Source organism: Mytilus californianus, unplaced genomic scaffold (assembly GCF_021869535.1).
Source record: "Mytilus californianus isolate M0D057914Y unplaced genomic scaffold, xbMytCali1.0.p SCAF_36, whole genome shotgun sequence".
Lineage (NCBI taxonomy): Eukaryota > Metazoa > Mollusca > Bivalvia > Mytilida > Mytilidae > Mytilus > Mytilus californianus.
Window position 1 is genome coordinate 431,305 of NW_026262686.1, and position 72,089 is coordinate 503,393.

The 72,089-nt window shown below is 31.9% G+C and overlaps 1 protein-coding gene across 2 annotated transcripts; it reads right to left on the reverse strand.

Annotated features, from left to right (window-relative positions):
* Positions 1 to 9,014: 9,014 nt before the first annotated feature.
* LOC127736745 (squamous cell carcinoma antigen recognized by T-cells 3-like) lies at positions 9,015 to 53,081 on the reverse strand. Of its 2 annotated transcripts, none has more exons than XM_052247324.1 (23): positions 52,902 to 53,081; positions 45,182 to 45,308; positions 43,788 to 43,895; positions 37,927 to 38,111; positions 37,446 to 37,551; positions 36,627 to 36,751; positions 34,990 to 35,142; positions 29,005 to 29,143; positions 28,499 to 28,606; positions 27,806 to 27,865; positions 26,534 to 26,592; positions 25,532 to 25,641; positions 23,871 to 23,983; positions 23,151 to 23,227; positions 22,361 to 22,633; positions 21,607 to 21,823; positions 20,721 to 20,845; positions 19,757 to 19,840; positions 19,397 to 19,501; positions 18,685 to 18,774; positions 17,194 to 17,277; positions 14,334 to 14,482; positions 9,015 to 11,921 (listed from the first exon to the last, which is right to left on the reverse strand). In XM_052247324.1, exons 1-23 carry the CDS (start codon positions 53,061 to 53,063, stop codon positions 11,735 to 11,737), a joined length of 2,946 nt encoding a protein of 981 aa, XP_052103284.1. In that variant the 5' UTR covers positions 53,064 to 53,081; the 3' UTR covers positions 9,015 to 11,734. The 2 variants fall into 2 exon arrangements, with proteins under 2 accessions (XP_052103284.1, XP_052103283.1); XM_052247323.1 differs by having other exon boundaries at positions 22,337 to 22,633.
* Positions 53,082 to 72,089: the final 19,008 nt, after the last annotated feature.

The window sequence follows — 72,089 nt, forward strand, 5'->3', positions numbered from 1 at the left end:
ACGGTCTTATCTATATAAAAACGAGAAACGAGAAACGCGTATGAACTACATAAACAGACGACAACTACTGTACATCAGATTCCTGACTTAGGACAAGTGCAAACATTAGCAGCGGGATTAAACGTTTTAATGGTACCAAACATTCTCCCTTTTCTGAAACAATAGTATAACATCACAACATAGATAGACATACTATAAAATATCAATTGGAAGGCTTAACTCAATAAAAAAACGCAAATTAACACACAATGAACGAATAAATTTGATCTGTGATACCTGAATGCAAATACATAGTTGATAAAAATTATAATATTGCATGATATGGTTTCGTATGGACTTGATATAGTTTTGTCATTACTTAATATGGTTTGGCATTACTCGATGTAGTTTCATCTTTATTTGTGTTATTAGGCAATGTGGTTTTAACATTACTTGTTGTGGATGTGGCTTAACGTTATGTTGTTGTTTCATTTCCTGATGTGGTTTTGTTATTTATTTCGATAATTCCTTATATGGCTTTAAAATAACATAATGATGTTTCAAAATTTGACGATTTTACTGTTTGCTCAGTATTCGATGTGGTCTACTCATTCTTTGATGTGGTTATCACATTACTTGATGAGGTAAAACTACGTGACTATTTGGGAATAACTAGTTCTATTTTTAAAACCGATTTCCATGTTTTATTTGCCCCGGATGAGTGTGGCAATCCATCGAGTTAGAGTTAAAATTATTAAAGTTCGGGTTACTGTTTGAATTAAACTTCTAGTTATTCTTCGAATAAAATTTCGAGTAATTTTCGATTTCGAGTTAGAATTCAGGTCATCAGTAGAATTAAAGTTCAAGTGAGCATTGAGTTTTGCGTTGAACTTCGAGTTTGAGTTACCTTTTGAGGTAGTGTTCGGGTAAGACTTGAGTCTCATTCATATTAAGATTTCGAGTTAAAATAGGAGTTATCTAACAAAAGTTCGTATTACTTTCTATCGCGTATCAAGGGCTTTTGCTCGGGCTTCAGAAAAAAGAGTTATGGGGTATGCGTACAAAAGATAAACAATGTTACAGTATACAAAATACCACATAGAAATCGAAATAAAGTTAGATGTGGTGTGATTGCCAATAAGACAACTATATGTATCCACCAGAGTTTAAATGCAGTGGATATAAGCAATTATAGGCACCCGAAACTAATATCTAAACAACTTACGAAAAATAAATATGACACACTAGAAACAACGGCAACCATTGAATTACGGGCTCCTGACTTGGGACAGGCACATAAGGAATGTGACGTGAGCGCTAAACCCTAACCCTAAATTTTTAATTTAGTGCTAAGTATAACATAGAATGGAATTTATTAAAATATATATTAAAAGATTAAAATCGTATATGTTCAAATGATAATACAAGCAAAAAAAAATATTTTAAATTGATGCTTTGTCGCTTAGTCTAATCCCCCCATTTCCCAGTAACTTTAGTGTGAGTTGATTCAAAGTCTCTCATTTGTTGACAATAAAGTACAAGGCATTTGATGAATGTCCAGCCTGTGATGTGAACGTCGCGGAAGTGAAACAAACAAACCTATATTCCGACGTCGGCGTGTAAATCATTTAGATTGTTAGGTTTCTCGTTTGAATTGTTTTTACGTTTGTCATTTCTGGAACTGTTATAGCATACTATACGGTATGGGTTTTGCTTATTGTTGAAGACCATGACATATCGTTGTTAGCTGCTACGTCATTTGGTATGTGGTAGAGAGTTGTCTTATTGACAGTCATACCATATCTTTTCTTTTTTTATGTAAGTTTTATTTGCATTTAATATTACCAAATTGAACTATTTTGTCATGGTACATTTGTAAACCTCCATGAAATGTTATATAAATTGTATATGAGTTAATCGTCTTTATCGAGATAAAGCATGTACAGAAAAACGTTTCTTTTAAATTTGTTTTTTTACTGATAAATGAACGTTTTACAGTCAACATTACACTCTTATTATGTCAAATAACTCTAAACAACAACTCGAACTTTAATTTGATTTTTAACTCAATGGATAGCGACACTCATCCGAAGCAAATTAACAAACATCATACGAAAATCGGTCTAACAATAAAACTATGTTTTTTTCAAAATGGTCACGTGACTTTACCTCATCAAGTAATGTGATAACCACTTCAAAGAATGACAGGAACACATCAGGAAACACATCATGTTGTGTAAAATCGTCAAATTTATAACCACAATTATGTAATGTTAAAGCTATAATTGAATTGCTAAGTTGTCATTACGAAAAATGACAAAACCATATCATATAATGAAACAAATACATAAAGTTAAGCTGCATACACAACAAGTAATGTTAAAATCACATTGGATAACACAATGTTATATGTTCTGCCAGTGTATGCTATCTATATCATTATATTGAGTGTTAAATTATGTGTGTGCTTATTTACAATACTTACCAAAATAGAATATGAACCGAGACTGAATTTCGTGGTATCCTCCCAAATTATATGTGTTATAACTTTTGGGTACAAGTACATATATATATATATATATATATATGTTGTTTGTGCTGTATTTAGACCCCTCTAACAAGAAATTTGTTTTGCATGCACACGTATAAAAATTGCGGTTTTTATCCAACGCAATCATAGGTTTGAACGTTGTTTTCAATTTTGACTTGTTTATTTTTTCGTTTGGGCTTGTATTATATTTGCCTTCGGGTTTATATGATCCGTTCATCCTATTTTGACTCCTCAAAATTCAAGAGTCTATCCTAAATTGAGGTAAATTATGTGGCCTTCCAATAACCGTTTCGATTCCTAACATCACTGAAGAGACATTAATTGTCGAAATCCGGATATGGTGTACAAAAAATCTTTGCACCTTTGTTTGCGGTATACCATCTTCGCCGCAAGTTTATTGTTTTCTTTTTGGTATTAAATTTATAGTTAAGATCCATTTATTACACCTTGTGATCCGTTTATTTGGCAATCGCCAATGGCAGTCAGCAGGATTTAAGAACATTTGTTGTTCGACCTGTTAGTCAAATGCGTTTTGTTAAAATATACTTTTTCACTTTTTTGGTCTTTTGGAAAATGTTGTTTGTGCTGTATTTAGACCCCTCTAACAAGAAATTTGTTTTGCATGCACACGTATAAAAATTGCGGTTTTTATCCAACGCAATCATAGGTTTGAACGTTCTTTTCAATTTTGACTTGTATATATATATATATATATATATATACAAGCTAGTCTTATTTGAAAACAACGTTCAAACCTATGATTGCGTTGGATAAAAACCGCAATTTTTATAGGTGTGCATGTAAAACAAATTTCGTTGTAAAGGGATCTAAATACAGAACAAACAACATTTTCCAAAAGACCAAAAAATGTGCAAAGCATATTTTAACAAAACGCATTTGACTAACAGGTCGAACAACTGATGTTCTTAAACCCTGCTGACTGCCATTATCGAGTGTCAAATAAATTAATCACAAGATGTAACAAAATGGATCCTTATATATATATATATATATATATATATATATAACAGAAACATTAAAAATAAATCCATGAATGTTGGATGTACAAAACACAGAGCCACGCCGCACAGCAATGCAAATTCACATTGAGTATAACAGTCATATTCGGGAAAATGACAATGATGGTATTGAAATGCAATTTTATAATTATTTGGACAACAAACGATTAGACATGACACATTATTCAACAGAAACCATAACACAAACATCAGAAATAAATACATGAATGTTGGATGTACAAAATACCGAGACACATCGTACAGCAATATAAATTAACTCTCGGTATAACAGTCATATTCGGGAATAGGACACGTTCGGTACTTAGCAAACAGACGACATAGATGTTAAACCACAATCTAAGACGTTGTAAAAATGTCATTAGTTAGTTTAGACAGAGTCACATCATATAGATTAACCAATTCGTGATGGTGTCCTTAAAATTTACGGAATGTCATTTTTAATCTTTCCTCCTCATAACTTTGTTGGAGCAGTTTCGGTGTACACTCCTATATATGAAGTTAGTATAGCTCGAACATGCACGAGGATAACGTATCAATTGAGATATATACACACCATATAAAAAAGTCAACAAAGAAACACCAAAAAGGCATACAGACACAGCACAACAGCAAAAACGAAAGATAAGAGTACAAAAAATCACCGTAGAACAACAACACAATGACGGGATAAATGGGATAAATCTGTACTGAGCCACGACAAATGGACATTACCAAAAATTGACTAAACAGTAAAATTGATATTCACAAAGAAAAATAGAAAACACAAAAAACTACCTTGGGTTGAGAGGACCTGTTGAAGGTACGTACATTCAGAAAAACGCTTCAAACGCATATCATTAAAAAAGTGTTCTATTTGTTTGAAAGTAGACAATCGCTATTAAGACTTCCAAAAATATCTAATGTAACTGCAGACAGCAATATATTTTTTTGTTGAATTGTAGGCGAAAAAGGTTTACAAATGTCCAATCTCATAAATCGATTAAGAGAAATTCATACAAAACCTGAGGAAATCGCATTAACTCCAGAGCCAGACCGAGTGTATGGACAGGGTTAGAATATTTTGCTATGCATGTATGACCAGCTATGCGAATTCACAATCAGTCAATATGTCACAATTGTAAAATTACAGATCATGCGACTATAAAAAAAAGTGCATGCTTCTATTCCAATTTATATAATATAATAAATTGCAGCAATGATAAAGGTTTTCTTAATAATGAGTCAGGTGTGTTGATAGGATAGTTAATAACCATAGTAAATTTAAATAAATGGGGAATGTGTCCATAGGGACACAGATGATGCCCCCGCTAGCATATAACATTATAAAGGGGCATACCTTAAGAATTGTAAAAGTGAAGCTGCCATAATTTGAACTTAAACTGAGTTTAGTGGTAATAAGCATTATATATACATTTCATAAAATTTACTTGAGACAAACTTAAGTTAAGAGAACAGAAACGATTAGATTCAGCAATTTTCCCATTTGAAAAGGGGCATAACCCTAGAATGGTAATCAAAGTGCTTGAAAGAACTAAATGGTAAAGATTTGCTTTAATTTATCAATTGGTAGTAAAATTGAATATTGCATTTTATGAAGCATTGGTTTTAGTTGATTCAACTACTATTCTGGACAAAGAAAGATAACTCAAATTTTCAAAGAAGATTTTAAAAAGCATTGATTCAACTACAATTAAGGACAAAGGAAGATAACTCCAATTAAAAAAAAAATAATTGATTGATATTTTTGAAACTTTTCAGCAATTTTTCAATTTGTAGCATAACTCTAGAACGGTAAAAGTGACGGCACCAAAATTCAAACTTGATCTGTATTTAGTGGTAATAAGCATTGTGTACAAGTGTCATAATATTTGGTTGAGGCAAACTAAAGTTAGAGAACGGAAACCAACTTTGGGACGTTCGTACGTACGTACGTACAGACGGACAAGGGTAAAACTTAATGCCCCCTCCGCTACGGCGGGGGCATAAAAAAACAATAACCAAACAGTTTCTCTTTAAACGTGTTGTTTGATAAGTATAAAAGTAAAATGTTACCTCTTTTTTTTTTAAATTAAAAAAAAAGAATGGAAATGTGCCATCATAATACAAAGATATTTTACGGGCATAATTTAGATGCATTTACTACTAACGTTTTTAAATTTATTGGACTTTCCGTTTGGAATTTTCCTCGGAGTACAGTTTTTTTGTGATTTTACTTTTTTTTAATACCATATATATCAGCAAATATCATTTGGAAATCACGATCACCTTGGAATTTCCATTTGTAATTATTGATAAAAAAAAAGAGATGGATCAAAAAGAATTTGTGATGACTTTAGAAAATTGAACCAAATAACTAAGAATGTAAAGCATATACCATATGGTTAAAAGGAAGTAAATAAAGATGACTGGCGCCACCTAGATTTTACATCCAAGATAATAGGTAGAAGTAAATTTATTTTCTGCTGCCTTGGTAATTAGAAATCAAAATTGAAATAGTGAGAAATGGGTGTTGGCCATTGGTGTAGAAATAGCGAGAAATTTAGAGAAAATTCTCTGTGACAAGCAACATTCTCTGTGCCAAATTTGGCAAGGGGTTTTCTTCATTCATACTATTTCGAAAATTTCGGAACCGTTGAGTACCCTTAAAAATGCCATTTTTCTATAAAAAAAAAGCTGCGGCACCATATGTGTTTTACCATTTCAAATACACCCAAAGGTGTTGATAATTCAGATTTCGAAAAAAATTTCAATTTATCTTTAATAGTGAAAACGCAGGACCAAAAAAGGCTACCATTGTCGCCTATGTAACCATATACCGATGATGTATTTACCTATTTAGGGAAAGCTTGTTATTCAAGTCCCTTGGAAAAGAAAAGTGGCTACTGGCAAATATCTATGCATGGAATAAACCATGATAATTTGTTTGTTAAAAATGTTATGAATTTAGATAAATCATTGTAAACTTCGAACCTTTGATAAACAAAGGGGCGAAAGATGCCAGTGGGACAGTCAAACTCATAGATCGAAAATAAACTGACAATGCCATGACTAAAAAAGAAAAAGACAGACAGACAAATAATAGTATTCAAGACACAACATAGAAAACTAAAGACTTGTCAACACGAATCCCCACCAAAAACTGGGGGTGATCTCAGGTGCTCCAGAAGGGAAAGCAGATTCTGCTCCACATTTGGCACCCGTCGTGTAGCTCATGTTATTACAAACCCGGTAAATAGTCTTATTCGGTAGGTCACATACGTGAAAAAGGAACGGGATTTTAGTTAAGACATAAGGAACATAACTCATACCACATCTTCCTTTATCTATATCCGATATCATCTGTGAAAGGGATATTCCATAACGGTCAACCAACTTGTGATGGCGTCCGTAAAATTTACGAAGAGGTGATTTCAACTTCACCATTTGGAACTCTTGGTTTAATAGCTTCATTGTGAGCAGCAACTCTCCATCAAGGAAATCATGATAGGAAATACAGGCCCGGGAATATCGTAATAATTGGGAGATTTATACTCCATATGCAGGAGCTGCTGATATGTTGCTACATAGAAATGGAAAGTTTACAATTGGGATCCGAAATCATCTCTTTTGTCGTAAAGTTTTGTTATCAACCGACCATCATTGTCAATTTTAGATGTAAGTCAAGATATGAGGCAGACTTATCTGTATCTGTTGATTCCTTTATCTCTAGATCGACAAGTTAGATGCGTTCAACATAGTCAACAAATTTTGAACTATTTAGTGTGAGAACATCATCTATATAGAGGAAAGTAAATTAAAGGATATTGCTTACTTCCTATCTTTCTTCCTCAGAAGTTCCGGTATGAAGTCAGCCTTATAATAATAAAGGAAAAAGTCGACAAGAAGCGGGGCACAATTGCTTTCCATGGGAATGCCGATAGTTTGTTGAAAAACACGTCCTCCAAACGTCTTGATGTCAGATTCAAAGAATTTTTTGTTTGAATCAGAGTGATTCTTTACAAAGAAAGATTTATCCCTCCCTAAGACAAGATACTTGTATCTACGTTGGCCATTATTTTTTATGAAACGAACCAATACCAACTCTTTCAATTTGTCTTTTAGTTTGGAATGGGGAATACTTGTGCAAAGTGTAGAAAAGTCAAATGTTTTAATACTATTGCAAGATGAAAAATCTTAGATTTTATGTACTCTAAAAGATCTTTGGATTTTTTTTAGTATCCACATCTGATTCTTCTAAAAGGTTTAACACTGGCAATATCTTTGAACATAGATTTAACTATACTAACATGTTTTAGTTATTTATTATATTAAAATATATATCAATATGTATTCCTATACAATTAGGAACACTTACAGTCCTATGTCCTTTGCAAAAAGTTTTTTTTTTATTAAGTCTTTTCACTGTATCCAATAAAGTCTGGAGCTTATTCAGTAATTTTCGTTTTTTACTGTTTATCATATTTGGTATTTATTTGTTGTTTATTAGGTCTTTCCACTATTCTGTGGTAAGACCTATAGTATTTGTTCGGATTTTTTTTTCTTCTTCTGCCAAAGTTGTTAAGTGGCCTGTTTTGTGGTTTCACAAGATTTCGATTCGATTATTTGCATATGTTATCGAATAGTTATTGCGCTTTTGAGACTGACCCTGTTTAGTCGAAGACTTTTTAATGGAAGAGTTTTCTCACCCAAATACCGTTTTCTTTGTGGTGAGATCTCCTCCGTAACCGTAAAAGAAAGCAACAAATTTAATTAACCAAACTGCTCCCTATATCCTCAGGATTTTTTGTCCATTTTTGATGGAAGCGGTACGAAGACTCCATATGAGAGCTATTTCCCCTAATGCATTTGAAATAAGTTATATGCATTTGTAAATGGTAAATCATAAGTGATAGAGACCTAGGGTCTCTTGCTTTGAGGTCTTTGGTCCAAAAAAAGAAGAAAACTAGGTCAAGGTCAAATTCTAAAGTTTTACTTTTCCTTGTTCCTAGATCTCCTGTGTCACTTTTAAAGACATAAATAAAAGAACTAGTGCAAAATGTTTGCCTAATTGTGATTAAGAATGATAAATTTGGTCTGAAACAATCCAATGACATCTTATAAAGAGTTATTCGACCTGAAATAATTCAATTTAAGGTTAATTGATTATTACTCCAACTTGGTACATGAATAAGCAATAGTTTTTTTTGCAAACTGTTGGTTGACATGTGACCTTCAAAAATATCAACCAGAAGTGACCTTGAGTAAAACGGAAGTAGGTATTTTTGCACTTATTTCATTGAAAAGTACCTAGAAACTAAACATTTTATTTTAGATATGTACACATAAACCTTTCATTTGTGACAGGAGGTGAATTTCACTTAACCATAAGTACCGAATATCTCCCATTTTACAGGCAAAAGTATATATAAACCATATATTTTTGGATTTAGTGAAAAAAGGAGCTATCATGTGAGACATTTATTTATTAAATCAGTATGAAGAAACCTATGCTTGAACGCCAAATGTAACTTTGAGTAAATCGAAAGTAGCTTCTCATCAATATCTTATAAAATTGATGTGGAAACACCTTCAATTGAACATTTTTTGTTCAATATTTTGTATAATCAGTAATAAAAGAGAAATGGTGAAATAATAATTCACTTTTAGCTACCAGTTTGTTTCAGTTTGTCAAAATGAGATAAAAACATAGCTGATGAATTATTCACTTGCAAGTGAATAATTCGACCTAATTGAATCTGTATTCATGTGAACTTAAATTTAACCCTTTAGCAACAGATGGGTTATATGGATAAACTGTGCATGTTCAGCTATTAAAAGGTAAAGAATTTCAATATTGAAAGTGAAACGAGGGTAAATCATTCTTACACAGATAAAAATTACTTACATACACAATTCACATACTTGATAAACCTTTCATTTTCAGGAAGTAAGCAACAATAAAATATAGAATTTGCACCATTACCAGAGCATACACACTGATTTACACTACAATGTTCAACAATGGATGACTCTTTGTAACTAAATACTACATGCATTACTATTGTGAATGCTTACTGTATAGACAATGTTAACTGAATACAAAATATAACTTGAATACTCCTTGCATGCATAATACATAATGAATATCACTCTGAATATCGTTGAACCAAACAAGACTTTCTAATGAAAAAATTTGTAAGGGTTACGCGGAACCCAATGTCTCGCCTACTTTTGCTGTTAATAGCAGGCTCAACAAAAACCTAGAAAAAAATTTGTAAAAATATTCCTCTTAATACTATCTTTTGATTGTAAGAAGCTTCTGTTCAAGTTTGGTAAAAATCCAGGATAGTTAATGAATCTAATAAATGTTTTAAAAACTTTAACTGCAGACTGCATGTAATGTGAACTGGAAGAAAAACTAAGTCTATTTATAAGTAAAATACGAAAAAATAAGTACAAAATTTTAACAAAATTTCCTTCTATACACTAGCTTTTGATCATAAACAAGCTTTGGTTCAAGTTTGGTACAAATCCAGGATAGTTTAGGAAAGTTATTAAAAATTTTAAAAACTTTAACCACAGAGTGAATATTTGTGGACACTGCCGCCGCCGCCGACCGAATGTAGGATCACTATGTCTCGCTTTTTTCGACAAGAGTCGAAGGCTCCACAAAAAATGAAGATATTTTCTCTGTATTAGACATACAGGTTGGCCTTCAAATAAATCTATATAGAACGTTGGTTTTCACGTTTGAATAGTCATTTTTAGGGCCCTTTATACCTTGCTGTTGGGAATGAACCAAGGCTCTGTTTTGAGACCGTACTTTGCTCTATAATGGTTTTTCTTTTACAAATTGTGACTTGGATGGAGAGTTGTCTCATTAGCACTCATACCACATCTTCTTATATCTATGTATTACTTGTAAAACATATCTAATAACATCAAAGTACTGTAAAATAAAATGCATCATTGAGCGCAGTCTGATACGACCGCAGAGGTCGAACCCTGAACAGTTGGAGCAAATTTGGACACAATATTCAAGCTTTATACTGTCTGAATTTGGATTGTGATCAAATTTTTTACATAATAAAGGTTTCTGACACAAAATAAATGTGGTCAAAGATCTTACAAATTTATTGTGCAATACTGTGCAATTGAAGATTTCTTCTTGAAACTTAAAAAATTCGTAATTTGAAAATTAAAAAAAAAAAAATTAATCCCTTAAAAATTGTAAACAAAAAATCCCCCCCCCCCTCCTTGGAGCAATAACCCCAAAACTTAATCCCAGCCTTTCCTTTGTAGTATGGAACCTTGTAGTACAATTTCAGAGAGATCCATACACTTAAACACAAGTTATTGTCTGGAAACTAGAAAAATGCTTCTTTTTGGCCTTTTTTTAGCCCCTAATTCCTACATGTTTGGGGCAATTAACACCAAACTCAATCCAAGCCTTCCCTTTGTTATATGGAACACTGTGGTATAATTTCAGAGAGATCCATACACTTACACACAAGTTATTGTCTGGAAACTAGAAAAATGCTTGTTTTTGGCCCTTAATTCCTAAACTGTTGGCCCCATAACCCCTACAATGAATCCCAACCTTCTACTTGTGGTATAAAACATTGTGGTACAATTTCAGAGCAATCGAAATACTTATACACAAGTTATTATCCTGAAACTAGAAAAATGCTTGTTTTGGGACCCTTTTGGGCCACTAATTCCTAAACAGTTGGGACCATCATCCCAAAAATCAATCCCAATCTTCCTTTTTGTGGTATTGAACCTTCTGAAAAAATTTCATATAGATCTATTTACTAAAACTTAAGTAATTGTCCAGAAACCAATGTGTCTTCAGACGACAACGACGACACAGACGTCGACAACATCATACCATTATACGATTCCAAAAAAATTTTTTGCAGTCGTATAAAAACTGACATCCAGTCAACCATAAAATATAAGTATTGTAGGTCTGAATGAATACTTGAGACAAAAAAGAATGAACAAGTAAATAAAAGAAAAACTTGATTGAAATAAGTAAATCAACGAGATAGTAACCCAACAACAAAAAAGCCAAAAGATTTCAACACAACAACACTGTCATCAACAACTATTGCTTTTTACATTTCACTCTGTAATAATCAAAGCACGCCTACAATTTAATATTTATTTTTTTTACTAAAATTTATTTAATCCCCAATAACATTTTTCTAAAGTCATCATTTGATTTGCCAGATTGTTCTTTAGATCCTGGCTTTTCATTGGTTGCTGCTGATGATGATTTGGATGAAGATTTTTCATTGGATGAAGCTGCACCTCCTGTCTTTAGTGCCCTTGGTAACAATGACACCTGTGTTCTAGCTTTTCCTCTTCTGAAAAATATATGAGAGAGAAATTATAATGGCTGCAACAAACAAAAAAAGATAGATGCTATACAAGAGTTGTAATGCCTTTCAAGCATAAAAGATCAATTAAGACCACACAATTTCAATGCTGGCAATTTTAGCTAGACAGATTAATGTCAGGTATAGATTGATTGGTATTGATTAACACCACTTTCAGTACTCTTTGCTAATGTAGATTCATTATTATTCCTAGGATACCCATTTTCATAGATTTCTTGGGTATAGGTTAATAACAAATTCAAATGTTCAACAAAGTACAATTTTTGTATAGGGCTTAAATGTAGACTTTTGTAAAACCACAAATAAAATGTACACAAAAATACATATTTTTCCTAATCATTAGAAATCAAATGAAACCAGAGTATATCATGGCAACAAGTTGTTTAAGCCAAGTTCCTGGAGACAACCACTGATCTCAGCAGGAATACTGGCAATTCTAGTCAATAAAGAACAAGAATGTGTCCATAGTACACTGATGCCCCATTCAACTATCATTTTCTATATTCAATGGACTTGAAATTGGGGTAAAACCTCTAATTCGTCATAAAATTAGAAAGATCATATCATATGGAACATGTGTACTAAGTTTCAAGTTGATTGGGCTTAAATTACATCAAAAACTACCTTGACCTTGACTTTAACCTGAAGCAGGAATCACAGACCAGAAAAACATAATGCCTCTCGACTATCGTAGGTGGGGCATAAAAATACAACCTGACAGGCTTTTGATCACTGTAGATGAAACTACATTTACTTAAAAGTATTAGGAACAGCAAAATGTATCAAGTTGGTACTTGTTTTTACATTTAGTATTTTCTTGTCACTTATATGACAGAAAAATGCATGTTATTGTCAGGGAATTTGTTCAGGAAATATTGTCCAGCTAAAATGATCAACAAAACTTTAAATTCATTTCTTAAATAGATGAAAAATAAGACCAATTCTTATTAAGCTGCTCAAAGGCTTATAACCTACAATAACTTGCAAAATTTGGCCGATTTCACAATCAATATTAAAGCTTTAAAGTTTCAACTAATGGCATACCTGCCAACCCTACCGTTTTGAGCGGGAGACTCCCGCTCAAACAGTGAAATTCAGGAAATCTCCCGCTTGCCGGTATCCTCCCGCGCGGGAGTATAGAATCTCCCGCTTTGGGATATTTTAACCTTGAATGACAAGTCAACATTAATTACGTTTTTGTCTCACTGATGAGGGTTGTTTTTACCTGTAAATCACAGTCCATGTGAAATTAAATGGCTTCACTTCACAGCTTGGGTGTCAAACATAGTACTAATTAACGATCATTAACGACTTTTGCTTCAAGCAAAACACTTCAAAGAAATTTCGGGTTACTTCCCCTGTTTAATCCTGTTTTAAGTTACCCTTCTTAAAATAATGTGAATTGATAAAACAATATAAACTAAATACAAATTAAACAAAGAATCATAAAAGGATGGCAATTAAAAGATTTTGTATGCCTTAAGACAAAAAAAATAATTATATTTTAAAAATCACTTAAAAGACCTATACTTCTATTCAATGTTTATATTGAAATTTATAAGATATGTATTGAACCAAATTTAGTGAAATAAATATGTGCACACACAAAATGCACCTGTAACAACATGACTGCCCTCTTATAACAGAGTTATCTGGGGTGAAAATTGTCCGGAAGGGATTCAAATGTCAAAGTTGACGAAATAGAAAAGAAACAAACATCACACCATCTGTAGGATATAACCATATTTAAAGAAACAAAGTATATCTATTAACTCTTATATGTGTTTCGTAGATGAATAAATAAACACGTCATATATTTCACTTGAAAATGTCATTCGCGCAAAATCTCCCCCTCAGCTGTCATAGCTGAGAGGGAGATCTCCCTCTTTGAAGGTTTCAGAGGTTGGCAGGTATGGATTTAGGCCCTGAAATTGTGAAGTTTAAACTCAGCGGAAAATAAATATCTTTCCAGTTTTATATATTAATTTGTAGAAAGCCTTTAGTGTTGAGAATTGAAATGAGATATCTTTGCAAAACAAGCAATCATTCAAAAGCAACAATCTATAAATTACATGGTAGTCATCTGTTGCCCCTTAAACAAAACTGAATGCACACATTGACTTGACTTGAGTATCCCTACTCCTGATTAAAAATTGGACAAAGGTGTCTGACAAACTTGAAAAAACCCTGCAACTCATCACTATTGAGCTTTTGACCAAATTCTAAGTAAATTTTGCTCTTTAGTTTCTGGGAACATTTGTTACGAAAATATTTCCTGGATGGACAGACAGACAAATTATTGCAATGTATCCCAACTCTAAGAGTGCTAGTATAATTACAATATAGATATGATATAAAGGTAAAATATTGGTGACTTACATATCAGTTTCTTTTTTGCCACTGCCCAGACTTGGTATAAACTGATCCTTCTGTGGCCTCCTATCTGGTGGACAACTTATAGCCACAGATATTGTGTGTTCCCCGATTGCCAAGCCATCAGTTTTCATCACAGCTTGTGTGGCTTCATTCTGCACAAAGAAAGAAATTATTGTGTGCATTTATTGTTTAGATTTTTCAAGAATGGACAAAAATGTGAGTTTTATTATAATTGTGATTTTGAAAAAGAAAGTGCATACAGGTCTATAGTTCTGTTATCAGAATGCAAGTTCTTATTATTGTGATACTCAACAAGTCGCATTATCCTCATTTATAAAAGCCTAGCAATAACTTCTGAATTTAAAATAGTTATTTCATTTACCTAAACAATAATAAATTAACTCACATCTTGACAATCATAAGAAACCTTAAACCTTATTTTTATTGTTTGAATTGTACATGTTATTACATTTTGTTGTGTCTGGACCTTGTATAGCTTACTTTTAGGGTATGGGTTTCGCTTATTGTTGAAGGTCGTATGGTGACCTATAGTTGCTAGAAACTAATCCTGAAAAAATGCCATGAAAACTTCATACAATGCCATTAGACACGAAATTGATGAGGAAACCCATATAACAAGGTAAAGTATGCTCACAGTAAGCTTGCTACCAAATATCAGGTTTGTAGTTCCTAATATAGTTTTGATCAAACCTCATAGGACAGACAGACAGACCAGTATACAGTCGACTCCACTTAATTGCATACCACTTAACCCTTACCATGCGGTACCCATCATATGACAGGCGTACCCAGACCACCGTTATTTGGCTCCAATGGCATTCCATACTTTTAGAAGTCAGCTTTATGATACTTATTTCGAAAGTTATGCATGTTCTGTCAACCTGAGGCTATCTATAGTCATGTTTCTCCTGAATAAATTGCATTTTGAGCACAAATACGGACTTGGAAAATTGAAATCGGATGAAACTCGGTTTTCTGGAGGGGTGGGCTACCCTTCTGTGTCTTACACAGGAAGTTCAGAGGCCTAAAATTTGCAATAATAGTGCAAACCCGCAGGCATATAACTACTGATCGTAATTATTATCGAAATACGCATAGGAAACGACTACTTCCGGTTTTGGGTCCATTTGAAGTCAAAAATCGGAAAAAAATCGTGAAATTCCGTATTTTTGATCCAAATGACCTTCTGTAGACTGCTGAACCAAGATCAGATTCACTCCCACCTAACAACTGTTGGAGTCAATTTGTTCACTGGGGTCCACTCTACATGCAGGCTACAGCTAGATACCTTTACCAGCATCCCTGGGCCTTGGGGGTCAAGTCAAAGGACGAAAAATCGTCAAAATTGACGCTTTTTGCACCTGATGACCAACTTTGTTATTCAAATAAAGTTTTAAAACAGTTTCTTCCCTGTTTATATGATCGAATTTGATTTAAAAATTAACCTCAATATCTGCACAGGTAAAGTTTCCCATGTTCAATTTTAAGCCTCGAGGTCATAAAACTGTCAAACAGGTAATTGTTGTAAAAACAAAGACCATTCTATCTCAAAAGGTGTAAATAATTAATTTGATTTCAAACATTGTCCATAGATTACATTTGGGGTGAATTTCAAAAACAATAACGCCTGCTAATTATGGATCATTATCTGATGTGAACTCTCGTAATTGGGTTTGGGGTGATCTGCATTTATGTTAAATATGACAGGGTATTCATATATGGTTAAAGAATTTTATACATCAATCATTTAAAATTAATTTATTTTGAAAAGAGCATTTACTTCTAATTATTATATTTTGTCACTTTCAATACTCGTGTCCAGCAAATAACCCGTACAGGGCCCCGTTACTGCTTTGCATATACAAAACTAACGAAGTTAAATAGTTTAACTTCACTCTGAAAGCTGTAAATATTGTATATCAAAGGCAGTTTAGTACACATCTATTGTTAAAATATTATTAACTGTGTAGTATTGTAAAACAGTATTTTAATCAAAGTGTAACAATGTACATAATTTGTACATACGGGTCATAGAAACAAATCTATTTTTAGAAGGAAATTTTTTTCTTATCCCAGGTAAACTGGTAGGAAACGTAGTTACGCAAATAAACTAAAACAAAATGTGTTTATAATCTTTATTGAAATAATATAAAATAAAATAACATGTATGACACTAGACATATAACTTTTATTAGAATAAATCAACATTCAATATGTTGTAATTGGATCATAGACTTTCATCTTTCTTCAGGGATTTCCTTTACTGATCTGTTCTATCGATGTAATCTGACGCCGTAATTTGGCATTTAGGATATAAGCATACTCCGCTTTATTGCATAATTTTGTCTGACAAATAGGCTATGCAAATAACCGTAATGTACTGTACTAACTACGGGATATTCCACATTCCGGCATTGGAGTCTTTCCCATCATCGTAAGAAGAAGTGTATCATTAATGACAATGCTATTTTGAGTGAAATTATCACACAAAGTCAATCCAATAATGTCGAAAATAAATCTAGTGAGTTAATAAATGGCCTTCTTGGAAATTTTTGTAGCATGTATGCTTTCTTTACATTAAACCATAAATTTACCAAAATACAGTGGATTCATTAATATTCATTGGATACCAATTTTCGTGGATTTCGTGGGAACAGGGGAACCACGAATTTAAATGCTCAACGAATTACAAATTTTCTAAAAAGGAATGTATGCAGACTTTGCCAAAGCCACGAAATTTAATATCCATGAAAATGCAAGTTTTCCTCAATCCATGAAAATTGGTACCAACGAAAATAAATGAATCCACAGTAATAAGTTTTGATACACTCTATATACAAACCTCATTCTCATATTCTACATAAGCTAATCCTTTTGGAGCCCCACTTCTGTATGTTACTAATCTAACATCTTTTAACTTTCCATGCTGAAAGACAAAAAAATAAATACAATTAAAATATACAAACCACTATACCACAGAATATTAACTGTGGTTAACATATAAAATATAACAGAGAGTATGGAACAATGGTATAAAAGTGGATACATTCATAAAATTGAGAATGGAAATGGGAATGTGTCAAAAAGACAACAACCTGACCAAAGAGCTGAAAACAGCTTCAGGCCATCAATTGGTCTTCAATACAGCGAGAAAATCCTGCACCCAGAGGCGTACTTCAGCTGGCCCCTTAACAAAAATGTGTACTAGTTTAGTGATAATGGACATCAAACTAAACTCCAAAATATATAAATGAACTAAAATTAAACAAGAATGTGTCCCCAATACACGGATGCCCCATCCGTACTATCATTTTCTATGTTCAGTGGACCGTGAAAATGGGGTAAAATCTCTAATTTGGCATTAAAATTAGAAAGACTATATCATAAAGAACATGTGTACTAAGTTTCATGTTGATTGGACTTCAACTTCATCAAAAACTACCTCAACCAAAAACTTTAACCTGAAGGGGGACAGACAGACGAACGGACGAACAGACGGACGGACGAACGAACAGACGCACAGGCCAGAAAACATAATGCCCATAAATGGGGCATAAAAACATACAAGACTAACAAAAGCCAGAGGCTCCTTCCTGACTTGGGACAGGCACAAAAATGTGGTGGACTTAAATATGTTTTGTGAGATCTCAACCCCCCTATACCTCTAGCCAATGTATAAAAACAAACACACAGCAATATGCATACTAAAGTAAAATAGAGAAGGCATCCTATATGCAAGTAAATGGCTTCCTTTGTACAGATAAAAAAAAATACCTGTGAGAATATATAAAGAACACCTCCTTTGTACAGATAAAAATAAATTGCTTCGCTGAGCCAAGCTGGGTACGAACGCAAAGGTCCAACCCTGAACAGTTGGAGCAAAAATGGACACAATATTCGTGCTTGATACAGGTCTGAATTTGGATTGTAATTAAATATTTGACATATAATAGGTTTCTGACAGAGAATAACTGTAGTCAAAGAACTTAGAATTGGTTATATGATTTGAATTTTTATTCAATTTTTTGCTATTGTGCAATACACCATGCTGTTGCAAATTGATTTTTATTCACTTATACTAAAGTTATTGTTTGGAAACCAAATGTCTTTGGACAACGTTGTTGACGACAACAACATGATACCAATATACGACCGCAAAATTTTTTGCAGTCTTTAAAACTACCTGTGAGAATATATAAAGAACACCTCCTTTGTACAGATAAATAAAATTACCTGTGAGAATATATAAAGAACGCCTCCTTTGTATAGATAAAAAAAATTACCTCTAAGAATATATAAAACAACGCCTCCTTTGTACAGGTAAATAACTTACCTGTGAGAATATATTAGACAAGGCTTCCTTTGTGCAGGTAAATGGCAGGCCTTTTATAAATAATTTGTTCTTTTCTAAATCTGTAGCAAACTGTAAATAAAACAGAAACATGCATCCTTTATGTAAAATGACTTATCATTATCAGGCATTCACGAGTTGTTACTAATATTATTGTACTTTATGCAGACTTCTTATAGTATCCATTAATTCATTGGACACAGCATTTGTTAATTTTCACTAACCCTTCATAAGCCCCACCCACCCATAGCAACACGTGTCTGATAAAAGGGTCTTCAACAATCAGAAAAATCTACGATTTCTGTTCTCTTTATTTTACATCTTTGAACTTTTGATTAAAATGAATTTTGAAATATAGGTTGGTGAAGTTTATTTTTAGACATTTTATGATTATGTCCATTTGATGTATGCAATGTATGAGGGGCCTGATGGGGGGGGGGGGGGGGTCTCATCACGATTCACGAGTTGATTTTTTTGTCAATCACGATTCACAGAAAATAAATTTCCATGATCACGGATCACGAAAATATAAAAAAAAAATAAATCTGTAGAAAAACGGATCACGATAGCGAAAATGCGCCGATCACGAAGAACGAAAATAACCCATCAGGCCCCTCATGTATTCAATATGGTATTTCAGCTGTGAAAGATTTTCCCACAATCCACACAAATATTCTATTGGTAAATTTCTTACTTTAAACTGTGGTTTTCTGACTGATTTGTCTTCACATCTGGACACATATACTGGTCGTCCATCTAATGGAGTACGATCAAATTTCAATGCTTCTATTACACACAACTATAATAAATATAAAATTATTCAGTATTGACATAATTTTTAACAACAAAAATAGTAGAAAAATATTTTCAATTATTCGTCACACAAACCCACTTGAAACCTGGCAAAGGATCTGGCTTTTTAAATGTTTAATTTCTTTGTGCCATAGAATATCAACATGACTCAATTTGCCCATGAGCTTTAAGGAATTTTTCTTGACATTTAAATGATTTTTTGGAAGCACTGTTCTAAATAAGATTAAATAACTGTCCTTACCTCATCTGGAAATTCTATATATGCGTAGCCTTTGGATCTTCCTTTGAAATTCTTTATCAATCTGACATCCTTTATTTCTCCAAACTAAAAATATGAAAGTGTTAAAGTCACACATTAGTACATAAATTCATCTGTTTATTTCAGGCCTAAAGCTGATTTCAAACTTCAGATTTAAGATAGCAAGTATAATGCTGGCTGTTAAGTCCCATAAGTCCATTCCATTGGCATTATAACATCTTGGCCCTGATTGATTGATAGTCATTTTTTAATGTATGAACATTATCCAATATAATTTCTGAGGAGAAAAGCTAAATTTCTGATTTTGGTAAATTGGTTCTTGCTTATATAAAATCAATAAAAGAGCAGAGTTCCAATGTCCCCATCTTTGCACTTATCTAATATTTCTAAGAGGCATAACTCTTTCAAAAAAAAATGATGGTCCACCATCAGAAAACTTGTCCAAGATATTACTGATATTAACCTATAGTATAAGTTTCATAAAAATCTGGCAAGAATTGTACCAGTGAGAGCGCTAACAAGGCCATTTTCCATAAATTGAATATTTCCAAGGGGCATAACTATTTAAAAAAATAGTTTCAGCCACCATCTTAGAACTTGTCTGAGATATAGCTGATATTAACCTATAGTTTTAAGTTTAAAAAAATCTGGCAAGAATTGTACCTGTCAGAGCGCAAACAAGACTGGTAAGGACTGACGCCCGGTATTTCCATGTCCCCCGCAACACGTTAAACAGGGGACAAAAAAGGAGATGTTGTATGATTGCAGATGAGACAGTTGAAGATTGAATAATGTAGCTCTCAGTAAGCATCTATAGGCTTCTTAAGAAAACTTCATAGAACAGAAATATTGAATTTCATTGGCACAAAATTAAATTTTTTAATCATTATAATTTTTTATCGATTACATATTTATTTTGTCAGGTAAAAAATAAGATAAAAAATACCTGTGAAAACGTGTCTTTAATGTTATCCTCATCTACATCATAAGCCAGATTACTAACAAATGCTGTACATGAACTCTTGTCTGGTCCCACATCACCTTGACCTTCGTGTAATCTGTCATCTCCATCTGTAAATTATCACTTAACTTAGCACCAAATCTCAATACACCATTTTCATGTTACCAACTTTTGACGCCGGAATTATATTTATATTTTTTTTTGACAGGTTATCCTCTCTGTGGTTGGACATCCTGGTAGTCGGTCAGACAAGAGCAAAGTAAATAAGTAAATTCAAGATTTTAACAGGTACAATTTTGAGGGAAAGTTTACCGTTTAATGCTTTCTATACATGACTAAATCATCCGAAAGCAGTAAACTTTCCTCCCAAATTGCACCGTTTATATATTTGATTTTACTTCTTTTGGTTGCTCGTAATTGACTGAGTACCAGGATGTCTTACAACAGAGTAGGTAACCTGTCGAAAAAATAGAGAAACAAGTATCAAAAGTCAGTAATATGAAAATAGACTATTGCTTTTATATTTTTAGAACAACTCTGTTTATACTTTCTGATTGGTCCTTAACATAGCCAATGAATTCAAAAGCTAAATTTCTAGCTTGAGCATTCAAAGCAATGACCTATTGTTTGTAACTCTAATGGAAGAACTGTAAGGATTTTGTGTCATTTATTCATGTACATCATTTTTAACACAATAATTTGTATCTGTATAAATTAATAGGAACTAGTCAACAATGATTTCAAAGAATGAGAAATGAGTTGAAAATCTAAGAAAAACCTTTTATATAGATGGCAACATTATCAAATTGGTTAAAAATTAAACACTTTTCTACTGCTATCAAAAGTGGAACTTCTTTAAAATATTTAATACCAGTTTTTTGTACTTTAGCTGGTGGCTCTTCACCCTCAGAACTTTTTCCTTTAAATCCGGGAGGTGGTTCTGTAACCCCAGCCTTGTGACCTTTGAAACCTGGTGGCGGCTCTGACTTTTTTCCTTTATACCCTGGTGGTGGTCCTGACTTTTGACCTTTGAACCCAGGAGGAGGTGGTACTTTGAATACTGATTCTGAAGATTGATCGTTTTCTGCCTGTTAGAAATATTTAAATTTATATTGATTGATTGTTTGTTTAAAGTCACTTTCAGCACTGTTCCCAGAGAGAACCTTGACTCTCAAAAAAGAAAACTGACAATCCTAGTCAATTAAAATTGAAGCCAAACAAACTACCATGTGCAGGGTATCGAACTAGCAACCTCAGTGTACATACAGTACATTAAACACATGAACCACTTGGCCACCAAGGTCCTACATTATTGTTTGTTTATTCTCTTATATATAAAAAAAAAAATTTTCCATTGTGTATCGTTCAAAATGAAAGGGGTAACATTTAATTATTCTAATATGCCTTGCTCATAAAAAGTTTAAAATAAAACATTTCAAACATTATGGAAATGTTAAGCATGATTTAGGTCAATGGAATCACCAGTCCGCCTACAGTGAACATGATATTTTAGAGCTGATAATTCAAATATTTAATGGATTAAAAAAAATAAACATGAGAAATGATATTTTTACACATAGAATTTACGACGACTTTCTCACCTTCCTTTTCAACCCATTGCTTGCCTTTTGATCTTCATCCAATGAAATTCTTTCACTTGTATCGTCACTCTTTGTCTCTTTCTTCTGATAAGGTTTGACGAACACTTTTTCACCACTATCATAACTACAATTTTGTCTTTTATCAAATTTAGTTTTTTTGTCTTTTTTACTAAACTGTTGTTTCTTGTCAGTATGATGACCTTTGTCCGTATGATGACCTTTGTCAAATGTTTTCTGTTGTTTTTTCCCTCCTTTTTGTTGGAATTTGGATTTCTCTACTTCTTCTTTCTCTGCTGCCTAATCAATAAAAATAGGTCAAGGTCATAGTATTATTAGTTGGCTTTCGTCTGAAAGACATGTAAATATTAGGACGATTCTTTGACCAGATATAGATAAATTACTTCCTATTATAAAGGAGAATCTAGATTAAGCAGAAAAAAATTATTTCAATTTTGTCAGTATGTCCACACTTGTAGTATAATTGCTAAAAGCATATTTCTGGGAACTCATACGAAAGGTTAAGTGTCACTAGGATAACAATGACAAAATGTTCACAAGTTAATAATGTGGTTTATATGCCTAAACTGAGAAATTATATTTATAATTGGAAATGAAAAATTTAGATAAAAAAAAAGTTTCAAACCAGAACTAAGAGGAAAGTTAATCTGTAAGTCATCATTAATCACTAGTGTACCAAAAATCTGATAATTATCTGCAGAGTAGACCACCTATGCTATGAATGTGGAATAATAGCAAAAAGTGACAATAATGATCAGTTAAAGGTATTACCTGCTTTTAATTGAACAGCCCTTACCTGTTTTCTTCTCTCCTTGATTCTGTCCATCTGAGCATTACACTTAGCTAAAGCCGATTCATATTGCTCCAAATCACCTTCAATTCAAGAAATAAACTATTGACACAGAGATATGTCTCGCCTAGATGTTATTTTGATAGAAATATGCAAATGTTGAAATGAAAAATACAAATCTTATGATTAAAAAATGCAAAACTTTTAAAGTCAATTGACCATGTCTGAGGGGGCGGGGCCAAATAATCTCCATTAAATTAACTCATATAATTTCAGTCGGTTGATTTCATGAATTAGAATGAAATAATTTTCTTCTGAATTGTCTGCCCATAGATGGCGTTTTAGGTTACATGTTTTGTGTGATTTGGCTGTTAAATCATTCAGCACAACAGGGTCTACTCAATAGGTCACGTTTATTTTTATATCCATGCTATTTGATATTTTGTATCATGCATTTAGAGATTGATTGATTTACAAATGATTGTGTTTATTGAAATACATATATGATGACATTTCGAGCTGATTCATAATTTGTATATGATAAATATTATGAAATGGTTGTTATTAAAGCATGCAGCCCTCAGCACTGTCGTGTGGTATTGCACTTTACTGTTATTATCTGTGGTTGTGATATATGGTTGTTAACTGAGAATATATAAGGTATTGATGATTGGACAATTTTAACTGCTTTTATATATCTTTATCAAAAATATTTTCTGTTCATACCTTCCTCTCTTTCAAAATTAATAAATGCATCCACAATACTCTCAGGCCAATCTGATACAGAGTTAAGTGCCCTTTGTAACAATTTTCTGCAATGTTTATTATCACCATAGCACCTACAAAATAAATACAGAGTTAAGTGCCCTTTGTAACAATTTTATGTAATGTTTATTATCCCCATAACTTCTACAAAACACATATAGAGTTAGGTCCCTTTTTCGTGGGCATCAAGTTTTCGTAGATTGAGGAAAAATTACATGTTCGTGCACATTTGTTTTCATGGTTTTGCTGAAGTCTGCATACAACCCTATAGACAATTAGCATTTCATTTTAACATCTTAATTTGGTTTATCTCTGCCTATGAAATCCAAGCAAATTTGGTATCCCACATTAATGTATCACCAGTATATTTGCTATAGACAACACCTTTCCCACCTTTATAATGAAATCATCAATTCACATCTAACATCACTTTACTCTTCTAAAATAAAATAGAAAGCAATGACAATTGTGGATCTCTGGAGAACATTAGGGGTCATGATTTTAGCTTTTTGATAGACAATGATACATCTTTCTCTAATTTTTGTGTTTTTTTCACATTTCTCGAGCAGTGTGAGAAAAATATTTCTTATCACTAGTGAAATATCTGTTCTCAGCAAATGATTGTTCAAAATTTAAATATGACATTAAATTTTCCTATTGTGACGTACTGAAAATGGGCAACCATGTCTGATGACGTCGATGCATTACGTTTGCGCACATTGCCATTACATTTGCGCGCAAAAATCATTACGTTTGCACGCAGCTTTTGATTACAATTGCGCGCATTTATTTGACAGGTAAACTCAGGTAAGCTCAGGTAATAATACTTATTTATTCATAAATTTATTCAATTATTTTTAAGTAAAAGTACCCTTTCCGTTAGTCTAAGTCACCTTCTCACCCACATGGAGGTGGAAGTAGGATTCAAGCAGGATTAGTCGGTTGCATTATATTCTATCAATACGAATAGTTTTATATTCATCATATACTAATGATTTCCCTCCCCCCGATTTGCTATAAAAAAAAACCTTCAACTGTTCGTGCGTTGACAAAACTTTACAAACTAACTTAAATTATTTACGAATTTAAAAGAGATCACTATTCGGGGTACTTGTTTACCCTGACAAATTTGCAATGAAGTTACATGTATGCTCTAAGTTATAACGGAATTTATCATGAACACTTTATATTTTGTCTTAGAATTCAATATAAACAATATATAATTAAAATATATTTTCAAAGTTAATGATTTTTAGTCATATCTAATATGAAAATTATAGTCATTTATATTTTATTATATTCCCTTTTTTACCTGAGTTTACCTGTAAGATAAATGCGCGTAAATGTAATCAAAAGCTGCGCGCAAACGTAATGCGCCCGATGACATCACTTATAAAGAACACAACTTTCTGCAAATCTTTGAAAAGGAAGGATACAAATCATAAGAGAAAAAGATTCCACCACTTTAACTTGAGTATTGAGATATTTCCCCACTCTCAACAGTTAAATATAAGACTTGCTCTTTAAATATTAAATTTAACTGTCTCAAGTGGAGAAATATAGTAAGATACTTGTAGCAGTTGTGGAATCTATATTTCTATAATTTTACAACAATCACAAACCTCTCAAAATGATAAAAGTTGAGCCACATGGCGGCTTCATTTCCGTGGCCTTCTGTCATGATTTCATTCCATAATTCTCTACCTTTGGTCACATTTTTACAATATCTAGCCTACAAAAAATGAGACAATATCTAGTGAGTCAAGATAGCTTCAATTCGAGGACAAAAAATTCAAAGTTGACAAAAAGATTTTTTTTTTTAATAATTTCATATCACCTTATCAATATTTTAAAATCCACTTCTCAAGTGATACAAAACTACTCTAAAGATAATTTTGTCAAATATGGAAAAGAAGACTACTTTAGGCCCTACATGTTTTTCAAATTTACAATGCTAACAATCCCCTTTTCCCCCAATAACACTTTTTCTCTTATGAAAAGCATGGTGTTTGCCATTGTTAACCTTTATACTGTATAATGACATTAATAAATAACCTGACATTTATTTGTTGATTTACATACAATCTGTAGACATATTGAGAAGTCAACTTTTTTGAAATATTATATTAAATATTGCACCCAAAATGAATCTCAAATGAAATTTTCTGCTAATTTTTATAGATTGTCTTTGTGGAAATAAACAATGAAATCAAATATTCAAAGAAAACTATTTTTCAGATTGTTTGATAAACTAATATCATCTGGTGTCAAGAAAATTATAAAATTTAAAGAGTTACAGCTTTTCTATAAAAGCATGCGAAGCAAATCTTTGGTCAACTTGCTTGCTATGTTTGTTTGGATGTTTGTAAACAGCAGGTAAGTAGTCTGTTTCAGTCTGTTTACTATATACTGGAATTTTATGGACAATAAACATTAACTTCATTGCAAGGTTAAGTTCCACATCGTATGTCAATTTTTATTGTCCTATCAAATCCCAGTATATAGTAAACAGACTGAAACTCCGCCTACCTATTGTTTGCAAACAACCAGGCAAACATAGCAAGTTGGTCAAAGTTCTGTTTCGCATGCTTTTATAGAAAAGCTGTAATAGTGTATTTACTGACCTCAATGGTAGCCCAGAACTGCCTCAGACTTCCAGTGGGATCTCCGTCAGGTATGGTATCTGAAAACATACAAGTAGTCATGATAAATCAGATTATATTGTACCTGTCAGGTATAGTATCTTAATGGTCATGATAAATCAGCTTATATTGTACATAAATAGAGAATATCATATGGCTTTTTCAATATCACATCTGTATCAACCCGAGACAACAATATAATCCCAAGAGCTCTGCTCGAGGGATTATATTGGTTGAGGGTTGATACGGTATGTGATATTGAAAAAGCCATATCATATACACTTTATTATATACATGTACCTCACGTAGATGTTTTTATGTGACATGACGTCATACAGATAAGGGGATTTGAAATGACGTTATACAGTTTGACATGACGTCATACAGGTTAGGGGTTTGATAAAGCCTTTGCAACAGTGACTGCAATCGATGACGTAACGTCATACAGATTAAAGGTGTGATAAAGCCTTTGCAACCGTGCTGATGTCGATATCATCACGGGTGGCTGATACAGCACGCTTGCCAATGACTGTATTACACATACAATTCATCTGTATTTTCTATTAAGTATATAATAAAGCTTAATATTGCTTGTTTGCACATGGATAAAATGTTACAACAACCCAATTAATGAGTACTTGTTTTTTTCAATAGGTGTCTGTGCCTTTTATAATGTGTCTTGTTTTGACTGTCAGATTGATGTGTATGTCTTCTTTTGTTTTTCTTTTTTGGTTAAATATTTATCAATTACTTGAATTCATGGCAATTATAAGATGTCTGGTTTTAACCATTGGATGTTCATGTCTTTTGTAAATTGTTTGTTTTAATTGTTCACATATACTATCATGTCTTTTAGAAGTTATCTTGTATTAGTAAATGCTCCATGCTTTATAGTGGAAAAGCAGCAAATACCAAGAGATATAAGGTGAATTACTGTGGATTTTAATCTTTTTCATGGGTATAATGTTTTTTGTTGATTTAGGAGAAAATTTATATTTTCACGGAAAACCCTATAGGAAATTTGAACTTAATTCATCATTGAAATTTATGAATCACCTTTTCCTACGAAAAAAAAAAATCACAAAAATACTGAACCTTATCAAATGCAAAATCAAAAGTTCAAACACATCATTGTTTTAAATGAAATCCTTTTCCATTAATAATAATGAATCATCAGTAATCAATATATCTTTTTTCTTATATCACAGCAAACATTTGTGACCTTTACCTTTATCCAATCTGACCTTTACTTACATAAATGTTCTACTGCCTTTTCAATGTTTGCTCTAAATAAAGTTAGTTGTTCTTCATGATCTGTAATAAGGTAAACAGAAAATATCAGTTATATTTTTGTTGTTTTCGGAGAGCATTTCTGTATTTATCTTCATCTTAAGTCATTAGAATTAATTAATGTATTTTTAAATGTAGAGGTGTAACAATAAAGTTGAAATAATTTCAGTAAATATTGCGCTCCATTTCATGATAACTTCCATCCATACAATGATACATGCTATACACCATTTTTCATGTTTATATCATATTCGTAATTCAAATCACTGCTAAGAGCCAAACCATCACTTAAATGTTTGATTCAGCTTCCAAAATTTAATATGGATGTGGGTGGGTAGGAAAGCACTTCCCAAATTCCAATACAACAAACATACTTTGGTTTTTTTTCACACATCAAATAAACACAACAGTCATAAATGACCTATGGAGAATGACTAAAAAAAAACATCCCTTTTTCTCTCCCATATTTATTATTAGAATATAGCCTTTTATAGCTTGCTGTTCCATGTGAGCCAAGGCTCTGTTTTAAAGGCCATACCTTGACCTATAATGGTTTACTTTTATAAATTGTGACTTAAATGGCAAGTTGTCTCATTGGCACTCATACCACATCTTCTTATATCTACTAACATTTGATTGTAATCCTTTATTAATTACCTTCATCCCATAGTATCCATCTTCTCAAGTAATCACAGTAGGTTGTCCAGATTTGTAAATAACTTCCTCCTTCTGCAAAACCACAGGACAAAGCTCGGTCCACTGTACCTGAAAAAAACACACCATTATAAATTATTCCAGCACCCTTAAAGGTAATCATCTTACATAATATATGTTATTAGACAAAATACCTTTGGGGAGTTACATTCACATGGTGAATGACAGTCTTGATTTCCAGGGCCCTTCATACTTAGGGGAGATATATTCACATGGTGATGGCAGTCTTGATTAAGAGGGCCCTTTTAATGAAGAAACCAATTATAAATTGGAATTTTAATTTTGATTGCATTTTTTAATGCGGCATATCCTGAAATGAAAATAAATAATCTTACCTTTTTGGCAATTGTTCAAAATTGACAATAATAAATGCAGTTGTACTCAAACAGTAACTGGAAAGAAACATACCATTACTATGTGCCTCTGTGACAAAAAGGGGAGACAATTACCTTTTATTGTTTGATGAGATTTTTTGGCTCTTTCTAATGTTAACAAGTAGTCACTCCACAACTGGGAACACCATGGACAATTCCTCACTGATCGTTCAAATACAGGAATTGATAATGTTTCATCCCTCAACTTTGCATCCTTAAATTACAGAAAAGATTATTCAAAGACATGAATAGATGAGACATCAGAATATTCAATCTCATCAAAAGATGTGTCATCAGATTATTCATACACATGACAAGATATATAATCAGATTTTTCAAATACACAAATAGATGTGTCATTAGATTATTCAAATACACAAATAAATGATTCATCTGATTAACCAACTACAAAAATAAAGATTTAATCAGATCAAACAATTTTTTACATGATGGCAATTCAAACATAACAAGAGGCTGTCAGACAGCAAACCGGATTTTCCTGCAGAGGTCAGACCCTGAACAGTTGAGCAAGTATGGACACTACATTTAAACTTAAAACAGCTCTGAATTTGGATTGTGATTGAATATTTGACACATCATAGGTTTGTGACACAAAATGAATGTAGTCAAAGAACTGATATATTTGAAATTGGACATTTAATTACCTATTATGGTCCAATATCCAAAATCTAAGTACATATTAGAATCAGCATATCAAAGAACCCCAAGAATTCAATTTTTGATGAAAACAGACAAAAGTTTAATCTAGGACCCTTTGGACCTCAATGTGGACCAATTTGATAAAGGAGCCCACAATCCAAAATCTCTCAATACATGGTTAGATTCAGCATTTCAAAGAACCCCATAAATTCAATTTTTGTTTAATCAAACAAAGTTTAATTTTGGACCCTGATTTGGACCAACTTGAAAACTGGACCTAAAAATCTAATATTTAAATAGAGGTCCTAACTACACACTAATTTTGGCCAACCAAATTAGACTCAACTCAAATATGCATTTTGCCGTGCAGACAGACTGGAGCCAGCATTTAATCAAATTTTTAATCCAATACAACAATACAATAATCTCATATACATATGCAAACATCATATAACACAGTAATAGTATCTATACTAAGTAATTTACACGCAACTTGGTGAACAAAAAAATATACTTCCGGCAACAATAGTAATAAATATCTATTAACTTCCAAGAACATTCCAAATGTTAAATATCATATTATGAATACCCGTCATAAACGGACACTCGCCGCCCAGGAAAAACCAAATAGTTTGGAAACCTGCGTCACGGAGCAATGCAAGAACCGTTTCTGGATAATGATGCCGTACTTCATCATGATTATGATAATATAAAAAGACAAATTTTTATATAAAACAGGAAGTTTTGACTGTACGATGTCTACGGCAAGAATGACCACCTAAACAATTTTTTCATGAACCCGCGAAAAACAAATTAGCATAACAAAACGTTAGGTCACCTGACCTATCAAATCATACATCATTGACCCATACAAAATATGATAGAAACTTTAAGACAGTATTTTTCCGCTATACTGCGAAACGCTGAAAAATATATTTTAGATTCAGCATTTGAAAGAACCCTATATATATATTTAATTTATGTTGAAATGAAACACAGGTTAATTTTATCCATAATATTTTCTGTGCAAATGAAAATAACTCAAACTGGATAAATAGTTCTCTAAAATAAGATATGATGCAATTTTTCAAATTATAATCAATAATATAATAACAACAACCAGTGATGACCAAGTTCTCTAAAATTAGAACATTGTTAGAATCAGCATATCAAAGAACCAAAGAATTCAATGTTTGATGAAATTAAACAAAAGCTTAATTTAGGACCCTTTGGACCTCAATGTGGTATTACATGTATCTTATTAATAATGAAAAGCTTGACCGTTTACAAGTTCTTAAACAGGAGGGGGGTGGAGGTGACCCAAGGGGACTCGCCTTATATTTCATTTGATTTGTTTTATTGTCCCATACAAAAATATATATGGTTTTGGGGTGGGGATCTTGACCATTTACAAGTTTTCAAAAAAAAGGCGGGTGGGGGTTACCCCAGGGGACTTCCCCTCAATTTCAGTTGATTTGTTTTATTGTCCCATTCAAGAATATATATGGTTTAGGGGTGGGGATCTCGACCGTTTACAAGATAAAAGCACATTCTCAAATTGAAGGGGGGTGGGGGTAAGAATATATATGGTTTAGGGAGACTTAATTATCTACAAAATGTCTAATAATGAACAGTAAATTTCAAACTTCATTTATACAGTCCTACTAGTAAATTTCAAACTTTATATATACAGTCCTACAGATCTTATCAGGAAACAGAAACTTTTCAAATAAATCTGTCACTCCAATGATTATCATATGCTAAGATATAACCCAGATCTAATTAATAATTAATAATGTAATAATCTTCAAAATGTCTAATAATATAGCTTATAATCATAACCACTTAGTAAAAGTTTCAAACAATTTACCAATGATATTTTGCCAATAACTCAAATGTATTTCCATGAACCAGTAACAAAACACCAAAATAATTCTCTAAATTAGATATGACTTAACCACTCATAAATCTCTAAAATTAGATATGATTTTATATCTATCAATTAAACACATCACTTTTCGAAACAAATAACTCAAACTTATTTCCATAAACCAGTAAAAAACCAGCAAAATACTTCTCTAAAATCAGATATGATGTTATATCTATTTCCATATTATAATCAAATTTAATTAATAGTTGGTAATATTGTTTCTTTCATGTGTCAAAAAATAATACAGATCTGCAACTTATCTATCAATGTCAAAAACTTTATCTCATAATAAAAATAGATTATTATCTAATTAAAAACAAGTTCAGATTCAGCACTTGAAAGAACCCTATATATATTTAATTTATGTTCAAATATAACACACAAAAACTGATTAATTTTCCCAGGGACCTGCCCTTTATTTCATATGATTTGTTTTTTGTCCTATACAAGGATATATATGGTTTAGGGGCGGGGATCTCCACCATTTACAAGTTCTTAAACAGGAAGAAGGTGGGAATGACACCAAGGAACACACCTTTTATTTCATTTCATTTGTTCTATTGTAACATACAAGAATATATATGGTTTCGCGGTGGGGATCTTGACCGTTTACAAGTTTTCAAAAAAAAGGAGAGTAGGGGTTACCCCAGGGGACTTCCCCTAAATTTCACTTGATTTGATATATTGTCCCATACAAGAATATATATGATTTCTGGGTGGGAATCTTGACCGTTTACAAGTTATCAAAAAAAAAGCGGGGTAGTGGTTACCCCAATGGACTTCCCCTATACTTCATTTGATTAGTTTTATTGTCCCATACAAGAATATATATGGTTTAGGGGTGGAAATCTCAACCGTTTACAAGTTTTCAAAAAGAAGGGGGTGGGGTTTACCACCGTGGACTTCCGTTAAATTTCATTTGATTTGTTTTATTGTCCCATACGAGAATATATATGGTTTAGGGGTGGGGATCTCAACCGTTTACAAGTTTTCAAAAAGAAGGGGTTGGGATTTACCCCCGTGGACTTCATCTATATTTCCTTTGATTTGATATATTGTCCCATACAAGAATATATATGGTTTCTGGGTGGAAATCTTGACTGTTTACAAGCTATCAAAAAGAAGGGGGTGGGGGTTACCCCAATGGACTTCCTCTATATTATATTTGATTTGTTTTATTGTCCCATACAAGAATATATATGGTTTAGGGGTGAGGGATCTTTACCATTTACAAGTTCTTAAACAGGAAAAAGGTGGGGGTGACCCCAGGGGACTCGACTATTATTTCATTTGATTTGTTTTATTGTAATATACAAGAAGAAAATGGTTTCAGGGTGGGGATCTTGACTGTTTACAAATTTTCAAAAAAAAAGGGGTGGGGGGTTAACCCAGGGGACATCCCCTAAATTTCATTTTATTTGTTTTATTGTCCCAAAAAAGATTATATATGGTTAAGGGGTGGGGATCTCAACCGTTTACAAGTTTTCAAAAAGAAGGGGGTGGGGTTTACCCTCGTGGACTTCCCCTAAATTTTACTTGATTTGTTTTATTGTCAAACACAAGAATAAATATGGTTTAGGGGTGGGGATCTCAACCGTTTACAATTTCTCAAACAGAAGGGGGTGGGGGGTTACCACAATGGACTTCCCCTATATTTCATTTGATTTCTTTTATTGTCCCATACAAAAATATATATGGTTTAGGGATGGGGATCTCGCCCGTTTACAAGTTCTCAAACAGACACGCTGGGGTGACCCCAGGGGACTCACCTTTTATTTCATTTGATTTGTAATATACAAAATTAGTTTATACTAAATAACAAACAAACCTGCCAAAAAATTCTTTAAATAATTTTACAAAGAATGTCTTTTAAAAAATGAGTTATCTCCCTTTGTACAGAAATATGGTTTAACATAGTACTCTAACATTAGATATGGTCCAGAGTTATGGTCCATAACTCTGGCCAAAATCATCAGACCGGAACAAAATTCGAACTTGATCTATAACTCGTCATGATAAAACTATATACCAAATATCAAATCAATATCTTTAAGAACGAAGAAAAAAAGTGTGGAAAGCTGATTTGCCGGACTGACGGATGGACAGACGGACGGACAGACAGACGGACGGAGTGCAAACCTAAAGTCCCCTCCGACTTCGTCTGTAGGGGACTAAAAAGGAGGGTAGCTGTGAACCTGAGGACTATCCCAATATTTCATTTGATTTGTTTTATTGTCCCATACAAGAATATATATGGTTTAGGAGTAGGGATCTCGACCGTTTTCAAGATAAAAGCACATTATCAAATTGAAGGGGGATAGGGGTAAGAATATATATGATTAACGGACACTTAATTATCTACAAAATATCTAATAATGAACAGTAAATTCCAAACTTCATTTATACAGTAATACTAGTAAGTTTCAAACTTTATATATACAGTCCTACAGATCTTATCAGAAAACAGAAAATTTTCAAATAAATCTGTCACTCCAATGATTATCATATGCTAAAATATTTCCAAGATCTAATTAATAATGAAAATAAATCATTATCATATGCTAAAATATTTATAATATCTAATTGAACGGAACTATGGTTGTTTAACATAGTACTCTAACATAATTAATAATGTAATAATCTTCAAAATGTCTAATGATATAGCTTATAATCATTACCACTTAGGAAATAGATAATTTTCAAATAAATCTGTCACTCCAATTTTTATTCTGAGATAAGATTAATCATCACATGATAACAACAGTAAAATATTTAAAAATTCTACTTTTGGATATTGAAAATGGCGATAACTCACAAAGGAGATATACTAAAATCTTGAATATTAATAGAGGTCTTCATTAAGTCCCAGGAAACAACCTATTTAAATTTGAAAAAAATTTGTTAAACCGTTTTCATGTTATTGTGCTGACACTGTTTGGCAGCCGCCCGTAGAACCGCCCAGCCGCCATTTTAATAACCGATATTTCCTTCGAAAATCCGGTTAAAAACAGATAATAGGTCACTCTTAATTATGTGCAATTTTGGTAGGATTCTGTAGGTCATTTATTGTGATTTTACTTTATAAAGGAATAAACAAAGTGTGACACCTCCAACAACAAAGACAACAGAAAAGATCCCTATGTGTAGTAATAGGCAACATAAAACATGTATCCATAAGATTTGATTGATTTGATTTTTGGTGTTTTAACGCCACTTTTAAGCACCGCTTTTGGGCTATTTCGTGGTGGCCAGTTTTTTTTGGTGGAGGAAGCCAGAGTGCCCGGAGAAAACCACCGACCTTCGATAGGAAAACTGACAATCCTAGTCAATTAAGATTGGAGTCGAGTGCACCTGCACGCGCGGGGTTCGAACTCAAAATCTCAGTGTTGACTAGCTAGTGATTAAAGTAGTAACTACTTAGACCACTCGGCCACCGATGCCCCTGTATCCATAAGAAGTATTATACTCACCAAGTACTTAGTATAATTAATCCAGACCTCTGGTTCTAGACAGTTTTCTTGGACAGATCTTTCATACAGACATATAACTCTGGCTGCAGTTCCATGTGATATCTCATAATCTATATATGATGTGTACACCTCTTTCTTATCTTCTTTTGTTAACTAAAACACAAATGATGAATAAACTAGTTATAAGGACAAAACATATCCAATTTAGAATGATTCAAAATCAGTAAAAGTAATCATGAAATCATTAAAATATATTCAATGTTATTATGATAACTGTTAATTCTGATTCTAATATGACATGCTTCTTCCTTCTCTTTGTAGACAACACCATGATAAAATTCTCAATATATCTTTACTTGGCGCAGACTGAGAGATGTGCACATTGGTGGCTGTATTTACCTCCCATGTAAATCCACATGTTTCAAAACCTATATGCAAACACTATTTGATTTCATTGTGTCCAATTTGAAATTGAAAAAACAACAACAGAACCGTTGTTCCTATTCTAATGCATAACAAAAAGAATTATTGCGCAAGAGCATAAAAAACGTATAAAATCAAAATAAAAAAAAAATTCACAAATTTCATGAATGATCTCTGCACATTAAAGTAGTGTCATAAAATGACTTTATATGAATGAAACTCTCAAGCTGAAGGTTATCCATTACATATGCACTATAAATTCGGATAATATTACATTAAAATGGAGTTTAGAGGTAGGTGTTGTTTTATTTTCTGTTCTGATGCATTATCACACATTTGGGGATTTCAGCAGGTCAACATGCTAGCGCTTAGGATGAAATTCGAATATCATGGCTCGGGCAATGTGTAAATGTCCAACAAATCTATGGCTTCCATGAATAATTTCTTAAATGAACCAAAGGACAAGGAAGTTAACAATTCACCATTTCAGAATCTAATGCATTCTGGGTAGAGGTTTCAGATACATACATCAAAATATGATTGGATAAAAAACATCATAAACAATGCAATTCAACCAATAATGGCACTTTATGAAAAGTACTTTAGCTGTGTTTTCAATATTTTAACAAAATATGAGGTTAAATTTGCAGCATGCAGCAAAAATTAAGTAACCTTTTAAAAGTTAAAGCCCTGCCTATCTATTAACTGCAGATGTCAATCTTAATTACAGTGCTTGGGAAAACAGTTGTAGAAATTAAACAGCTGCGCCATGAGTGCATGATACGTCCGTCGCATTTTCAAAGAATTAAGTTCAATAACTTCTCAATCTCATATCAGAAACTTATGAAAATCAAAAGGGAGCTTAAATGAATAGATAAGTTTCATGAAAACTGCTGAAAGAATTTTTAAGTTATTGTCCGAAAACTGGAATATCCCCCCTTTTTTATGAATAAAACCCCATAACTAGGAAACGTAAAATCTAACATTTATAAAAATCAAAAGGGAGCTCACGTCAATAGATATAAACAATTCACCAAAATTTATGCAAAATTGGTTAAAGCAATTTTGAGTTAATATCCAACATGTTGACAACGGACGGACAGACGGACAGAGGAACAGACAGACAATGGTATACCATAATACGTCCCGTAAACGGGTGTATAAAGGATCTTTTTCAAATGGATCTATTTTCATAGTTTAACCAAGCCACCTACCAAATCTTTTTCATACGGTTGTATTTTCTTGTAGTATTCCAAAGCTTTATGGAACTGTTGTTTAATCTGACTATCTATTTCACCCTGCAACCATTCTTTATACTCTGTAAAACTCTCTTCCATGTCTAAAATTAACAGATACACCGTGGAGTCATTATTTGTCAAATACTCAAAATTTTTAGGTCAAGGTCAATCAACAAATTTTCAAAACCGATTCAAAACAAAGTGACAGAAAAACAGATAGAGATTTCAAATTAAAGAAAAATAACCCAGCTACATATTTATGTGTGTGACCGACTTTTGACTCCAGAATTGATATTTGTTCCACAGGTTACCTTCTTTGTGGAAGGACATTCTGGTACTCGGTCAAGCAAGAGCAACGTAAATAAGTAAATTCAAGATTTTAATCAGTACAATTTTGAGGGAAAGTTAACTGTTTAAATGCTTTCTTTACATGACCAAATCATCAGAAAATTGTAAATTTCCCCCCAAATTGCACCTATTATATATTTGATTTTACTTTTTTGGCTGCTCATAATTGACCTAGTACCAGAGTGTCCTACCACAGCGTAGGTAACCTGTCGATAATTGTAGAACCCGGTGTCAAAAGTCTGTAATATGAAAATGGTAAATTAAAATGTCTTTTGATTGTCATGTGTTGTCATTGAGGTGTTGTCTCGCTAATATTTACCTTACATCTCCTTTTATAATTAATACATCTTCATTATAAATTGATAAAGCTTGTGGTATACTTAATTGTTTGGCAGCTTTCTCACTAAAGTATTTATAATTATGTTGTACATCAACAGATAAACATACCATTTAATGGAACTGACAATTGTCTTTTAAACAAAGTCATTATTCTTTTATGTTGTACATCAAAATCATCTTCCTGCTGTTTAGTAGCTACTTGTCCTGGGGCAGGCTGAAAGTAAAAAATGTTATTCATTAAAATCGACTTCCTACTTTTCCCTTTATATGTAAATTTAAATTAAAATTGTATTCATATTAGATATCTTAACTGACTTTGTACTGTTTTTGTTCTAAGGCAGACTGAAAGTTGTATCTATGTTGAGTATAAAGACAAATTTTGTTGAAGTGCAGAGGCAGACAGCTATTTTTTTATTCATGTTGTTCCAAAAGAAAAAACTATGTGGCGTGTCACCAATTTGTTTTCTTAATACAATATGCTTCAGACAGATCAGTTTCACCTCTTATTACATATGCATTTACACTAGCAATAAAAAACTGAAATTGTTTTTGAGAAGAATGCTAATAAAAGGAAGATAACTTTAATTACCATAACGCCCATCAAGATGGCATTTTCAAACTCTCTGTAAGCCTCCCATAAACTGGATCCATGTGCAACATGTAAACCAGCAGAAGACAAAGCTTTTTCAAACACCTCCCTGATCTTGATCACACCATCCTGTGATGCCATTCCACCAATGGAGAACTGTACGTATTCCAGCCATATTTTAACAGCTGAGGAAAAAACATACATCAGCATTTATAGTTATTTTGGTCAATGATTTTTAGATCAGAGAATTATATTTTAATTGTGCCATAATACTGGAGGGTTTAATTGGTTTGGATGGGTATTTAACTGACATTAATTAGGCCGTTAGTTTTATAGTTTTGATTGTTTTACATTTGTCATTTTGGGGCCTTTTACAGCTAACTATGCGGTGTGGGCTTTGCTCATTGTTGAAAAACCGTATGGTGACCTATAGTTATTATATGTCTGTGTCATTTGGTTGTCTTTATGAATAGTTGTCTCATTGACAATCACACCACATCTTCTTTTTTATATATATACTTGCACTCATAATAATTTAGAGCAAGATTATCTTACTCAGACATCAATCAAAATAATGGATTTGATGTTTCAAACACAGAATTTATTGCTCTTGAATATTGAGTAAAGTTCTTTGACCTAAGGTCCAAAAATTTGTTCAATCTTTTCCCAGTAATGAGGAGCTTTATTTTCAACTTCACACATCTTGTCACTTTCAATGAAAATATCACTTTATTAATTTCAAGCCTTCAAAGCAATTTCTGTATTTAACAGGGATGTATAAATATTTTTTTAAATGATAAAAAGGGATCTAAAAAGAATTCACATATAGGGAAGCTCTGCAGACTTCTCTGGTTTTATCCTTATATATGTTACAGTGAATTTGTAAAATCAGGGATTATGTATAATCACTGAACTGATTAGTGATTTTGACTAGGGATTTTACAAAATCACTGAAACAATTAAGTCCTTTTTTACAGATTCCCTGATTGAATTCAGTGAATTTGTAAAACAAAGTATTTCTTTTTTTATCTAACATTCTTATAAAAAAGTGAGTGGTCCATAAGTGACCGGTTGTTTGGCAAAATTATTTCATACTGGTTTTGGCTTTTATATTTTTCTAAATTAAACTATTTGGTAATTTGGTTTTCATTGTCTATCTTTTGTCTAAAATCTGTAAGTACTCATACTTTGGTGTTTAGCGATTTTCAAGTTATGTCTTATAGTGTGTCCTTTTATGTCATATCGTTACACCACTGTCTCCGGTAAGGATGAACTGTCCTAAGTCCGGAGCCTGATGTTCAGTGGTTGCCGTTTGTTGATGTGGTTCATAAGTGTTTCTCATTTCTTGTTTTTTGTATGCATAAGACCATTGGTTTTCCTGTTTGAATGGTTTAACACTAATCATTTTTTGGGGCCCTTTATAGCTTTCTGTTCGGTGTGAGCCAAGGCTCCGTGTTGAAGGCCATACTTTTAGTTATAATGGTTTACTTTTAAAAATTGAGACTTGGATGGAGAGTTCTCTTTTCTACATCTCTTATATCTTCATATGTCTTTAAATCAAAAGCAAGTTTACCCCAAAAGTTAATTCTAATAATTGATGAAAAATGAAAATGGAACATATGGAATCAAGAAAAAGTAAGAACTTTTAAATTTCATTCCTAAAAGCCTCAGAAAGAAGACAGTACAAACTCTAGTTATTAACTTGTTCAAAATTAAGTTATTTCTTATTAGATATAGTGCTTCTATTGTCATTAATAAAACGTATAAACCTTAATCAAATATAAAGATAGGACATTGCAGTGATTGCCTTTATGAGAGGATAAAACAAACGATTTGCCTAGGCTATGTAATCCAGTGGCAAATATTACATGCAATTCAGGACTAGAGCATCTTATTGTGACATGCAAATTGATATAACTAATAAGTGTTGTATTGCAAATTTTCAGCCTTTAAAGGACATTTATATCCACAAAATAGTAATTGTCATAAAAAATACAACATTAAAGTATACTAGGTAAAAATACTTTCTTTTCTTTCATTGGTCATATCTCCAGTGATAAAGCTTGTAAAAAAGTTTCTATATTTTCTCTTATATTTTGAATCAAATCAAATCAAAAGTAAATATTTGTTTAATGTAAGTATGGAGTTTTCCAATGTGGAGATTTAAAAATTATCGTAAAAAGAAGATTTCATCAGATGAAGATATCATTTTTTTGTATGTCTTGAAGACATTTAAAACATACTAGTATTGTTATAAAACATGACATTTTGTTAGGGTCATACACTAGAAACTAGCCTGAACCCAACGAGTCCCAGTTTTTGAGTCCATCATCTGTATCAATTGACAATTCCAGATCTGTTTGACAAGCAGTTAAATAGCCTTCCATTTGTGATGGACATTGATATTTTTTTAAATATCAATGTTCTTGAAAGAATCGATTTGAATAAAATAGGTGTATCTATCGAATAGCAGCTATTATATTGTTTATAATTACTGTAATTAATAAACTATTATTATTTATAAAAACAAGAGTGCACACGCTGAAATGTCTCGCCTTCTTTACTAATCATTGATATTTTGTTGATAGTCCTAAATATAAAGCTTTATTACAACTGTCACATAAACTTAACATTGACCAATGAACCATGAAAATGAGGTCAAGGTCAGATGAACCATGCCAGGCAGGCATGTACAGCTAACAATTCTTCCATACAACAAATAGAGTTGACCTATTGCTTATAGTTTAAGAAAAACAGACCAAAACACAAAAACTTAACACTGAGCAATGAACCTTGAAAATGAGGTCAAGGTAAAAAAAAAACCTGCGTGACTGACAAATAGATCATAAAATATTTCCATACACCAAATATAGTTGAACTATTGCATATAGTATTAGAAAAAAAAGACCAAAACTCAAAAACTTAACTTTGACCACTGAACCATGAAATGAGGTCAGTGATTTTGCTAGCGCTCGTCGTTTACGAAACAGTTTTCAAAATGATGAAAGTATTCCAAATCAATTTCGTCACTTAAATTTGGAAAGAGTAAAATTATTTTTGCATGAAAATACAATAATTCTACCTGTCTTATTGTTTCCGACAAGTTTATGACCCTCAGCTAATTAACATTTACAACAGGTGTTAAAAGTTGTGATTACAGATAATCTGCTTATCGCCATCGGATGGGTCACTAATCCGTTAATTATTTATCAACCTCATAATTAATTATCATAATTATTTTCCCCAGTAAAATCAGTCAGTCGGCAATACAATTTCAATTTTTATCAAACGAGAACAATTTGCAGTTCTTGTCGTTATTTCGTCATTTGAGTTTTCCCTCGGACAGTTCGCATTTTAATTTCAATATTTCTCAAACGATCACAATTTGCAGTTTGCTTGTCGTAGTTTTGTCAAATGAACGTATTTTCGTCATATTTGATATAACTTTTAATCAAAAACTTTCGACAATTTCGATTAAAAAGATAGAACTTTTATTCATAACATTCAGAAATGTTTTCACTAGTCAAACAGGTGCTTCCTTTACGATGAACTGCTCATGTGCGAAAGTATTCTTATGAATTTAAAAACGTAAAATACGAAATAATTAAGTATCAAACTAAACGAGAGAGACAAATATAGTTCTTATTTAGCAAATTTAATTTAAAAAATGATAATTTCCTGCCTTTTTTAAACACGAACCAATCCGTAGTTGAATCCGGATTCATTCTGAATTTATTATCCAATTGTCACTTCCCGTTTTCATTTCATTTGGAAATCGAAAGTAAACGTGATCTATTCATGATAAATTTACAATTTAAAGTCATTAGAATTGTTCCAATAAGGATTTATACAAATCCTTGGTTCTAACTTTATAGAATTAATTCTAAATATCGCTTTAAAACGTTTCTAAGGATAATGAGTATGAATAATGCAGTGAAATAGTCCTTACAAGTTCATTTATGCTGTGATTCCTGGTTTTAAAAAAAAATGGATCCCAACTTTTGCTGATTAGGAATGTACCCTGAAACTTACTGAAGTGAAATTGTGAACTAGATCTTATATCCTAATCTTCGTATTAAAGTGCCACATCAGTAAAATCATGCAGTAACTGCCTAGTATGCCTAAGTCCTTCAAAGTCTGACAAAGATGTATAGATAGTAATATACATCCTAGGTCCCTTGCTGCTACCCAAAATAAGGTTGATTTTCACCCCGCGCAAAAGTGACTAAAGCCCTCAAAATCCTAGCTTAAACCCTGTGAAAATGAGGTCAAGGTCTGATGACACCTGCCAGCTAGACATGTACACCTTACAATCATTCCATACACCAAATATAGTAGACCTATTGCATACAGTATAAGAAAAACAGACCAAAACACAAAAACTTAACTATAACCACTGAACCATGAAAATGAGGTCAAGGTCAGATGACACCTGCCAGTTGGACATGTACACCTTACAGTCCTTCCATACACCAATTATACTTGACCTATTGCTTATAGTATCTGAGATATGGACTTGACCACCAAAACTTAACCTTGATCACTGATCCATGAAATGAGGTCGAGGTCAAGTGAAAACTGTCTGACGGGCATGAGGACCTTGCAAGGTACGCACATACCAAATATAGTTATCCTATTACTTATAATAAGAGAGAATTTAACATTACAAAAAATGTTGACTTTTTTTTCAAGTAGTCACTGAACCATGAAAATGAGGTCAAGGACATTGGACATGTGACTGACGGAAACTTCGTAACATGAGGCATCCAGACCTTCCACCTTCTAAAATATAAAGCTTTTAAAAAGTTAGCTAACGCCGCCGCCGGATCAATATCCCTATGTCGAGCTTTCTGCGACAAAAGTCGCAGGCTCGACAAAAATCATTTCAAAATCATTTGTTTATGTGGTTTGTATTAAGAACAAGCATTCTGTGAGTATTGCATGGCAATACATAGTCCCCTACCGGTTAAAAATTCATTGTAATGGAGCAAACCTACCACTAAATTCTTCAAACAATTTACTAAAGAAAAGGAAAAAAATCCAAAATGTCATTTATCTTAATACAATGTCTTTTACAAATCTTTAAAAAAAAAAAGAGTTATTTCCCTTTGAAGAGAAATCTAGTAATTAATAAGTATTTCATCAAAAATTTAATTCTAGGGAAAGATTAAAAATGAGTTAATTCCCTTTGAACGGAAATCTAGTAATTATTAAGCATTTCATCAAAAATTTAATTCTAAGGAAAGGGCTTTAACTGAACAAGGAGGAATACTAAAATCGTGAAAATCAAACTTGACCTGTAACTTGTCATGATAAAACAATACACCAAATATCAAATCAATATCTTCAAGCATGAAGAAAAAAAGTCTGGAAAACTGATTTGCCGGACTGACGGATGGACAGACGGACGGACGGACAGAGTGCAAACCTAAAGTCCCCTTCGACTTCTTCGGTAGGGGACTCAAAACCGATTTCTAATATCAAGTTTAAACTTGTAATCAGGGATTTTGTTAAATTTCTGGCAATATTTTCAGTGATTTTGTAAAATCCCTGAAATTTCAGGGATTTTACAAAATCACTCAAACTGTTAGTAATTTTACAAAATCACTAATTATTATAGGGATTTTACAAAATCCCTGATTTTACAAATTCACTGTAACATATATACACGTGTTCACTCAGCAGACTTCTCTGGTTTTATCCTTTTATATACATGTGTTCAGCAGTCTTTTTTTATTTGACTAACAATCCTTATATTTACTTATTTATTGCATCAAATCAGATTTGCTACCACTTAGTCAATGCCATAGCTATATGTCACAAAAATCTTTTTAAAAATGCACAAAACAGTAAAAACCTACATAAATAATCTTTGACAGCTCTTTCAAATAACTCTTCTACTTTCTTCCTTTCTTTTTGATCATCACCAGCTAATGAAATCTCATCTTTAAGCCATTCTAACCACAGACCTGTGGAAATATGACAAAATATATAACATGTAGCTTTTTAATCATGAACAGCTTATGAAATCTCATCTTTAAGCCATTCTAACCACAGACCTGTGGAAATAAATTGACAAAATATATAACATGTAGCTTTTTAATCATGAACAGCTTATGAAATCTCATCTTTAAGCCATTCTAACCACAGACCTGTGGAAATAAATTGACAAAATATATAACATGTAGCTTTTTAATCATGAACAGCTTATGAAATCTCATCTTTAAGCCATTCTAATCATAGACCTGTATAATGTGTAGCTTTTCTAAATTGGTTTATTAATGCATAACACTAACCCTCTTTCCACAATTAGTCAGAAAACAAAAGGTACTGTAAATTCAGAAAATATTCCGACTTAAATGTGATTTAAATTTTTGCAATATTGAGAAAAATCCTATTTAATTCACATAAAAAATTTCAAAATGCATCTTTAAGTTATTGCGATTATAACCCTGTAACATTTTTCGCAACAATAAAACAATGCAATAATTTCTGAATTTTCAGTACCTAGAAAAAAATTATCTGAAATAGGTAAAGTTTTACTAGATATGAATTGCATGAAGAGTAATATCTCATCTGTTAGCACATGGATGGACTATAGCACACAAACAGTGTTAAGTGAATTACAGTAAAACAATGATTATGATTGAAAATACTCTCACTCTGATTGCTTTTATTTTAAATATATAAAGTATTAATTCAGCATGGTATTTCACCCTCAATCAACATTATTCACTGTGAAAATTCACAGTAAGTAATGAATTTGATGCGACTGTCATACAAGTGAGAGGTTTAGCTAGCTATAAAACCCGGTTTAACCAACCATTTTCTACATAAGAAAATGCCTGTACCAAGTCAGGAATATGACAGTTGTTATCCATTCGTTTGATGTGTTTGAGCTTTTGATTTTGCCATTTGATTTGGGACTTGCCGTTTTGAATTTTTCTCAGCGTTCAGTATTTTTGTGATTTTACTTCTTTTTTTTTAAAACAAAATAAACCTTACCTGTACTGTATTTACAGTTCTTGAAGAATGGTGGTCCGAAGGGTTTGAGCACCTAAATTTTTCAAAGGACAGACACAATTTTGGTAGATTGCAATATAAATAACAGTGAGGACCATAAGATATTCTTCAAGGACTACCAGGGCAGAAAAAAAAACAATTAAGAGAACTCTGTATTAATCTATCGACGAAAATCATTTTCCCTCATAAATAAAATGTGAACATTGTGGAACAACTTTAACTCCTCACATACCTTCTGCCAAGGGAAATAATTCACTCATTCGTTGTCTAGCATCTCTAAGCTGTTCTAACTCTCCAAGTTGTTTCAATAACTTAATTAAATCTATGTGAACATCATACAGGTATGGGTTCTTTGATATCTGAAAAATAGACTGAACATTTATTTACAGAACAGGGTAAAAAGGTTTTGGATGAAAATATAAATATTTCAAGAATAAAAAATAATTTTTCACCTGACACATGGCAGACATTGAAAGTTGCTATATTAGCCTATAACTTCAAAAAGGAATATTGCACAGTGAAACTGTTTAGTCTGAATTGAACACTGTCATGCACAACCAAGGATCACGCATTTATCGACAGTGATTTCATTAAAATGTGTATGTTGAACTTCAAACATGCACATACTGGATGTGTAGAAGCAGCTATAATGGTAAATAAACAAAATTGTATGTAACATTTCAGTTTTATGAATAAAAGTTTTTAATTGTATTTTAAGAGGCCGTGCCAATAAGCATTGAGCTTCGTACTGTACAAACCTTGAAAGTGCAAAAATTTAGATTCAGTTTAAAATGCTCTTAATTGATTTGTTATATCATAAAAAACATGTTTAAGACAAAAAAAATATTTTCAATCACGTCCTTACATCTTGTATCTAAGGAAAATGTTTCCTTAGTTACGAGTCCAAAGAGCGTACCAAAATTAGACAAAAATCAACACATTTTCAGGTCACCTAGAGCAAAAGTGAGACTAGGAATGTGTTTGTTGTTACAAACACAAAGTAAAGTAACCATTGCATATCATATGAAACATTTTTATCAGTGCTGATAATTTTGTAATATGTTGCTATGGCAACGGGAAAATGCAAAGGAATTTGAATTGGAAACATTAAGACCCAATTTGTATCATATGTATACAAAAATCCGGACTTACAGTGATATGATGTATATTGTATTCCTAATATTAAATATCTATATTGTTAATCAAAAAAATAAAATTGGGTAAACTTTAAAGAGAATTTTTTTGCTGACGGTTTCAAAAAAGCCTTTTTCCCGTTTTTCTAAGTTTTTCTGAAGTCTGCCAGAAATGGTCTGTAGACTGAGATGACCTGGTGTCATCCTACTGCTTATCTGCTAACATTATTATACTGTTTTGTTTCATGATATAATTGTTTATAGATGGAACATGCCAATTATTAAGTATTTGGGACTAATAAAGGCAGGTTCAGGGTTTGAAAAAGGGGGGGGCACAGAGGGCATACATTTTTATTTCTTTCAAAAATTCGTTCAAACTGTCTAAAATTTTGACCATTATGGGCATTTAAAATTCACAATTTTTAACCCTTTTTTATTTCACCAACCCTGGTTATGCCCCTCAAATGTGATATTAAGTCCTAAATTTTATAAATGATTTTGAATTTTTTTTTTCGAAATATTCAGATCATTCATTCCAACCTTTCCACATAAACAAATGAGATTTTTTATATGTTTAACAGATGATAACTTTACAGAGTTGATCTCATTAGAATTTGCTCTAATTATTGATCTAACTTCCTTTTCTAAGCAAGACACCCACAACATCCTATTAAAATAACCTACATGTTAAGTATTTGCTTTATTTCAACTATGGTCAAGCATCTTAAGTTCAAAATTTGTTGACTCAATCAGTCAATTTACATGGTATTTGCTGGAAGTTGCTGAACCAGTTTTGTTGCAAAATTTTTACACTATTGTTCAAGACTAGTAGGGTTGAGCACTTGTAAATAAATTACCCCCTCGCCTCACACATTCGTTAAGTGCCTGTCCCAAATCGGGAGCCTGTGATTTAGTGGTAGTCATTTGGTCGGGTTGTTGTCTCTTTGACATATTCCCCATTTCCATTCTCAATTTAATTTTCATTGGTTGCTGTCTGCCATAATTATTTCTCAGTTTACAGTTTAAGCCTAAATCAGGCATGGATTTTCGCATTTATTTGTTTTAAACATTTGTTCATGCTGTTGGCTCTTATCATTGTTTATAGCTTGCTATAGAGTATGAGATTTGCTCAATGGTGAAGGTTGTATGAACCCCAATAGTAGATAAGATATATATCATTTTTGGTATTTTGTGAATATTTGTCTTATTGGCAATTATACCACAACTCCTTATTTGAGTTCATCAGACACAAAAAAAAAATCTGTCATTTTACTGAATCTACTCTCATTTTATAACTGATATATATCCATGGAAGGATTATACCTTAAACTTAAACTGCATTAATGTTTTATCTATTGTATATATATATAGAATCAAATTTTTATTTTTCATGAGGGACGGTTTTGAATACAAATATTGTTAATTTCAATTTGTTCCAATATCATACATTCTTTTCTATACATGTGATCTCCCTAATATCTGATGAATTAGCTTAAAAACCCTCTGATAAAATATATATATTTGCGAAGAATAGAAACGTTTCATTGCAGTGTATCCCTTTTCATCAACGCCAACTTGAAAGAACATTGATTAATTTTGCAGGACAAGGTGATGCAGAGATTGATCACCAAATAAATTACAAATATGAAGAGATTGTCAAACATTTATGGAGTCCCTTAAGAACCATGTAAATATAATAGATATTTGCATTTGCTCGAGATTAAATGTGATGGGGACCAGTTTGAAAAAAATTGTGCGCACGATTTTTTAACTTGTGCATAACTTTCAATAAAATGCTTCGTTCAGCGCAGCCAGATACGACCGCAGAGATCAAACCCTGAACAGTTGGTGCATTTTTGGACACAACATTGAAGCTTGATACTGTCTGAATTTGGATTGTGATCAAATTTTTGACATAATATAGGTTTCTGACACAAAATAAATGTGGTGAAAGATCTTAAAAATTTGAAATGGGTCAAAATATTTTTATTAATTTTCAATTTAAGATTTCTTGCTATTGCGCAATACTTTGCAATCTGATAATTTTTGCTTATTACGCCATACTGTGGAATTGAAGATTTCTTGCTATTGCACAATACTGTGCAATTAGATAATTCTTGCTATTGTGTAATATTGTGATATTGCGCAATATTATGCAATTTGATATTTTTTGCTATTGCATAATACTGTAGAATCGAAGATTTCTTGCTATTGCGCAATACTGTGCAACGCAATACTGTGCAATTGAAGATTTCTTGCTATTGTGCAATATTGTGATATTGCGCAATAGAAGATGTCTTGTTATTGCGCAATACTGTGCTATTGCACGATACTTCTGCCATATCAGTATTTTTTGCTTTTATATATAAATCAGAAATAATCAATGGAAAAATGGAAAATCTTAAGAAAAAAAAAAAAAAATTATGACCCCCCCCCCCCCAAAAAAATCAAATCAAAAAAATTATTACCCCCCCCCCCCCTCTTGGAGTAATTACCTCCAAACTTTCCCTTTGTAGTATGGTACCTTGCAGTACAATTTCAGAGAGATTCATAAGCTTAAACACAAGTTATTGTCTCGAAACTAGAAAAATGCATGTTTTTGATGCCTCTTTTTTTGCCCCTAATTCCTAAACATTTTGGGCAATTACCCCCAAACTCAATCCCAGCCTTTCCTTTGTGATATGGAACCTTGTGCTACAATTACAGAGAGATCCATATGCTTAAATACAAGTAATTGTCTGGAAACTTGCAAAAATACTTTTTTGGGGCTTTTTTGGGCCCCTAATTCCTTAACTGTTTGCACCAAAACCCCCAAAATCAATCACAAGCTTCCTTTTTTTGGTATTGATTCTTCTGGTACAATTTCATAGAGATCCATTTACTTTAATTAAAGTTATTGTCCGGAAACCAAATGTGTCTTTGGACGACGCTGATGCCGACAAAGACGACATCATACCAATATAGGACGCAAAAAAATGTTTGATGTCGTAAAAAAACTAGTGGGCACGACTTTCAAACAAAGTTTGACTGATTCTATACGGAGGAGCGCACAAGTTTGAAAGTCATGCGAACTATAATTGAAAGTTATGCACACACAATTTTGAAACTTATATGCACAAGTTTTAAAGTTGTGGGCATGACGTTCGAAGTCGTGCACATGCTTTTAAAAGTCATACGCACCAGATTAAAAGTCAAGCACACGATTTTTCAAACTGGTGCGCACCTGATTTAATCTCCGACAAACAATAATATTTATATTTACATGGCAACTAAGGGGCTCTGTAAAGTTTTAACCACAAAAGTTTAAAAAGGTAAAAAGATCAAACCTTTAATATTCACTTTAATTTCTATTTGATATGACAACCCTACAATAAAGTCAGTAGAGTATTTTTGTTGAAAATCTTATCTGACAAAGAGGGAGGTATGATACACGCCATTATTTGTTCCCTAAAATTGCAAAAAAACAAAAAAAGTAAAATTATTCAAGCCTATCAAAATTATGATAACTTTATTGATAAATCAACAGGCTATTAGATATTGAATGATTTAGACCAAGTTTGGTTTTATTTGGCCCAGTTGTTTTAGAGGAGAAGATTTTTGTAAAAGATTGCAAAATTTACGAAAAATTGTGAAGAATTTATTTTAAAGGCTTATAACCATTTATGGGTCAATGGCAATTTTAATCATGTTGACTTATTTTTAGATACTACTTTGCTACACATTTTGCTGTTTACAGTTTGTCTTTATCAATAATTATATTACCAATTCAGGGGCAGCAACAAAACAACGGTTTGTCTAATGCTTAAAAACATTTCAGGACAGACAGAACTTGACTTGATGAACATTTTCACCTGTCAGATTTGCTATAAATGCTTTAGTTTCAGAGATATAAGCAAACAAATAAATTTCACCCCCATGTTATATGTTTTGCCATGGTGGCCATCTTGGTTGATGGGTGGGGTCATCGGATACATTTTTTAAACTAAATACCCTAAGGATGATTTAGGCCAAGCTCACAGGTTTTTTTTGTCACAGTAGTTGCAGAGGAGAAGATTTATGTAAGAGATAACAAAAATTTACGAAAAATTGTGTAAAATTTACTTTGAAAGGCCATAGCTCCTTATGGGGTCAATTTTGGTCATTTTGACTTATTTCTAGATCTTACTTTTATTACATGTATAACTTTTTATTTTCCAATGCAGAGGGCCGAAAATATTTATGGCCACCCTCTCTTTAGTAATGAAAAATCAAATAGTGTTTTAAACTTGGACTTTGGTTCAGTCACAACTTCCCACAAGAGCCTATGTAATGATTCGCTTTTTGCTGTTTCAAAGAAAGATTGAATGAATGAAATCATCGAACAAAGTTGATTCTTTTTGAATTATCATGAAATAATATAATTTAATTACGGGTGACACATGTGGAGCAGGATCTGCTTACCCTTCTGGAGCACATGAGATCACCCCCAAGTTTTTGGTGGGCTTGGTGTTGCTTAATCTTTATTTTTCTGTATTGTGTTTTGTAAACTATTGCTGCTGCATGTTTGTCTTTTTCTTTTTCAGCCATGGCGTTGTCAGTTTATTTTTGATTTATGAGTTTGAATGTCCTTCTGGTATCTTTCGCCCCTCTTTTACACCACATATGTTGGTTTCTATGCAATAAGTAGTGTTGCTTAAGATATTTTTAAATATCATTATGCACATGATGCATAATTGATCTTCTTATGTTATTTTAGTTTTTTACCAGATAATTATATTTTTAAATTGTGCTTGTTATCCATAAATTGAGCGTGGGTATTTTCAAATATCAGTTGATTACTAAGCATTTATGTCATGCATGTAGTGTTGCTAAGGAGAGTTTCGCATATCTTAATGCACAGTTGAACTGCTATTGTTTTTTTTTTTTATTTCACAGAAGGCTTCAAGTGCCTATTTTTGTGCATTTTGTTAAAAATCAACATTGTATATTTTCAGCCTCAGTTGGTTGCTATGCAAAACAGATGGTTGCCATGGAGATTTTATGCATATTTTCCTACTCAATTGAATACGCTTTTGTGTGACATTTGTTTGTCAGTACAAATTAAATCATATGTGTATTTTTTTTATAATATTGACCCCTATAAGGTGGCAATATTTTCAGTTTTTGTACAAATTGCTTCCGAAACAGCATAATGTTGGGTAGCTGCCACCAATATAAATACAAATGTCTACCCAATTCTTATTTTTTCTTTGAATTATATGATAGTCACTTATATTTGTCAGTACCATATTTCATATTACATACATCTGGATTTTTTACAATTTTGACCCAAAAATTGCTTATTTTTGTGTAAAATTTATAAACTTGAACCATTTGATTTTCTTGTTACCATAGCAACCATTAATAAACATTTTTTTTAGATCGTTTTTGCTTGTCATATAGTCTTATAAGCCTAAGATGTTCATTTTAACCAAGGTTTTATGATTTTTTATTTTTTTTACTTTCCACCTGAAGCTCTATGCTTATTGGCACAGCCTCTTAATTCATATTACAAATGTACTTGTCTCAGCCAGGGACTTTCTATACTAACGGGACTGGTCACTTATAGCGATGTCTATACAAATAAACTCATCATAGATACCAGGATCAAAATTTTATATTAACGCCAGATGCGCATTTCGTCTAAAAATTATCAGACTGATCTCGGCCGTAGCTGATGTCACGTAACTTTATAGCAAATCATTTCACATTTACGAAGTGTTCTTCATAACTATATGTTCAAGTTTAACAAAAAATCGTTTTTATGAAATTTTATACCTTTTGTCATTGCAACATACTGTTTTTCAAAAAGATTTCTCGTATCGTTTTTTAAAATATTGATCTTTGAACTTTGAGGTATTTGTTCGTGGAATTTTCATTAGCCGCCATCTTGTTTGATATGTAAACAATTTTACACAGCTGGGATGTTCTTCAAAATGATACGTCTAAGTTTAATAATTCATCATTCTTTCAAAATCTTATATTTTTTGTCATCGTAAATGGCTATTAATCAGATTTTATATTAACAACAAATAATAATTATATAATTACAATGTTCTGTGAAATACGCAAATAACTACTAGCATCGTATATCAAAGATACGAAACTAAGTTTATTGTTGGGTGGTAGCTTTAAACAGGCGGCTTAGTAATCAGTTAAAATCAATAGAGACGAGTCCCGTTAGTATAGAAAGTCCCTGTCTCAGCATGCATTGAAGTTCATTAACATTACAATAACACAAGTCACAATGTATTGATAGAAACAAATATTATTGTTACATTCATAATTGTTCAGTTCCTAACCCATTCCATCAGTTAGAGTCCAATGTAACAATAACTTTTTTTTTATTGTTACATTTCAATGTTATCGTGGCCAGTGCAATCTAAATAATGCTTTTGTATTCGAGTAATGCCAGAATTAATGAATTAATGTAACAATATAAACGCAATGTCACCGTAGACACAAATATTATTGTTACATTGGTAATATGTCGGTTCCTCACCCAACCCTGAATTACAGCAATTAGTCTCCTATGTAACAACATTTTTTAAATTATTGTTATATTTCAATGTAACCGTAGCCAGTGCCAACAAAATATATTACGCCACAAATGAGTGATTGTTGTATGAGGTCAATAGTTCACCCGCGCAGATTCTCAGGTCAACTGGCGCAGATTTCCAATTAGCGATATGGTGTATTAGTCATGGAATGTTTGTTCAGGGGTATATTGTTTGAGTTTGGATCTCTAGCTCTATAAAAAAAATAGTAAAGCTAACACTGAGTAACAGGCTAAGTTATGACCTGTTTCTGAAGTTCTGCAACTTGTCTCTCCGATTCCTCATTTTCGCTGTCAGAGTCATTGGAATCTGAATCCTTCTCGCATTCCATTTCTACATCTGCCTTTTCTTCGTCGTCACTATCTTGCATTTCTTTATTATTTTCGTCTGCCGTGGGGTCCGCCATTGCGTTTAAACAACGAACAAAGGGAGATAATTGTGAAAAATGCTATAACCCATGAAGCAGATACGGTATCGGGTCCTTGGTTCGTTTGCATTACGCTATTTGTATTCAAAAAAGTTTTTTTTTATCGCAAAAAAAAAATGGAAAGTTTTAAATGAATGCATAGATAGGTAGATTCGTGAAAAAAACATGTTTGATTCATATTTTTTCGGCAGGGAAACTGGTAATCTCAGCTAACTCAAATTGAGACTAAAATTGGAGTCGAACGCACCTGCCACGTGCAGGGCCAAAACTATAGATATCAGTGTAGACTGCTTGGAATACAGTGAATGAAATAAATAGACTACTAGGCCACAACATAATATCGGATATTACTCAAACTAGTCTCAGTTGATTATTATAATTTTACAGCGAATCTTGAGCAGTGAATAAACTCATCATAGATCACTAGCGTTTGTGGAATGCCCCCCCCCCTTTTTTTTTTCTTTTAATTTATTTGAAAATATTTCTTCATATTTCAAATAACATTGTCTTATTTTACTTATTTAAGGTGTTCAAAGTCTTATCAACGGGATTTAACAATATTAGTAAAAAACGATAAGGATAAAGACTTTGAACACCTTGAATAAGTAAAACTAACCGTTAAGTTAATATAAGTTGAAATATGAAGAAATATTTTCAAATGAAAAATAAAAACCAAAAATTAAAAAAAAAAGGGGGGGTCCACTCCACAAACGCCTGTGAATTTATGCAGGTTCTTGGAGAATGATTTATTATCTGAACCAAATTCAGTTTTATATTTTGTGAAATACCTTTGTCAGATTTAACAGTTTAAAAGATACATAACTTTTTTAACCCAGCCAGTTACTCAAGTGTGAAGTGAGTAGATTTTAAGAGCTTACCTGTATGATCATGTGATTTACAGGTAATAATTTTAAATTAGATTCAAATTTGTTTGATCTTCATTTGAACAAAGACTTGCATTTTTTTCCTGAACATTTTTTGGAGACATGAAATATGAAAAATAATGTTTGGAGGAGTTTAAGGTATTTAATTTAGTTATAATTATTTACTTTAATGTAACATGTTTTTTTTATTTCAATTATTTAGTTCCAGAAAATTATTTTTGAAAAATTGAAAGATTTCACAATTTTTTCATACAAAATAAGGTTGGATGTGAAACACAAAGATGACTATTTCTTCATGTTGGTTTATTTTTTAAGAGATGTATCAGTGGCAAATCCAGGGAGGGGGGTTCCGGGGTTGGAACCCTCCCCCCCCTTTGTTTGGGACGATCAATGCATTTGAATGGGGACATTAGGTAAACTACTGTTCTTTAAGAATAGACTAGTCTGACAGATAACAAATCTATCTGTGTGTAGGACTAGGCTACCTAGAAAGGAGGGTAGTATACGTAACCTAATAATGATTTCACGATTCAGTTATCAAGCAAGCTAACCAAAGATATCACCTTTACCTACACACTCAATGCAATCGGCTGTAAGTGGAAAACATTGTATTCTATGGTAATTTGAATGTTTGGAGGTGAGTTTTACTTCTCCCATCATCAAGTAGATTATACTGACCTATTTTACATTTTTCATAGACTTGCTTAAATATTAAATTTTTCTTTTCAGTTCTTGGATACTATGAACTTACAGTTGTCTAAGTTGGTACTCAGATGTATTAAGGTTACCCAGACAGTATAACAACGGCAATATATAGATTTTCAACAATGATTGACCCTGTGTAGATCAGTGTATATAGGTATAATAGGCAATAATAAATGGAAAACAAAATTTATATCTGTTATTCTACCTTTTGAATATATAAATAGATAACTTCTGAATCCACTGGCGGATCCAGAAATTTCATAAGTGGGGCCCACTGACTGCTAAGAGGGGGCCCGGTCCAGTCATGCTTCAGTGATTCCCTATATAATCAACCAAATTTTTTCCAGAAAAGGGCCCCCCCTCTAAAACTGCCTCTGGAATCAAAGCCCCCTAAATTTCATTTAGTTAAAGTTGCCTGAAGTCGATAACCATGGTATGAAGGGTTGTCAATTAAAAATGATTAAATCCTACTAAATTGACAACAACCATTTTAGTAAGTGAAACTTTTATTGGTTGACATGTACCACCAATTAGATCATGTTAGAGAGCTACCATTTGATTTTTATGCAGTGGTAGATAGATATATGTAGAATCTATATTTACATGCAAAGAAACGTTTGATAGGTTTCACAAATATTTGGTTAGATATTTGTATTCTTGTTGAGATAAATAGATTAAATTTAGGTGAAAAATAGAATTGATTAAAGGAGATGTACCAAAGAAAAGAAATTAAATTCTTAGATTGAATAAACATTTTTTTATAAAGAACCATGAATAATATATAGATTTTAAGTTTCCATCCTTTCAAATATTATATACAAAAGTAACAAAACTGATATTTTTTAGGAACTCAAAAATTGAGCAGAGAGTATTCAACAACCTTGAAGAGTAAGCAATGTGTACAGTAAGACAGCTGTCTCTATAGTTACCAAAAAGTATGGTAAGAACCTCAACTAGACGTGGTGAGTATTTTTTGTTTGTTAAGACTATAATTTTTGTCTCAGATCCTCATTAGGAAAAAAGGATGCTGGTATACATCAATGAAGCAGCAACCCAACAAAAGTTTTTTTCAATTCTCAAAGCTCACCCTTAGTAAAGTTTTCAAACTTGCATTTACTGAATGATGCTCATGCAATGCCTAAACAAAACTACAAAATTTCTTTTTTCAATTCTCAAAGGTCACCCTTAGTAAAGTTTTCGAACTTGCATTTTCTGAATAAATGCTCATGCAATGCCTAAACAAAACCTCAAAATTTCATGCAGATTTTTTTTCTTTCTGGCTCTAAAAGTTTAAATAATATTATTTATGTCTCTTTAAACAAAATTGATACCAGACATCGCAAAACTTTTTGAAAATCTACGAGATGATACTAAGAAAAAATGTCAATCTTGTTACTTCATTTAATACTATCTCATTGGCCTTTAACGTTATTTATTTTTCAATTGCTCTGGTACTTATACGTACAAGTGAATGGAAACTGTTTTATTTAGATTTACCTTTAATCAAGTATGGCCTTTTTTTTTTATTAATCTTTTATCTTCTATTATGTTTTTATACTAAGTTGTGTCAAATATATCAAATATGTCAATTCTAAAAATCTTAAATATTGTTATAAAAATGTTTATTTCTATTTTTACTTATTTTATCAATGATTTTATGACTTCATGAATTTATTCGAATGAGTAACTTCACATGTATGCCTTTTCTAATTCTGGGTTTTTGATTGAAACAAAATTAATTTTCAAAAGATACTATATTTCTGTTCTCAAGTGTTCCTTTTGTTAATGTCTTTGATATTCATAATTGATAATTAAGTTGAAGAAAATCAGAAATTGTTTAAATAACATAACCCTTTTGCCATGCTGACATCAACAAAATATTTTTTTTTTTTTATCATTTTCAACAAAAATAAGGCAATATTGGTGAAGGATGCCATTCTAACAAAACACAGCACAGAGACCCTCATCAACACACTAACATGTCAAATGTGTATCCTACTTCATAAATATCATTATATAATGTTAATGTACAAGTTTGGGAAGAAGATCTTTCATTAAAAGATTTTACTCCTTTTACTCTGTAGAGACAATATATTTCACCAACACTTTGACTGATGCACATAGACCTCTGACAAACAAAACATTTGTGAAATGAATGGCACTAGTTGAGGAAATGGAAAGTATTTTGTCATTGTTGGTTGTTTTATGGGATTTGACCTCTCGAGTCACAAAGAACCTTATGTTTGTTAGTTCCATTGAAATGTTCAATGCATTGTAAATGTTGAACATTCGAATGACTTTGACTGATTTTTTTTTAATAGTTTCTGCAGAGTATAAATGAGTTCGATCAAAACGCAGCAAAACCTATTCTAAGTGATTAGAAAATTTGATTTTAATGTTTGATAAAGTTTTCACCATATTTTAATGTTGATAGCAAGGCTTATGGTTTGTGCACTAGAATATGCTTTTTTTCACAAGGAGCTTGTCACTTTTCCCTAACAAACATTAAAGAATCCACCAAATTTGTAAAGCTAAGCTTAAGGTTTGATATGTTACACACACTTAGGAGCTTGAAATTGTTATAAAAATTACTTAATTGTCTTGTGTATTTTAGCCAGCTTCCACTCGCTTTTTAAAAGTTTGAAAACAAAAATATTTAGAATATTTATCACTTAAAGAAACATACACTATGATTTAGATAAAAAATTACAGCATTAAGCTTTTTATAAACATTAATAAAAATAGATTCATGTAGTAATTAATAGCTTGCAATTAGCAGTCAGTTTTGTTAAATTTTGTAAAAATGAGCTCAAACACATTGTTAATTTATTATTGTTTTCCAAGTCTTTAATTCAACCTCATTTTGGTCTATATGCATGCAATTATTTAAAAAGTATACATGTAAATCGTATATAAAATTGAGAATGGAAATGGGGAATATGTCAGAGACAACAACCCAACCAAAGATCTGAAAACCGCCTAAGGGTGTTCAACACAGAAAGAAAATCCAGTACCAGGAGGCAAGCTTCAGCTGGTGCATAAACAAAAATGTGTACTAGTTCAGTGAAAATGGATGACATACTAAACTCCGAAGCATACAAATGAACTAAAATTAAATGTTATACAAGACAAACAAAGACCAGAGGCTCTTAACTTGGGACAGATACAAAAATACAGCAGGGTTAAACATGCATGTCTTATGAGTTCTCAATCCACCCATATACCTCTAGGAGCCAATGTAAAAAAAAATAAACACACAGCAATACTCACAGTAAAATTCAATTCAAACTAAGTCTGTGTCTGATGTCAGTATAAGTTACAAAACTAATTAAGCAAAATAAAAATGATTTCAGTATTTTGACAGCAGTTATATTGCTAGATTTGACGGAAAATTAAAGTAAAAAAAGTAAATTTAAAAAAAAGATATATTTAAATTTTGAAAGTTACTTCAAAGAAAAGAAAATAAAGTTTGATTGATTCTATACTTATATGTGTAATGTTGTATATATATGAATATATTTATATTTCATTTCAGAGTTCACCAACAGACGTTTAATTTTATAATTTTGATTTTTGCAGATGCAGCAGGGGGATGTTACAGTCATAGACCTTGAATAGACTCCGTTGTACTAGACCAGGGAGGGTAGCATATAGTTTCCGTAGAGCTATACAATAGTAACAAGATCACTCTACCATGAGCTTGTTAAAGGGCCGGTTTGATGAAAGTGACACCAACGTTCTCCAACACACTACAATTAATTTTTTGCAGATGCAGCCAGCCGAGAGGATGTTTCAGTCATGGACCTTGAATGATGCTCCGTTGTAGCAGACCAGGGAGGGTAGCATATAGTTTCCGTAGAGCTATACAATAGTAACAAGATCACTCTACCATGAGCTTGTTAAAGGGCCCGTTTGATTGAAGTGACACCAACGTTCTCCAAAACACTAATAATTTACAAATTTGTTTTTGTTGTAGATGCAACCTCAAGTCATAGACCCAAGAGTATGGCTCCGTTGTAACAGACTAAGAAGAGTGGCATATAGATTTCCGCATGTCCATTTCTTAGAAGGAAGTGACAAAAAATTTTCTCCAACAAATTACTAATCTTAATCTTATTCATATCCATTTCAGAGTTCTTACAAAGATGTATAGGTATACAGTATCCATTTCAGAGTTTCTTACAAAGATGTATAGGTATACGGTATTTAATATTTCTGTCTTTATGCTTGTTTTTGTTTGTCTTCAAGGTGGTACCAAACACCTTGATTAAAATTAATTTGGCTCATTTAATTTTCATAAAATTTTGACAAAATATTAACTTTGACCTTTTGACAAAAATATAAAAATTTCAAAAAACTTGAACCAAACACTTAATCGGAAAATTTTCATTGAATATATAGCAGTTTGACAAACACTTAATTTTGATCATTGAGAAGCTTAATATTTCCTTTACAATAAAACGTGATTAAAATGTTAAGCTGATTTTACAGAGTTATCTCCCTGTAGTGTTAGGTACCACCTTAAGAAATATAATGTGGTATTAATGTCAATGAGATAAAACACACAGAAAAAATCAACTGAAATACTTTAAATATAAAGTATCAACACCATTCTAATCATTTTAAGTATCTTTGCGATTGAATTCTTATCATGGTAATAAAAAGTATACTACATTGAACAGTAAAACAATTATTAACTAGTGTAGTTTGAGACAGAAAACCCTGGAACACAAAAAATATCCTACCTCGGCTCACAAAATTTAACACATGAGACATCCTATTTTCACATTTTTTCAATGAAGCAGCACACACAGTGTAATCAAGAAGGTATCCATGTCCTGGAACATCTCGGAGTAGCTTATCTCTAATAGTATTTCCACAATTATCCTCAAAATTCAAACAATCAGGTATAATGATCAAGAAGAGATACACAAAAAAAGGAAGATACCAAAGGTCCAATCTAAAACCATGTGGTGAAAAAAGACCAGACAACCCATAACCAAAAGAAATGACGGAAAATTGTCTACATTTATAACAAAAAATTGTACAGCACCAACCCAACCAAAGTCCAGGGATAAACTAGGGCAAAGAGCACCAACCCAATCAAAGACCAGAGATGATCTCAGGCACCAAATTAGAAAATGTGTTAAATAAGATTACAAATAACAAATTTCTATATTTTTTGGGGTAAATTAAGATATGCTTCTATGAATTTTCACATTTAAACTGTTCCAAAATTTAATAATGAATCTTTTTTTACAGAAAATATAAAGTAAAATAACAACAAATTATGACTCAGTCTACATAAAAAAACACTGATATCTTGAATGACAGTAGAGAAAAAAAATATCACTAAATTAGAAGGGGAGGTAACTCATATGAAATGGGGATACTAATATGATGTGGTATTTCAACTAAGTGATGCAATTGTGCTATAAATTTGTAAAGTAAAATTCAGGTACACTATGCCAAGATAAAAGTCATGTATATTTTACCCTTTGGAAAGTTAAAAGTTGGGGGGGGGGGGGGGGGTAAAATATCATACCAAGTTTATTTTAGTATGACTTCTTAAAATTTTTCTGCTTGTAAATTAAGATATATTTGTGAAGAACTTAGTAACTAAAAAAAAACACACCACAGATTGGGTTCATATTATTTGAACTTCATACTTTTTTATAAATATATATATAGATCAAAATTTTAACACAGTAACTTTAAAATGTTAATCAACTTTTAATGATTATGAATTTCGGAAATTAGTTGATATCATAAATTTATGATTATAACAAATATTCACCATCAAAATTTTTAATATTTCTGGGAGATTATGATGAGCTATTTTTAATTGTAAAGTTTTTGTATCTTATTAATTATAACATTAGCCAAATGATTATTTAAGCCGTAATAGCCAAGATGTCAACAGGGGCAGATCCATTTTTAAAGGGGGGGGGGTCCAACCATATGTCCCCATTCAAATGCATTGATCGTCCAAAAAAGGGGGGTTCCAATCCCTGTAACCCCCCTCTAGATCCCCCTACTTTTTTATTCTCATAATTAATAAATATCAAGATGAATATGCCAATGATTGAATATAAATACAAGTAGTAGTTCCTACTTATTACATTCTTGACATATTACATTCTTGACATATTACATTCTTGAATAAATTTCATTTTATTTTAAAACATATCAAACAGTATTTTCTTTTAGTTCATGTTCAGATTGAATTTATCAATGACATTTTAATTTTTTGAGGTAGAACAGTAATTTTTAGTGAGCAGTTCATGAGTACAACATAGTTAGAATTTTGACCCAAAAAAAAGAAACAATACATGCACTCTATCGATACAAATTATAATGTACTATAAAAACTGGAAATTAATAAAACCTGGGAAGAAGATTTATTTAATTTGATTACAACATACAAAAAGTATTCCCCATTAATTTACATTAGAACTTAATTTTCATCTGGAATGCAGTAAAAATTTTTGCCCATAATTTACAATTGAACTAAATTTTCTTCTGTCTGTCTTCCGAATGCAGTAAAATGATTTGCTCATAGTTGTCAATAGTTAAATTAAGCATACTTTAATATGCAACAACATTTGAAGCTAAAAAAGAGGTTGGAGATTAACCCAGAGTGGAATGCCCACTTATTTAATTTGTTCATTTTTTTTTTATCAAAGTGATCAATGTAGAAATGGTGATAGTTGCCATAACTTTGGATGAGTTTATTATTAATATTAGGTATTTCAGGGGCGGATCCAGCCATTTAAAAAGGGGGTTCCCAACCCAAGATAAAAGGGGGGGGTTCCAACTATATGTCCCCATTCAAATGCATGAATCGTCCAAAAATAAGGGATGTTGTTATTCTTTGTCAGTGCTTTTGTGTGGTTGAAAATGGAATTGCAAAAAAATACATGCAGTTTTTTGTGGTACATCAGTTAAAATATATAAAATTTAAATTTCAGATTTATTATTAAATAATTTTCCTAATTTTTTGGCTATTTTCAATACATTGGGATTGTCAAATTGGAGAATAACATAGTACATTTGTACTTGACACTAAATTGAGCTCAGGCATCTACATTTAAAGTTTCATAGCTGAACATTAATGTTCATCTTGAAAGTTTTATTTTCGAAGACTAAGCAAATATCAAATTATCATTTCAGAAATACATTGAGCTTGGAGCGCTGCGTCTCTTTCTAACATTTAACATAGTTTCTTGTTGGTGTAGCTTGCAGTAGGGTCTGGTAATATCTTCTGTTTTTCATTTGTTCTTTGAATGGTTTTCAAGTAAATGTATTCAGGATATGGTGTTTTGCATTCAAAGGAAGCTTTATATGTAATTCTGAAATGAAATGTATTTGATATTTTTACGGCCATTTAAAATTTAAAAAAAGCAATGTTTGAACTTATTAAGCTGCTTTGAATTTTGAATTTGTACAATAGTAAAACTTTTTCCAATTTTCCAAACTCTGTTTTAAAGCAAATATCTTAAATCAAATTCTGAAATTAGTTGATATATTATGATGTATTGGAAATGGAAAAGCTAAATATATTTGTATATAAAATTGAATTCAAGTATTGGCATTGTGAAAAATAATCCAAAAGGTTATTATTTAATTCAGCGTCATCAAAATTATTTCAAGGTATCTGTTTCTTCAAAGCACTGATTGCTAACAAGGTAATAGTGAAGTAAAAGTAATATTTCAAAATTATAATCTAATTAAATGTATCTCTTATCTAAAACACAATTAATTAATTCTTTGACCAAATGGGAAGAACAATTATTTTAATCATTTTCAATACCCCCAAAAAACCTTCATTCTGAGTTATCTGAAACTATCATCATTTCCAAGAGTTATTTCAAGTAATCATCCAAAATGTTATTCAGTAGTAATATCGCTTTTCTTTGCTTCAAATATCTCATTCTTGGGTTAATTTTCAAGTCTAACAATATGCTTTCATTCCTAAATTTTTACCAATTCTCCATGCAAGTCCATAAAAAATTATTTTGGGAAAAACTTAAAATTTGTGGTTCACTTGAATCTCGAAAAGATTATTTACCAGGGAATAATACATAAATAATGAGTCCACAGTATTCTGGTTTTGCTCTCAACATAATTGTAATCAAATTTCATCATCAATCTTCAAATGTTGTATATAAGTTAGTTTTCTTTGCCTTGACTAACACAGCTGAAAACCATGACTTTAAAGTAAGGGAGATAACTAGTTTCAAATTTTAATTTCATTTTCAAGATTCTAAAAATGAGTTTTGGGAATTCCGGAAGAGACTATTATTTTATGTCTTATTTGTCTATTTGGCATTAGATTTTACTAAAATTTGTATAATTTTATTTTATTTAAAAATAGTTATAATTATCAGTACATAATTGACAGCTATTTTTAATTCATTTTTTCATCACATTTAACAATAACTCATCATTATTTGTAAACAAGATTTGTAATGTTTTGACTTCTTTTCGAAATTTCCCTCAAATGTCTTTTAAAATTGCACACAATCAGTTTTTTTTAACCAAGCAGGTTTAAATTCAAATTGGATCCTGTTCCATACTATGGAGGTTTCAATAATTGCTTTTTAAATAACCATTTAATGATGTTAAAAAAATCTTATTAGTTTTTACATGGGACAATGGTTCCTCTCCAAATAGTCAAAAAGAGCTGGTTCCTTTAAGTCTTGTGTATTTACTGATGCTGGTTCTGTATTGACTGTAATCCTCCATTTAAGGAACCAGTCATTCCTAAAAGTTACCTTGTGTCAGTCCATCTCTATTAAGGTAGATGGAAAGGGGGGGGGGGGGGGGGGTGTCTAAATTAAAATCCATAGAACTTTTTTTTGATAATTTGTCAAAATGTAGTTTATATCATGCTGTTTTCAAAAATATGATAAAAAGTATGGGTCACAGGGCTTTTATTCACTCTGCAGGTTGTGCAAAATTGTCATATTTTGTATAGATTTTGCATGGAAAACCCAATTTTGTGTCATAACTAAAACTACACCATAGAATTTTGAGATAAAATATGAGAAGATAGCTCTAATAATATGCTTTCAGAAAGAAAAAGAAAAAATGGGGTCACAGGACTTGTTTTCTTGCCACATAATAAAATAGGTAAATTCCGAACACATTCTATAGTAAAAGTAACTTTATCTGAATTATCTCCCCTTAGATTTGAGTTGTCTCCCTTTATGTGGGAAAGTTGGAAAAATATGAATCAAAACAGATGTATATTGCTTTTTGTAAAATACAGTCATAAATATGATTAAGCATGTCATTTTATATATTAACATAAAAATCCTTACACATAAATTACCTACTACTCTTGAAATTTGAACATTTCATTAAAGATGTAGACAGATTGTTTTCTGGTATTTCAAAATCCAAGATGGAGGAAGACGCCCTAACTACCTTAATGTCATGATATCAGTGATTTCCTTTATTTTCCAACAGAAGTCATTGGAAGCAGTCTTATAAAAAAACAAAATTTAATATCAACAATCAATATGCTATCAAACTTAATTTGGGAACAAAAACATCACTTTTTGAATTGTAAATTTTGGAACTATTTTCTTCAAATTTTATAGTTTAAAAAACTAAATAAATGAAGTACTAAATGCCATTTGAATTTGAAATTTAAATTTTAAAGAATCAGAACTTTTATAATTTCGTTGAGTTGACAATTTATTTTTACTAAATTTGATCCTAAATGTGAAGATTTCAAACATCATTTTGCATTATAAATGTGTTTTTTTATTTCAGTATTTCTTGTACCATCAAACTTCACAGAATTATAAAGATTGCACACATGTTGAAACGGTGTATCTCCTAATATGAAATTGCTTGAGGAATTTTCCCCATTTATCCAAAATTTGTGAAATTATTTATTAAAAGATGGTACTTATTGTGTGTAATTAACTCCTGCAGTTTTCAATCCAGATCTTTGAAACTTCACACAATGATTGCACATATATTCTAGTTGTGCTCTTGTTACTTTGGAACTGTTTGATAATTTATTCCATTTTTCTTAAATTGGGAGCTTTTCATTTACAAACTTCTAAAAAAGTAACAATTTTTGTGTTGAACCCATATCTTAAAAATGGAACCTTCAAAAATGGTTTGCAAATCGATTGAGGTTGATCTTCATCTCCAATTTTTACATTATATATTTCCATATATTTAAATTTCAGTATAGACCATTCTCCATCAATTAGGGAAAATATAGATTTGCACAACTAAGATACTTGAGGCTATGATCAATTTTTGGAATATACATGCCTGCAATTGTTTGCACCTGTCCTAAGTCAGGAATCTGATGTTCAGTAGTTGTCGTTTGTTGATTGTACCTCTACCTATAATGGTTTACTTTAATAAATTGTGACTTGGATGAAGAGTTGTCTCATTGGCACTCATACCGCATCTTCCTATATCTATCTATGATGTGCATGATAAGTAAACCTTAAAAGGAGGGATATTTTATTAAACTATGCTTCAAAATATTAAAAAATGTTTGTGATTTACAGGTGTTAGCCAATTACTAATCTGTTCTTTTTGTATTACCTCTATTTTTTTTTTTTAGGTACTTACATATCAGATGTCTGCTAACTAATATGAGAACTATTATTTAGAGCTATGTAAATAAAAAAAATGTAAACATAGTTCTAAATATAAATGGGAAAGAGAAATTGTGGGGTACTAAAAAAATTTGTCAGATTTTCAAAATACAAGTTACCTGTTTAAAAGCACATCTGGTATTTTTACTGTATATTATTAATGAATTCAATAATTATTTGTATTTTACATCAAGAATTACTTCAGCTGCCATGAATGGAAAAAGAAAATATTGTGAGATGCTTTGGAACATTCTTGAGAATTGTATATTTGATTAAATACAATGGAAAGGACATTTCATTAAGTGGATAAAATGGATTCAGTGAACTGATTATATATAGCATCTTAATTATGTTAAAAAGCATTAAAAAAAAGAAGCAATGGTAGCAGCTCCAAGGAAGATGGTTAAATAAATCTTCTACCAAGTCTGAGGCATTACCAAGAAAATATAAAGGCAAGTTTAATTAAGCCAAACATTATTTATATACATTATATACACGCCTCCGGGTGAGGGAGTTTCTAGCTGCATTAAAGACCCATTGGTGGCCTTTGGCTTTTGTCTGCTCTTTGGTCGGGTTGTTGTCTCTTTGACACATTCCCCATTTCCATTCTCAAATTCTGTAAATAATTTGATAACAGTGTATACTTAGGGCATACAATACAGTTACAGGGGAGATAATGATGTTGCTAATGTAAAATGCTTTTTTTCATGATGTCAAACTACAACATATAGGGAAAAGATAACACCATTGATAAATTAATTTAATAGTTTATAATTTAGGATAAGATACATGAACAAGATTACTGTTAACAAATTTAATCCTGAAATAGGAGAACAACTTCAAGGGGAGACAAGTATAATGAACAGCAAGATTTTTGTGTTCAATGGGAGATAACTCATTGTAAAATATGCAGAAGACCAATACAATATGGTCCAAGGACACAGTTATCGTCCTTTGGTTTTCGTTGTCTACGAATATAGTCCCTAGTGTGAACAGTGTATAACTTGCATTTTTTTTGATACACTTTCCCAATTTATTTCTTGATATTTTATGCATGAAATATTAAGTAAGGGGATGAAATTACATGTTAAAAAAATTTGGGTGCTGAATCTTTATGTTAAGTAGTGATTTGGTCCAGTTTAAAAAGGTCAAAAATTAGAATGTCTGAAGCTGTCAAACTGAATTTTAGCCCCCCTTAACACAGAATTGTCAATATTTTGAGTTAGAGCTGGTAGAAGTTTCTATAATTTTGATATTATTTGTATCAATAGTAGTACACTACACTGTAAAAATCTTTTTAAGATAGAGCAGGTGCGATTTTTTTAATTTGAATTTATTGTCTAAAAGAAATGCACTACGAAATAACTGTGTTCTCGGGCCATATGTTTAAACCTTAAATTTTTGTGGAGTTGAAATTCAAATCGTAAACTTAATTTTTTGTTTTTCATCTTCAATGTTAATTTTACAGTTGTTGATGTTATACTATTGTGTATAAAAATCAGATCAATATTTGGTAAATGTAGGGGAAATGGAAATGTAAAGTATATAAATTGTCAATTGTTATATTTCAGGTTTTTTCTGTGAGATGTTTTCATGGTGTGGGAATAAGACTTTGAGGTCTAATTTAGCTAATATGTAGGTAGGTACCAATACACTGTTTTGAAAAAAAAGTATTATAAATATTATTTGGAAGTTTTATGAGATCTAGGCTTGAAGGTTTATTAGGAGTGGTCAAAAGTCTACTTTTTCTTTTTTATCAGTACAAGTATGTGTGTAAATGTAAGGAGCTTACTTGATTATTTAGTAAGTTGGGTTGTTTAATTGCTGTCTAGTCAATATATGCTTAACATCAATTACACATATACTGGTAACCCATTTCTTTATAATTTTCAAACAGTAACAGAGATCCTTTGAAACCATTTTTGTCGAGCTTTCGACTTTAGTCGAAAAAGCGAGACATAGCGATCCTACATTCCGTCGGCGTCGTCGTTGTCGTTGGCGGCAACCACAAATATTCACTCTGTGGTTAAAGTTTTTGAAATTTTAATAACTTTCTTAAACTATCTTGGATTTCTACCAAACTTGGATAGAAGCTTGTTTATGATCATAAGATAGTATCCAGAAGTAAATTTTGTAAAAATAAAATTCCATTTTTTCCGTATTTTACTGATAAATGGACTTAGTTTTTCTGCCGGGAAATATTACATTCACTCTGTGGTTAAAGTTTTTAAAATTTTAATAACTTTCTTAAACTATCCTGGGTTTCTACCAAACTTGGACAGAAGCTTGTTTATGATCATAAGATAGTATCTAGAAGGAAATTTGTAAAATAATAAATCCATTTTTTCCGTATTTTACTTTTAAATGGACTTAGATTTTCTGCCAGGAAACAACACATTCACTCTGTGGTTAAAGTTTTTAAAATTTTAATAACTTTCTTATACTATTTTGGATTTGTACCAAACTTGGACAGAAGCTTGTTTATGATCAAAAGCTAGTATCTAGAAAGAAATTTTGTAAAATGATAAATCCATTTTTTCAGTATTTTACTTTTAAATGGACTTAGATTTTCTGTCAGGAAACAACACATTCACTCTGTGGTTAAAGTTTTTAAAATTTTAATAACTTTCTTATACTATTTTGGATTTGTACCAAACTTTAACAGAAGCTTGTTTATGATCAAATGCTAGTATCTAGAAGGAAATTTTGGTTTTTGTCGAGCCTGCGACTTTTGTCGCAGAAAGCTCGACATAGGGATAGCGATCCGGCGGCGGCGGCGGCGGCGGCTACGGCGGCGGCGGCGGCGTTAGCTAACTTCTTAAAAGCTTTATATTTTAGAAGATGGAAGACCTGGATGCTTCATACTTTGTATATGGATGCCTCATGTTACGAAGTTTCAGTCAGTCACATGTCCAATGTCCTTGACCTCATTTTCATGGTTCAGTGACTACTTGAAAAAAAAGTTCAGATTTTTTGTAATGTTAAATTCTCTCTTATTATAAGTAATAGGATAACTATATTTGGTATGTGCGTACCTTGCAAGGTCCTCATGCCCGTCAGACAGTTTTCACTTGACCTCGACCTCATTTCATGGATCAGTGAACAAGGTTAAGTTTTCGTGGTCAAGTCCATATCTCAGATACTATAAGCAATAGGTCTAGTATATTCGGTGTATGGAAGGACTGTAAGGTGTACATGTCCAACTGGCAGGTGTCATCTGACCTTGACCTCATTTTCATGGTTCAGTGGTTATAGTTAAGTTTTTGTGTTTTGGTCTGTTTTTCTTATACTGTATGCAATAGGTCTACTATATTTGGTGTATGGAATGATTGTAAGGTGTACAAGTCTAGCTGGCAGGTGTCATCTGACCTTGACCTCATTTTCATGGTTCAGTGGTCAAAGTTAAGTTTTTGAGTTTTGGTCTTTTTTTCTAATACTGCATGCAATAGGTCAGCTATATTTGGTGTATGGAATGATTGTAAGGTGTACATGTCTAGCTGGCAGGTGTCATCTTACCTTGACCTCATTTTCATGGTTCAGTGGTCAAAGTTAAGTTTTTGAGTTTTGGTCTTTTTTTCTAATACTATATGCAATAGTTCAACTATATTTGGTGTATGGAAATATTTTATGATCTATATGTCAGTCACGCAGGTTTTATTTGACCTTGACCTCATTTTCAAGGTTCATTGCTCAGTGTTAAGTTTTTGTGTTTTCGTCTGTTTTTCTTAAACTATAAGCAATAGGTCAACTATATTTGTTGTATGGAAGAATTGTTAGCTGTACATGCCTGCCTAGCATGGTTCATCTGACCTTGACCTCATTTTCATGGTTCATTGGTCAATGTTTAGTTTACTTGGTTAATGTTAAGTTTATGTGACAGTTGTAATAAAGCTTTATATTTAGGACTATCAACATAATATCAATGATTAGTAAAGAAGGCGAGACATTTCAGCGTGTGCACTCTTGTCTTCCAGTTAACATTACATTCAGTCTGCAGTTAAAGTTTTTAAACATTTATTAGATTCATAAACTATCCTGGATTTTTACCAAACTTGGACAGAAGCTTCTTACAATCAAAAGATAGTATCAAGAGGAATATTTTTATTGATTTACTTCCTCATTTTTGTTGAGCCTGCGATTAACAGAAAAAGTAGGCGAGACACTGGGTTCCGCGGAACCCTTACGAATTTTTGTATAACTTAGCAATTTATATTTCAGGTTAGCATCAGCTTGTCTGTAAGGATTGAGGCTGAGAATGGCCACTGGAGCTGACTTTTATGGTAAGAACCAATACATAAATTAATGAATTATTCAGCCAAGATCATATAAATACCCTAGAATTTTATTATTCAAAGAAGTTATTTTATTCCATATTGATAGAACTGATGTAGGTTTTTCTATATGAAAGCATTATGGATAGATAAGAATGTTCAACTGCGGAAAAAGTGTACTCAACCCACAAAATGTTGCATGCCTTTACGTCTATAATTTTGTTAAAATCGTTTGATATACAATTGGTTTTTGAAATAATTGTCATTAAAAGCATTTCTCTGTACTCTCTCAGAATATGAAATAAAGCAATAACTGTCTTGTTTCGGTTAATGTGTGCTTTAATTGACTTTTGAAAACCTGATATTCTCCTCAGCCGTTGGCCTCAGGTTTTCAAAAGTCAATAAAACCACATATGATATTGACCTCATCAAAAGACAGTAATTGTATAATATTTTAATTTTTCTTGAATTATAACTATATATAATCTGGAAGGAGGTATCAAGAAAAATAAGGGAAATAAAAAAATTATACTGTTTAATACAAAGAAAATCTTGCTATCTGTTTTAAGTTGTCTAAAATTATCCCCATATATAATCTGAGATGCGGTTTGATTGCCAATGCAATAACTATCACCCTGAGAGACTAAATGACATGGATGTAAGCAACTCATGGTCACTGTATGGCCTTCAAAAATGAGCAAACCTTTACCTTACGGTAAACTATAGAAGTTAGCAACATGACAAAATGTGAAACAAGTCAAACGAGAAAATCAACTTACTAATTTATGATGAAACAATGAAATAGAAACAAATATGTCAGACATCAACCAACAACTTGTATGTCATCCTGTATTTGCTAATGAAGACTGGTTGTTCAATATTTATGTTTACACATCACTTTAAGGTGGTACCCAACACCTCGACTAAAATTACTTTGGCTCATTTAATTTCATAAAATTTTGACAAAATATTACTTTGACCCTTTGAAAAAAATATAAAAAATTTCAAAAAACTTGAAACAATCACTTTCTCAGAAAATTTCATTGGATATATAGCAGTTTGACAAACACTAATTTTGATCATTGAGAAGCTTAATATTTACTCAACAATACAATGTGATTAAAACGTTTAGCTGATTTTACAGAGTTATCTCCCTGTACATAGTGTTAGGTACCACCTTCAAACAAAGTTAAAGAAATGTTAAATGCATCGTAAGTTTGAAGCCCAGTTAATTATTTCTTTGCATTAAATATTGTTTAGACATATGTTTAAGAAAGTATATTTCTTTTTCAGGTAACTGCAACTGTGGCTGCATAAAGTTATTGTGTGATACAACTGAAACAATAAAGAATGTAATTCAGAAATTTTTTGTGTATGTTTGAAAAAATGTTTACAATTTTTTCCCAAAAAAATAAATTGTAAAGATTCTCTATTTTCAACAAGATTGGAAGTTGTAGGCTAACTTTGATAGTTCAGAATTTTAAAATTTTACTTGTAGACCTACTTGAGATTTCTTAATTATGGTCAATGTACGTGTTATCAAACATTTCCAGTAGGTTAAGAATGGAGGATTTAAAAAAAAAAAAAAAAAATGATATTTTAATGAAATGTATTTTCTGGGTTTTCTGATTTGCTGGATGTATATATTTTCCAATTTTTTGTTATTTTTAGCAGTGTGTAAAGCTAAAAAGAAATAAGATTATTTCTCAAGAAGCATAGTAAAAAAAACATATTGGTGAGAAAAGATCGATTCATATTTTTAGTGTTCAACACCACTTTTAGCAAGATTTTTATTTTTCTGGTCATTTTATTATTGGTTGAGGGAGTCGGTGTAATGGGAGAGAACCACCAAGGCCCCTAGGTGAAAATTGATGTACTAAATATGTTATTTGAATGTTTGGATTTTTCATATCAGATTATCTTTTAATTTTAGCTATACTATTTTTGTAAGATATAGCAATGATGTGGAGTCCTAACAGGGTGAATGTAGGACAAAAGGAGGTAATTTGTTATATCCCTGTTTTACTCCTCATTCTTGAAATTTCCTTCTGTTTGGGAATATTTTACTCGGATAATTCATATATGTATAAAAGTTTTTGGTTTTAATATCAGATGTATACTAGCTAATAATGACTATTATTTAGAGCTCTGTAAATAAAAAATGTAATCAGAGCTCTAGATAATAGATATATGAGGGTGAGAGATATCATGATTTGAATTGATTTGGTGAAATTTTCAAGATAGTTCATTAATTGAAAGTGCATCTGATTGTTTTGTTTTTTTATATTTTACTTAATTTATAAAATCAATAGACTGAAAAAAATAAGATTGTCTTTAAGATAATGATGACAGTCACCTTTGCAGCCAGGAGAACAGCTCTAAGTAAGATGGTCAATTAAATTTTCAACCAAGTCTGAGGCTTTACCATGAGAAATAAGAAGGCAAGTTTATTGAAGCCAAACAATTTTTATGCTTTTCTAGAAAATTTGATAAAAAGTGCATATTTATCCT

Coding starts and splice junctions, on each gene's coding strand:
- LOC127736745 (XM_052247323.1), bottom strand. CDS start 53,063: ATGGCGGACCCCACGGCAGACGAAAATAATAAAGAAATGCAAGATAGT. Junction 35,143..36,626: donor AACCGTATGAAAAAGATTTG/GTAGGTGGCTTG, acceptor TTTGTGTTTTAG/TTAACAAAAGAAGATAAGAA. Junction 14,483..17,193: donor ATGTAGAATATGAGAATGAG/GTTTGTATATAG, acceptor TTCTTTGTGCAG/AATGAAGCCACACAAGCTGT.